Raw genomic sequence first — 72089 nt, forward strand, 5'->3', positions numbered from 1 at the left:
GCCCTTCCTTAATACCCACCCTATTCCCTTCCCCTCCTTCTTTCTTATGTTTAGCTTAGTGACTGACTTTAAAATATGTTTTTGAATCTACAGTCTTCCTCTTGATAATAATATTTGTATGTGAAACAGAATTGAGTTTGGTACTTGCTATTATAAGTGATAGCAAAGTTATAGGACATTACTCTAGGATGAATCTACTAAAAATAACCTAATAATTTTGAAAAGCAAAGTTGGTTTAGATAAATTCACATCAAATATCCACCAATCGTTTCTCAATATTGCCAATATTCTGTTCATTTTTTAGCCGCAATTTTAATTCTTTTCTTAAATATTAAATCATACCAAATAATATAGCATTCAGATAATCCTTCCATGGTCAGAAATCTTATATCATGAAAGGTTTTCAGAAAGAAAATGGATTTGGCTAATTTTGAACTCTTTACCTGGGACTTTTCCCATGGCTATGTCCAGGCCCCACATTGGTAAGACACTGAGGCTGACTGAGTGTCTCTGTAATCCCCTTCCATCGTGCATTCCACAGGAGTCTCCATTTGCTGGCATTTAATACATGGTGCACGGCATCTGTTGATTTGGCTTGGGTTTAATCTAAACCCTTGTTGTTTGACTGAGTTTTATATTTCAGAGGAGTTTATTCATCATAAGTCACCAGCTCTGCTGAGCAGTATGTGTAGTTGTTGGGGGAGTGTAATTTACTGTTACTATTGGAGATATAATTTTAAAGAGAAGTCTTCAAAAGGGCATACTACCTGTTGTCTGGATTGTTCAAAAGCAATTCTTTTAGAAAGAATAGAAGATGCACTGTTTGGTCCCCCTTGTTATTTTTCTTTCAAATATTCAACAAACAGACAAAGTGACAGGCTCATAATGCTGCTCCCATGGTTGGATCTCTAGAGAAATGAGAGGCAGAGGTCTCTAGAGAAATGAAAAATGCGTGTGGACTGTGTGAGGACATAGTATTTGCCCATGTGGATCTGTCTCTCTTTCTACCCAAATCTCTTTATCCTACTTAATCCTAATGAATGAATGAACACTATAGAAAAGAATTGTAGATATAGAAAACTCATCCCCATTCCCTTTGGCCTGACTGGTGTCAGGAAATTAATAGAAAGAGGGGAAAATGTGCTGGAATTGGAAAATTGCTTTGGTTTAAATTTCAAATGTAAAAAGTAGTCAGGGTTTGGGTGCTGCTCAGGCAGGGAGGAGAGGCAGTTGTTACAATGCAGTGTTCCCCTCACCAAAAGTGATTACCAAGAACACAAAAGAGTTGTAGCCCAGGGCCTTCATATTTTAAAGACAAATTTACATAATAAATAACTTCTAGCAGATAGGCTGAAACTCCCCAATGACATGGGAGGATGGTACTGGCCTTCTTCAAAGGGGGCATACATCATGTGACCCCTGAGTTTGTTAAACAAGTAACACATCTTGGACAAAGGCTTGAGCTGGAGATAATGGGTGGGCCTACATCAGGGCAGGATCAGATAGAAAGACTATTGGTTAAGCAGGATGGGAGATAATGAATCCTTATAAAAACTGTTCTATGTTCAAAAACTTCAGGGTCTTATTTTCAAGGCACTCTACTGTGTCACTCTCCTCTCTGATGCAAGGCTTTATAGTTCTGTCCCTGCTTTCTACATTTGTAATAATAAAATTGCTTAAGCTCTCAAAAAATAAAAAAAGAAACGAAAACTCCAGTGAGAAGTAACTTTAGGACAAATAATAAATGCAAAACCAAAATGTCAAATTTATTCTTAAAGGAGATGGTGACTTATTTGTGCTGTGCAAATTCTAAGTGTATATATACTCAGGTATTTTATACTCCCAAGAAAAAATAAGGCTACGGATTATTTTATTTGGTTAATATGAATGATTATATTCCATCGCTGTGGTGATGAAGTGGGGAGAGGGGGCAGGAAAATGTGATCAGATGTAATAGTGGTGACAGCAAATCTTATTTTAAGAGTCAATATTGTTGGATTAATTGCCTATTTTAAAGAAATTTTTCAAGTTGAACATAATTCTCATATTTCACAAGCCATATCTTTGGAGCATGTACATGATTTTCTATTTAAAAGCAGTTTCTCTCTGTCCCTACCATGAAAAATGCCTGAAACATTAACTGTTAATTACTCAAAACTTTGTTTATGGGTGACAGTTTGTTCATTCTTTACATTATAAAATATGAGGTAATAACTATAACCCTGACTTCTTCCCTGCTGAAGAATTTATTGGTAATTCAATATTTGAAACTTGATAAGTTATTTTATTCACCTAGTATTTTAGCAAATATTTCATGAGAACCTTCAGGGCAAAAACCATGAACACAAATAAATATGTGAAAAAATAAAAAATGCACAGGAATTTTTACTTGAGTTTACTGATTGCCTTCTGGGCTATAGCATTCATTAAAACATTTTTTATAATCAAAATTTTACATGGATATTAAGATTAAATATTTTTCAAGGCTTATAATGTAAAACATCAGCCACTCCCTTCCTCCATCCTTTTCAACTCTCATCCTATATAGGAAGTCACTTTTAATCCTTTTAGCCAGTTTTTCTGGTATTTGCTTACAGTTTTACATAATATCATCTACAGTTATTTCTTAATTTGCTGATTTTCCATCTCACTTATGAACGTCCTACAGTGGAAGTCAATTATTTAGCTTCCTTAGATACCTCCTCTCAATCCCAACACACACGCCTGCTTCCTCTGTTTTTTATTAATATAATTAAATTATAATTTTATTCCAGACGATTCTTCAGTCTATACAATGCTGTGGTAATGTAAACCTCATTCAGAGTTTGGCCTTGGAGATGCCTGGTCGTGTGTGGAGAAAAGGGATCCAAGGGCTTCCTGCTCCTTCAGAAGACTTCCATTCTCCCTCTTTCATCCTTTCCAACACCCTACTTCCTGTCTCCTGGACTCCTAAACCTCCTGAGATTCTGAAATGCAAAAGGCCTTTTTCACTTCATTCACTGCAGGGCCTCAAGCTTCTCAAATCAGTCACTACAAGTCAACCCCTAGCTTTCCACTAGTGTGTTTATCTTTCAATCTATATAGACAGAGCTTAACTCCCATCAGTATACATCCTGCATTAACAGATATGTATATATATATGTATGTATATGTATCTATCCACACATATTAATCTCTCTTATTTTTCTCTTCATCCTTATGGGTTTGAGAAGCTTTTGTTTATTCAAATTTCAGTGAGTTTCTGGTATGAAGCACATATTTTTGATCTTTCATGTTTAAACAAAGTCCCCAAAATTTTTTGAGAATCCTAGCTAAAATTCTATATTTCTCTCTTTTTTTTGTTACAAAGGAATAAATCAAGGATGAGCAAAGTTAAATAACCTGTCCAAGGTTATGCAAAGAATAAGTGGTAATTCTAATTACTAATAAAAATTCTGCTTATTTCTTTTCTGGACACTGCCTTTACTGCCGGGCACAGTTACTGTTTTAAGAAGTTTATAGTTTTTTTTCTGGAGAAATAAAACATATCCACAGATAATCAAGTACAGTGCATTAAATGTCAAGAACATGAAAAATAGACCACTCTTCAATGGGAATTCAGAAAAGAGAGGAAAGTTTTCCTACCCATTTCTTGATGTCTAAAACTCCATTTGGAAGTCCAGCACACATCTTTCAGCACTGTAGAAGTACTGCTTCATACATACATTTTATTTTGATGGGAATTAATCTTTATTCTTCAACAACATGGGATTTGACAATATTCCTTGAAGTGTTTAAAGTACACTGGGCAATTAATTTGTGTCTTTATATGACAAATGCCATTAACGTGATACTTTAGGAAAAAACAAGGAAGATTTTACATATATATATATATATACATATATGAATATATTTGTTATTAAAGATTTTCAAGAGGTAGTTTTGGCTTATATATTTTTTGCAGTACTGGGGATATTTATTTATTTTTACCAGTGATGATACATAGTCTTTGATCTTGTTAAGTCTGAAATGGGTGTTTATATATGTGCATCCTTAAATATCAAAGATGGATTATAACTTGTCCTCATTTATCTGGACTAGAGCAAATCTTGTGGTTTTTCTTTTGTCTGGTTAGAATCTTTTGCCAGTTAAACTTTATAGATCCAAAGTGCTATCCATGTTATATCCCAAGAATTAAAATTACATTTCAGATCAGAGAAGTCTCTGGAGCCACCTGGGTTGTGTTGTTCCAGGTTTCCCCTACATAATTCTAGCTGCTATGTAGCTTTGGAAACTTTCACTAATCCTGTCTTGGTCTGTTTTGCATTGTTACAAAAAATACTCTAGGATAACTAATTTAGAAAGGAAATAGACTCATTTAACTTAGAGTTTTGGAAGTGGAAAGTGCATGATCATGCAGCCACTTCTGTCAAAGGCCTCGTACTACATCAGAGCACTGCAGAGCTCATGAGAAAGTGCTAAACAAGTGTGTGCAGAAAAGCTCACATGGCCAGAGAGGATATGAAAGCCAAGAGAACCAAACTTGCTTATAACAACTGGCTTCTGCAGTAACTAGTTCAGTCCCATGAGACCTAATTCACTGCTCCAAGAAGGGCATCTCAGGATCCCTTTAGGTCCATGATGTACGGATTACCACTTACTAAGCCCCACCCCCCACACTGAGGACCAAGCGTCTAAAACATGAATATTTGGAGAACAAACCATATTCAAACCATAGCAACCTCCCTTTCTGGGTCTCCAATTTTGCATCTGTAAAGTGAGGGTAACAGCCGAAGCTAGTTGAAGTGTTGTTATGGGATTGCTTTGAGCAAATAGATCCAGCAGATGTGATGCACTTAGAATAGTGTCGGGTACAGGGAAAAAAATCTATCACCATCCGTTCTCCTTCTAGAAGCTTCATGCAGATGCAGTCCCTGAGAAATATATCTGCTTCAGATACTGGTTTGTTTGTTTTTTATAGCACAAACTTCTTTAATATATTGAAGAAATATTTTGCAACCATTTATTGAGGGTCAAGTGTGTGCCAGGCATACCTACTGGTGCTCAGAATACAGTGGAGAGTGAAATCAAACACAGCACTGTCCGCATGAAATTCCCTTTATAGTTGTGAAGCAGGCATAAATCAACTAATTATACAAATATATATAAGATGACAACTGTGAGAAGTGCTAGAAAAGACTTTATTACTCTTTGTTATAGTTGAATGCACAGAGGTTAGGGCCTGAGAGACCAAAATTGTGTGTTTCTTGAAGAATCCAAGAAATGCTCTAATGCCAAAGAAGGGAAGGGCTGTTATGTGCAGAAACTGAGAACATCCTGAGAAACTAATTGAAACCCTTCTTTCTGATTACACCCCGGAGGATGGGAATCGTTTCCTCTCTTGCCTTTCCTTGACACAACTTGCTCGGGAGGAATGCAAAGGATGGGTGGGATCTTCCCCAACATGAGAGGGAAAGGAAGCAACATACCAGAGAGATGACAGCACTAGCAACACTGCAGCTGCTAATCCCACCTCCACCCTGTGGGACAACTGCTTAGCAGGATTTCAAAGGCAAAAGCAACTTACAGGAAAGGAGAAAAAAATGCATTTAACAACTTCCTGGACTGGAGGTCTGGATAAGAGTGGAGCACATTTTAAAGTTGCATTTATGGCAGAAATATAGGTGGTTTTAAAGACATCTGTGCCTGGAGTTCCTAGAGCCCCAGTGTATATTTGCACATGAAGCACACTCAGTTTCTTGGAGCATTTGTCAGGAAATTTGAATATTAGCACCAATCGCATTTAATGTTTGTTTATCTCATGTGCACCATTACTGCCAATTGTACCAGAAAACTGTAGCTGGGAATTATATCCAGAGCACCCTCTGCCATTCTTTAATACTAATGCTTGAAAAGACAATGTCTTCCTGCTGAACTTTTGCTAATGATTGATCTTAGAAAAATACATTCCCTTTCTCTATTATGTAGTACAATGAAGAAAAATTGAGCTTGCGTATGAGCAGACAAGGTATCATATGTTAATGGCTGAGAAAATCAAATATGGAGGAATAAAGTCAAGAGATCTATTGTACAATATGGTGATCATAGCTAACAAAAATCTATTGTGTATTTTAAAGGGCCCAAAGAGTAGATTTTATATCTTCTTACTTCAGATATGAATATGCAAAACACCCCATATATTAATTAGTACAATGTAGTTATTCCACAATATTTCAAAACATGCTGTATACCATAAGTAGGAATTTGAAGACTGTCAATCTCCCTGTACTGCAAATACTTCCTGTGAAAGATGAAGGTAAAGAGATTTATAGCCAGTTTGCTGAAGAATTAATACAACAACCATCAATTCAGGAATATATGGAAAAGGGAGGCTAAATTTGGATTTGGCAGTGAGAGTTATCTTCATAAAGTCCCAATGATTCTACCTCCTAAATGTTTCTCAAATGTGTCCCCTCTCCTATCAGTCAGGGTGCAACCAGGAAAAGTCTTTCCAAATATTTTAGAGAAGATTTTATAGAGAGAATTGTTTGTGCAGGTGATGGAAAAGGTAAGAAGCCAAATGGGAGACAATGAGCCACTCATGCTAGCTGCAGCAGGAAGCTACAATCAACCCTGGGCTGGAAGGACAAAGGGAGGAAATAAAGTTCCCAGAGCCAGGGGCTGAAGCCTTGGGCAGAAGCCAGAACTGTGGCACGTGTGCACGGAGGCAGCCTGCGCCAAGGGGGAAACAGAAAGGCACTGGAGGTGTCACCTGAGGCCTGCAGGGAGAAATATACTGGACTTCTCTTCCTGCTTTTCAATCTTCTGCCATTAAATACCAATGCCCAAAGCTAATCAGAAACTGGCTTACATGGAAGTTCAGTAAATGTAACCCTGAGAAATTAGTCCTCTCTCTAGAGGGCACAAAGACACTGTGAGTGTTCAAATTGTGCCCTCCACATTCTTTCTTACACTATTACAGAATCCTCATGGCTATTTTTCCTGACCCAATCATCTCCACCTCCCTCTAATTCATCTGTCTTGCTTCAGATAGCATGAGGTTGCCAAACCACAAATACATAAGCCAGGCCCCTGTTTAAACCCTGACATGACGCCATGCTGGTATAGGCTAAGCCTGGGCATTTTAGCATGCTGGACAAGCCTGTTCCCGATCCCTTTCCTCCTCTTTAGCTTCATATCCTACAACTTGCTGCATGACTTGGCTTGAGTGTAACAAAGACCACAGATAACATAAAAATGGTGTCTAGCTAAGTGTTTGTCACCTTGTGTATCTTGGAAAGAGACTCCCTTGCCCAGGTATCAGGGTTCCAGGGAGGAAGTATCAGGAAAAGTGATAAAAAGTATCACACTTGAGTGAATTCTGGATGCTCCTGGGGAACAGGAAAGGACTCAACAAGAGCATAGAAGTCTTCTGAGAGACTCATAGGGTGGCTCTTGGCAATGAGGAGAGAAATGGAAAGGCCTTGAAATGATATCAACTATTTGGAGCCTAAGTCAGTGAGATGTGAGTGAGTATCAATGCTATCCATCAGGCTGGTAAAGTTTGAGGAAAATGGTTGAAAATAAAATTCAAAGATGTTGCTCAGGCTGGTGTTACTAAAATTATTTCAACAGTTAACACATTCTTAGCAGAATAAATGAATAGAAAATGTCTATTTCTGATGGGCACTGGAGACGATCTGCCATTTGGAGACTTGGTCAAAATGAAGTATATTAACATACATGGACCTCTTAGGGAATAATCAAATTTTAGAAGATATGGTGAGGACAAATAGATGGGAGAAAGCCGAGTCTTGGGAATCAGAGAAAGTTTCTATAAACTTTCCATACTTTCTAGATTTTTAAAAACAATCCATACTAAAATACCATAATATATATGTGCCTTCTTTGTACTTTCTGGAAAACAAACTGACACAATGTTTTGAAAATTGAGTGGAACAGATAACATGACATGTTTCCCTTTGTTATCATAGTTTACCTTGAGCAGAGAGATGAGCAGAAGGAGGCTGTAGAGCTCAAGTGAGCTTCCCAAGGCTGCATATCAAGTAAGGGCATTGGTACTTAGGCCTGACTGTCTTTCTACTACACCACAACTCACAAATCTGTAAGCAACCCTCATGACAGAGTGCCAACAAGAACTGCTTAGTATTGAATTCAGCTTTCTACACTAAAACATCAAAATAAGAGTTGGATTTATTTTTAAACAGAACTATTCTAAAATTTTATATCTATATGTCTGAAAAATGTGGACTTCACTTTGAAGGCAATGCCCTATTAATTTAGACATGCCATTAACCCTATAGCTCTCAAACTCCAGGCATGACTATGACATACTTGATCTGCTAAGACTTTTGATAAATGTATTTATTTACTATGTTATTGTGAGTCTTCCATAAGAAACATTTATTAATATGATGGCTATAGATTGGAAAAATCCCAGGAAAATATATTCTGAGATGGAAATAAGCACACTGTCATATATTAGGGAATATTCCTGGAAGTCAGACAGGTAGAAAAGAAGCAAGAAGCAAAATTTGACAGAGGAAAATACTGAGCTGTGCTATCATATCAAGTGATTATCCATGCAGGTTGGGGGTTCTGGAGCTACAGTAGCCCATCAGAGTTGTGCGGAGCTGGGAAAAACCTCTCTGTGTTGATCCAGTAACTACTGGATGTGGATATCAGCAACTAGAAGGCAGTATACCTGTATCTGAGATATTTTTATTTAGATGAAAGAATCTCAAAGCAGGACTGACAACAAGAGTCATTTTCCCAAGAGAAAGGGAATACATTCTCCTTTAATACCCTAAGGGTAAGTGCTTATCATAGCTCTTGCCACAATAACAGATGTAACTCTTCATAAGTCTTAGTATATGCAATAAATATATTTGTACTGGATGTATACTATATGGCAAACATAAAATATATGAGCAGATATTTACTTTATATAGTTATACTTGTTATATATACAAATGAAAAAAGGCAATTAACTGCCTGGCTTAGGATAAAAGCTGGACTTGAAGGAATTACTAAATTGGTTGATGCAGTGTTTACAAATGGAAAATGCCAGGTCTCTGTCTACCAGTGCAGGGCTTCTGAGGCTCTGAGGCCTGCCGCGGACCACCATAAGGCATTCCTGCTGTGCTAATAAGAAGAACACAAAGTGTGGCCATGTGATTGTGCTTGCTATACCATGCACACAGGATGGTGGCAGGTTTATTGACTTTTTTATGTTTGCTGGTTCTAAAGACTAATCTTAAGTGGAATCAGAAAAAGATATAAAATCTAGATGTCCCCAAAACTGCATTGGCTGTCCCTTATTTACTTGGTTACCGTCTTCTCATTTTAGCTGTTCTCATCACCTAATACTTATTTATATTCTAGAAAAAACTGAGAAAACAAATATCTCATGATAGTCAATGAGTGTAAAGAAGTTCCACATGTTTAAGGTTAGAAGAAAAGAGGGGGTGATGTACCCACTCTTTTGGGGTTTAGTGAATAAATGCTATGAGACTCTCTGGTGCTATTTCTTTTACTCTCCTGTATCCATCATCCTCTCTGACTCAGCAATCTAAATTAAGTTTACTGAAGACCTCTGTGGGTCCTTGAAGTACAGTCCCTAAATCTGGGGCCCACAGGGCAGGTGCAACATTCTCACAGTGGCTTCAACTTGTTTAGGTGGAGCTGTGGCTTCAGGAAGAGCATACCTAGAATGAGGTGAGCTGTGCAATGAAATAGAAAATGAGGCTGCCGAAGGCAATTTGGAGAACATCAGGGCCCTTCAGAATCAAAAACCACCTTCAGTGTTGACATTTTTCTTCCATTAGTCTTTTCCTGTTCTTTTGGACAATGAATTAGGACTGATTTAGCTATTATTTTTATAAGGAAAGCTTTAGTCACACCCTCCAAAAATGGATGATCCAAATATGTTTCTTCATTTTGTTTTCGAAAATTTTACTTCATCTATTCATTCTTTTGCTTTTTATTTGTAGTTCAGTTATAGTCTATTGTTGTTTTCATTTTTTGTTTTGTTAGTGGTTGAATGGTGCAGATTCTTGCTGTAAGGCTGAAGTGTAGAGCTTATGTCATGCACATTGAGTATTGTTTACAAATTTAAACCTGGGACTGAAAGTACAGCTTAGTGGTAGAGCAAGCCCTTATCTTGCACAAGGCCCTGGCTTCCCTCCCCAGTAGTGAGAAAAAAATTTAAAAAATTATTTAGGATGACAGGATTTAGTTAGTCTGATTACCATTATAATAAAATAACAGATAACTGACTTTACTTCTGTATTTTTTAAAACTTTCTGAAAGCATTGCCAGCTTAATTCAGCAACTTGACTCCTTCCTATTATACTCTGAATAGCTATACTTTGAGAGAGGACCTGATTTATTTTCTCTCAATTTTTAAAAAACTTTGTTAAAGCTCACATCATCTTGCTCTACTTCCTTTACTTAGAGTTGTAAATGTATCCCCTCTTTCCTATTTATGTCATTGTTACATACTAAAGTCAGACCTTATCTTAACCTCCACTATTTCACTGGGACTAATGCTTTCTAGCAGCTTCCTCCTTCTGAGTGTCAATAGACTGAGTTCCTCTCTGACTTGTTTTGTGGCTATGGGCACGTCAAATTTCTCAATTTTTCCGTTTGTAAAATGGGATAATGATACCTACTTCCTACGCACCTTAAATGTTGTGCGAATTAAAAAGATAACATTTGCAAGGTGCTTTATCAAAAGAGGCTTTCATCTAAGGAAGGAGCTCAGAGGGTTATTTTTGTTGCTATTGATGGACATGTTCCAACAGGGCTTTATCTTCATGATGGACTTACCTGCATTAGAATCGATTCACAGAAGTGAAAGATGGTAAAGAGTTAGCAGGTCATCTGGTTCAAAACTCACTGTAGAATTCTCTTGCAACAATCTATTGATCTTTAGTTTTTTTCTATTTTTTTAAGTTCAAAATCATCAAAAATTTCATGCTCCACTTCTTCCTGCTTGACAGCGGAACTGTTCTAAAGAATAATCACAGTTGCAACTTTTTTTTTTTTTTTTTTGCGGTACTGGAGATGAAACCCAGGGGAATTCTATCTCTGAGCTACACCCCTGTCCTGTTTTTTTTTTTTTATTCTTTACCTTGAAATAGGGTCTCACTGTGTTGCAAAGGGCATCACTAAGTAGCTGAGGCTGTCGGGGAACTGTGATCCTCCTGTCTCAGCCTCCCAGCTGCTGGGATTACAAGTGTGTGCCACCACACCAGGCCCAATAGTAACTTAAAAAAAATTATTGGTGCATTGTAGTCGTACATTGTAATGGGGTACAAGATAGTACAGGCATACATGCACACATCACTTATTTAGGCCTTCCCAGTTCCTACCCCATTTCCTCTCCCCTTCCTTCTTCTCATGTTTGGCTTAGTGATTAACTTTGATATGTTTGTGAATGTACATTAGGGATTTTCCATCTTCACCGCTCTCAGCCCCCTCAGTTAGCAGTTAGATTCCCTTATTTGCTCATCTATGGTTTCTCTTTCCTCATACAGAGCACCTTTTGATACAAGTATTTTCTTAATGACCCAATTGGAACAGCTTTTTGAGTTTCTTCCAGGAGGATATCTATCTATCTATCTATCTATCTATCTATCTATCTATTTATCTAATTTCTATCTATCTATATATATATCTTACATTGTGATGTATTTATATATATTTATATAACCAATATGAGGGTTATAGTTATTTTCAGGACCCCTTTACTACTGTCCTGGGGAAATGGAATCACAAGCAACTAGGCCTCGTAATGCTGTTCTTTACAATGTTCCTCTCGAATCTTCTATTTAGGATTTCCTTACCATTGGCTCATGGAACAGATCAAATCTTCATCTTAGATACTATTTCAGGCCACTTAAACTGCTTTAAATTCAGTCCCAGGAGGTTAATTTAAAAGGACGGAATAACTTCATACTTGTGAGTTGCACAGTATTTTGTTCTTGGCAGATCTATAATCTAAGACTGAAGATTGAGATACTCTAACAAATGATAGTACACAAATATTTATTGAATGAATAAATGGATCATTCATATTATCATGTGTCTAACTCATTATTACCTAATTTAGAACAATGATAATTCCTTTGCTTCTATATATTAGAATTTCTGTATATATTTACCAATATATAGATAAATGTCACAATATATCATCACTTATTTTGGCAGGAGTATGCTCTGGGGATTGAACCCAGGGGCAATATACCTCTGAATTAAACTCCCAAGTCCTTTTTATTTTTCAACAGGATCTTTCTACATTGCTACTGAGGGTTTCACTAAGTTGCTGAGACTGATCTTGAAACTTCAATTTTCCTATTTCAGATTCCCAAGTAGTGCAAATACAAGTGTGTACCATCACACCAAACTTGCCACTTACATTTTAACACCACTTATATTCTGACCAAGAAACCAGCTAAATCATGTTTCAATTTTCAAAAATTTCAAGCTTTCACTATTATATGAGGAGCTAAAAATAGGTTTGTAAGTCAAACATATCTCTCCTATTGCCGTGATCACTGACTACCTTAGCCAATAAGAACTAGTTCTTGAGGTAAAATATTATTTTTTCTCTAGGAAGTTCATTTTATAATTTTTTTGCTAGAGAGAGGTCAAAATTAAATAACAATCTAAACTATTCTTTACCTTTTTCTTATGAAAGTTTGCTACTCTCTATCAAGTTACTCCATTGACTAAAATAAAGCTTTTATGTTTATGCTAATGATTATTACTTAAATGTATGTAATTATCATGGATAAATCAGAACAGTTCAATTGGTTAAAGTAAATTTTTTTCTTCCTATTTTTTGCATAGAATTGTTCATTATGCATTTTGAATCAGGGGCTGCATTGTTTGGAAATAAAAGTTGAGGTAAAAAATCTAAGACATGTCATTCTAGGGAGTAAATATTATTTAGTAACATTTGAAACATACTGTACCCTTCTACACATGGGAAAGAAAAGCTCAAGGAAAAGTATAAAATATCTCAGCAAACTCCAATTCAACTTTCTACCATTGTAGTTAATTTTAGCTTAAAGGTAGCTTTTTTTCTTTTTACTATGTATTTTTTAATTCTTTTAAAACTGGGTGATGAAATTATGTGTGCTTGTAGATTTGTTTTTTAATCCATGTCTGAATTCCTAAAACCCAAGAACCCCGAGCAGTAATTAGGTTTCTTTAATAAAGAATGGGAGGACATGGCTTCCATTCTAATCTCAATCAGCCAAAGCACTAAAATGAGTCTTTAAAGCATCTATAAAAGCAATGAAGTTTTCCTTTGTGAGGTATGTGGGAAATTTAGCAGCATGACTCCATTGGAAACTGCTCAAATTGTTATATTTTAAAGTCAGATCACAGAATTTTTGACATCTAAAATATTTTTATGTGGCATATTTCCAGATAGTGAAATCCTTGGTGGTCAAATTTTTGGATGCTTTGCTTTAAACCCTTTTGCCCACAGCTTAGTGGCTGGGTAGTGAGAAAGGTGTGGTAATTAGCTTGCTGAGTCAGTGGGAAGGGGCCCTGTAATAATACTGAATAATTGTTTCTTTGATGTGTGGTGTGGTTAACATGCTTAAGATACTTAACTCAAGACCAGTTGAGTGCCAGCTCTGAAAAGAGGAAGCAAAATCACCTTTAGTCTGTGGAACATGAAACAGCAAATCCCAGAGTCCAGACTTTGTCATTCTTTTTCTTCGCCATTTTGTTTCATTTTAAACTCTATGACATTCGGTTTAAGTATGTAATTTATAAATTCCTAACCTAGGCATATCAAAGAAAACAATGTCATTCTAAGTCTGTGAATCACCTTACCTGTTATGATCGTTGTTCCATATAACTGAGAAATAAAAGTCTGGGCAAATACATAAAGGTACAATGATACTACCCCTTTGGGCAAAAATGTAACTTAGTGCTCTCAAATCTATCTCACTAATTTATCAACTTAAAAGATTTAATTCAGTGCATGCCAAATATTTCCCACCACTAGTCTCATTTCTATGAGAAATATTTCTGTTAGTTCAAGCCTAAGGGTTGCGAAGGAGGAATACAGAGCCTGGAGTTGAAAGTCATGAATTCTGTTCCTTGCTGTAATCACCATTAAAATGAACTGTGGTGCAATGAAAAATTACTACCTCTTTACAGATCTCAACAGTGCAAAGTAAGAAAAATTTTATTGGAGCCCTTGATGATTTAACATTCAGTGCCTCGTTCCCGTCTTTAGCAGTCTTTTCTGGGCTTTGCAATCTCTGATCCCTGGGAGAAGCGCAGCAGGCTGGGGTGTGAGCAGTCAGAAGGCCCATTTTCTGAGCCTCTTTGCAGTGTGGCAGCAGATGGAGAAAGCCTAAAATGCAGTGAGAGGCAGTGGTAAAGAGTGCATTCATACACTTATATAATGATGATGATAACATCCTGTGGAAAGTGCCATCATGACGTGGGCTTTGTTCTTCTTGGGACTGTGAACTGGCCTCAAACCTGTGGTCCTCCTGTCTCAGCCTCCCAAGTACTGGGATCACAAGCCAGTGCATCCAGCCTGGCCTTATCTCAAAACCAATGGTAATTTGTCTTTGTATTCTGCATTCTTTTTTCTTTTGGAAGAATTATTTCTATAATATAATTATATCATTTTTATTCATTTCAATAACACTTATACAATACTTATTATATGCAAAGCACTGCAATGAAGTGTAAGATAAATAAGGTATGATTCTAATCATCCTTGAAAAGATAGGAAGAGAGATGTGCATAGGCAGACTAGAGTAAGTGCTGTGACAGAAGAAAAACTAGTGTCCTGACTGACTCAGACACAGGAGAGCTGTGACCTAACTGAGTCCTGTGGAATGCTTCATTGAGGCAATGGGGGTAGGGGAATGAGAATCTGCAGAGATGGAGTCACTGCCTCCAGAGGAAATACCCTGGGCTAATTTTCCTCCTCAACCCCTGGTCCTTCATTTCAGTTTTCATTTTTAGCAGTAATAGAGCTTCTAAAGACCTTAGTTTGCAAGTCAAGAATATGCCTTTTCTAGAAGCCACCTGAGTATAGATGTCTCTGTACATTCTCCTATACAAAGAAAATACAATGTAATCCCTCAAAGAATTTAATTTAAAGGTTATTATAACAAACTGATAGAAATCTGCCTGCCTAGAAATTGTAGTAGAAATAATAAATGAAAATAAAATAAATTTGAGAAAACATTTTCTGGATTCAAAATTGTATGTGTATGCATAACTGAGAAGCATATTATAAAAGTTCTTCTCAATCTTGTTTCCTAATCTTGTGATTATCCTTCTGAGATAGTCACATGGCCCACTTCCTCTAACCCAGGGCTGGAAGGATGCTTCCAGTAGACCACCCCCGAGGTGATAATTGCCTTCCTCAGGAGATGGCCACGTGTGCAATATGCCAGGTCCTCTGGGAGGAAATGAATGAATTGCCTATTGTGTCGTGACACTCAGACAAGAAATTCTAAGGGTGAATTTCCAAAGTGTGAAGGCTCACAGCAATCACCGGGTGTGGGGCTTCCAGCTCTTGGGGGGCCCACCCTTCCTAAAATCAGTAAACTCTTCCCCTGTAGAAAATTGCATAAACATTTAAAGGCTTCCTTCTGTCCTCAGAATTCCATTTGTATGCCAAGATTATGGTTACGTGGGCTGAAAATGTGGCCAGTTGCAATCTCTATTAAAGCATTGTTGGTTATTCTCTGTCCTGTGCTTGCTTATTCACAACCTTGTGATTTTCTGGCCTTTGAGGCCTCCTGGGTCAAGTGCTGCCTGTGACAGCTATCAGCAGGGAAAAATGGGCCTGCCTACGTCTTCTCTTTCTAAATGGCAAGCTTAGCTCTGAAGTTGCCTCAGATAGCCTCCCTCTGGTCTCCAGTGCCAAGTAACAGCCCTTTGTCAAATCTGGATTGAGCAGAGACCCAGAGAGTAGTATGAAAGATCATCCCTCCTTTTCAGAAAAGTCAGTAGATCATCATAGTATAAATAGTCTGTCCAGAGCCAGTTTTTATTTCTTCATGTGCTGCTCCTTATTCCCTGTATCTTGGCAGAATTTCTAGTAGAGAGGGATACATAGCTTGGAAAGCTTCATTTCCTCTGAATTTCCATTAAATAGTTTTCTTCTTGGCCCCTTAATTTGGGAATAAAAGGATCTTCCTTCTCTAATAACCAAATGCCTTAGAATTTGTTATTTCTTCAGGCATTCTTATCTGTTGCAGATTAGGTTACACTGCAAAACTCTAAAAATAATTTTGAAGTGCAGGGTATTTATTTCAGGGCATGCTTGGGAACACCTCTACAGAGGTGAAAAAGAAAAAAAGATTATGTAGATGGGGTATTGAGAGTGGGGACACAGATACAGAATCTGCCGTAGAGTCAATTCAACTGGGGCTTCTAGAGCTAGAATGGCCCTTCAGGGCTGTCCTAAGTAGGGGTGAGATGCCCAGGCCTTTATACTCCTGTGTCAGTTAGTCATTGGATGTGAGCATCCATGCAAGGGCACAGTCTTAGAAAAGAGGGTGCCCTGCAGCTGAGGCAATCTCTGAAGGAGCTGGCATTTAATGGCTATCTTCAGATAGCATTAGAGCAGCTGAAACAAGACTTTTATTAAAGAGATCTGGATGGTATCATGTTGCCCACCAGTGTATACCCTTGTCTCCATTTAAACTTACCCATCAATATATATTTAGGGCCGGGAGTGGTGGCGTACGCTTGTAATCCCCGTACTTCGGAGGCGGAGACAGGAGGATCGCCCTGGTTCAGAACCAGCCTCACTGGCTTAAGAGACCCTGTTTCCAAATAAAAAATATAAAAATTAGGTCTAGGAGTGTAGCCTGGAGATAAAAGGGTTTCTAGGAACCCCAGTACCAACAAAAAAAATTATATATATATGAAGTAGCTTGTTAATATTCTGTTGAATTCTCTTGTTGGGACAAACTAAGAATAGAAAGATAGTAGGACAAATTATAGCCTCAGTGCTATAGGTGATCTCAGGGCCATAGCATATGCTCACTCTCTTCCTCCTTCACTGTTGATGCTAGATTTTTCTCTCACTTTCAGTCTTAGTTGTTTACTGGATGGCATAACCCATACACTCAGCCTTAAGTAATCTTGACCCCTCATCATTATGCCCTTCACAAAATCAGAATTGCTGAACTTTACCATTTTCCATTACAGCTGTGCAAAGGAGTACCCAAAAGTGCTCAGGTGGTTTTACCTGTGCACCAGACTTACTCCTCCCTGCTCCATTATGGAAAGTAGCCCTGCTGCTACCTGATGATTGGTTAATTACTTTGCTAAAACAATGACTTCTTTCCTTTTGCTGTCTAATCTTTTTGACATAAGAAGCCGAATGCACTCAGAGCTTACAACAAAGTGGCATCATTACTGTGTAAATTGGCAAACATGTTCTCCCTGTGAGAACATGAATCTCAAAACTCACAGGATCCAGAGTTGCAGAGATGTGTAAACATTTTTCAAGCAGGATCTTGGAATGAATGAGACGTAGAACTACTTTTGATTCTACTCCTTAGTTCCTAGGATCACATATTTCTTGGTGGAAAGGGAAACACAGAAACATGTGAAGGTTTTTGAGTCAAAGTATGTACTAGTCCAAGAAGATGACACTCCATTTTAGTGAAGCATATTTTCTGAGCTGGAATTTCAATTGTACTGTTTCAGTGTACTGCCATGCTACTGGTATTTGTGTAGTGAAGTGGGTATATTTGTATCTAGAGGATTTTATGATATGGTCCAAATTTCATATCTACTTTCCTGTATAGTTAGGTCCCCTGATGTGGAAGTATGTGAGATCTCATTCCAGTGAACCAAATACTCCAAAAACCTTTGGATAGTGATGTTGTCTAAGGCCCTGTTCCCAAGAAAGGCAAACCAAGTGGTAAGTTGGTCTCTACAAGGGATGGTGCCATAACAGGGAGCCAGTTGGTCTCTGTTGCTGGCTGGTTGGAGATCCAGCCACAGCAATAACTAAGTTAGCCTTGAGGAACCTGTGCCCTCAGCGCATCCTCAGCGCATTCATAGCCTTTATTCTTAGCATCTTAGCTACCCTGTTCATGTACCCACTGTGTCAGATTTCAGATAGAAATTGACAAAGCCAGGCTAATATTAACGGGCTGAGTTTTTGGCTACATCATTGTTTAGTAACTTTTCTGTGTTGGACACTCTCTGGTGAGTGTATCATGTCAGGCCAAGATTGTTACAGTTTGAGCTCATGTTCTTATGCTTATCCACAGTCCTCTATGGGTGTCCTCAAGTCTTCTCATCTCTCTCTCTTCAGACTCTGATCCTGCTTCCAAATCACTATCATTGCTAATGTGTCCATATGTGTAGTGAAAACTTGGGTCACATCTCTTTACAGAAAGTAGATGGCCAGGTACAAAGAAGTGAGCTTGTGCTATTCTTCTAGGGTCTTACCTGAATTCTAAATCCTGTGCAATAAAAGAGTGCCCCAAAATGATAAATCACCCTTATACACCCTTGTGTTATGGTCTCTCTGATCAAGCACCCTCAACATTCAGTCTCACATGTACTTTCCCAGCTCATGCCAGATCACACTAGCTAGGTTCTGCAGCTCCATCAGGGTATGGTACCTTTCTTCCCTTATTAGGCTAGTCTGTCTCTGGCTTGATTATACTGCAGCCTAAAGGCCTAAGGCCGGCTATTTGCCAAGGATCCAGAAAGGGAAGTAGGGGCACATCCTGTGGGAGACACACATTGTCATGCAGGGGGAAGGCCTCTGTATTTTCTTCCTGAGAGGACATTGGGTGGGGGAGGGAGTACTTCTGCGGTCCTGTAGAATTTTCTGGAATCTAAGCATTCAGGAGTGTTGTTGTCCTACACCTAGATACCTATCCAATGTGTCAGAGTTCTATTCTTTACAAGACAGATACCTAATCGTACCATGAAAGATCTATCTTGATTTTGGGAGCTTAGCCTTCTTCATTGGTTGGCTACTGATTACTAAATTTTAGTCTAGTCCTTGGATTTCTATGCTTACCTACTGTGGAATATTAGATCCTTTTTGCATGTTACGCAGAAGGCTATCTCTATTTATTCACTTTCTTTAAATGATCTATAAATTTCTCTTGACTTTTGCTAGCTTTATTCCAAAAAAGGAGCTTAGGAAATAGTAATACAATTCCATTGTCCTTAAACTGCTATTGTTGCTTTATTTTCTGAGATCCTGATACACACCATGAGCTAGTACATCTCACTCACAGTCATCTTATCTTGATTCACTAGTGAAAATTTTAACAATCAGACCTCCATCTTGTGCCAGGAGCCCCTGTGCTCCATTTTCCACCAGTAAAGCAGCAAGTGATATGGTTTCAAACACCATCCTATTTCCTCCATTCTTAGAGCACCTCCAGTACCAACCATCACAGATTATGCATTTCTTAGGAAGCAGAGTCTGAGATGAGGAATAGAACATACTGCATATTTATTAAAGAGGACTCCATGGGCTGACACCTGTGAAGGGAGAGAGAAAAGAACAGGATTGGACAAAAGAGGAAGTTGGGCTGAAATGCAGGATTGGCAATGGCCCCAACCAACACCACTGGGACCATGTAGAGCCAAATAGCCCTTCAGAAATATCCTGAGAAGAACTAAGATACTCCTGAATCAATCAGTCAGTTGCTGGATGTGGGTGTCCATGGGAAGGAGTATGACTTGAATGATTGCAGGTGAGGCATTTCTTAAAGAGGCTGCTTTAGACATCGCTCCAAGCTGTTGGGGCAACAATTCATCTACTGAAGAAGAGTCTGGACCTTAGCACTCATCTTTCCATGGAAGTAGCAATTCAAAGAGACCTGGAAGTAAATTTCAGAAAGATTGTGCCAATTATTTTTGCATGACTTTGTTCTCTTGCACATTTGCTGTTTCTGCCCCAAATAATCTTTTCTCTGGTCTTAATTCCTTTTATACTTAACTAGGATGTGGAAAATAATTGAGCTGCTGAAGATTATCATCCTTAAAGGAAAATCCTGGAATAGTGAAAGTCTGATCATAAAGAATATTTTAAATAAATAGGCAAGTCATCAGGAAAAAAATTTAAGATTTTATAAAATTTATTGATAAAAATGATAATAATTGGAATCTTGGAAGCTGGGTCCAACCAGTTAGGTACTAGATGGGTAGTGTGGATCTGGGGTGAGCCCTTCTGATCTTCAGGTAATCACATTTAGCACTTAGTGTCATTGTGAGAATCAAAAAGTACATGTTTACAAAAGGCACTATTATTTCTATATTAGGTCTGATACTCCAGACCAAATTCTCATTTAACTTCTTTTGTTAAGTTAATTACAGCCATAACCATTGCTTTTGAGTTGAGTACATTCCCACCCCCGCACCAAAGCATATGCTGAAACTGAGTGAATACCTTGATGGAGATTATAAAAGGGCTTGAAGTCATGAATTCAATCTTTTGCTCCCTTGCTCTCTCCATATTTCAGCATGGCACAATGCAGTATAGTACAAAGGCCGTGGCAGATGCTGCCACCTTGAATTTGTATTTCCTGGTCTTCCAAGGCAATACATGACTGTATCTGAGTACTTGGGAGGTTGAGACAGGATGATCAAGGGTTCAAGGCTAGTCCATGGTAACTTAGCAAGACTTTGGTTCAAAATAAAATGTAAAAAGGAATGGTGTGTAGCTCAGTGTTTAAAACCCTGGGTTCAATCTTTGGTACCACAAAAATTATTTTGTCCCAGGTAATCTAGTATAAAATGAACTAAGATGTATGTGAAGATGCAAGAATTTGGTTTAACATGATAATGGTGACGAAGTATAGAGCGTCTGCTCTTAAACTGTAGGCATCGTGGCATGATGGAGACGTCATGGGGACTGAGCCAAAGTATCTGGGTTTGAGAATTCTGCTTATGTTGTTTATTAGCTGTGTGATTTTACAAACATCATTTAATCTTTCTGTGCCCATATCTCTCAACCAAAGAATCAGAATTTGCTGATTCAGTCACTGTTTTGACAAAGAAATTGGAGATGTGAACAAAATATACAAAACCTCTGACTTTATGTAGGCTATATTCTGATGATAATAGTACTAATAATTATATTATGTGCTTGTTCTTAGGAAAAATTGTCTTTAAATGTAATTATAATAGTTCCTAGCATATAAGAGGTACATAATAACTATTAAGTATTGCCATTATCATAAAGAACTCTGATATTCGTAGTCTTAAAAGCTCTGAGTCTCAATGGTATTCCATCACTCTTTAATATAACATCATGTTTCAATTTAGCACATTCTGATTTCCCTTTCTGTCCTGCTTGAAGTGGTTTCCTCACGATTTTGGTCCCTGCTTTCATTCTCCTGCTTCTGTTTTATGATGCTGCTTCTTTAGCCCTCTCTGGAATCCTCTGCCTGCCCATTTCCTGCCCAGATTGAGCTGTATAAGCTACTCTCATCTGTGAGACTCCGTGATAGTCCTCCACTCTGTCCTTCATTATCCAGCTGCCAGGGCTATCTTCAGCTCTCTTTTCCTGCAGTGATTTCTGTCTTTGTTACTCATTTCATCTTGAGCATTTATGTTTTGATTTGTAGGCCTTGATTTTTCATTAATGGCTCATCTCTCAACAGGCCAGGAGGATTGTCAGGGGCAGGGGCAAGGTGATTATATATATATATTTTTTTTTTTTTTTCATTTTTCCCATAGGTCTTTGGTCAATAAATATTTGTAGTTTTTTTTTCTGTTAGGCTTTGATGGACTTTCTGTTTGCTGCTGTGGAAACTGACTTTGGAAAGAAGTTATGAGGGCTTCTAGCATAAAGAGGGATAGATAACAGTAATTAAGGATGAGATACATCTAAACATTACAGCCTGCATGTCCTGCGAAATTAGCTTGTAAAATTGCAGTAGAGACTGGGAAGGTGAGTTGCCACTGGCTTCTGTTATAAACCAAGCACATGCAAGTGGAAAAACCAACTTAGCAAATACATCAAGTTGTTTCTGAAGTGTTAGAGAGTAGTTTCTATCTTGCTACTCAGAGTGTTGCTCAAGAGTAAACAAATATCACCAATGTCTGGAAACTTGCTAAAAATGAAGCATCTGGGTTTCACCCTGACCTACTGCATTAGGATCTGCACTTGACAAGATATTCAGGTATTTCTGATGCATTCTAAATGTTGTGAAGCAATGTATTCTAGACTTAAATATTTAAACATGTCTGTTGGATCAATTGTGAAAATCTTCAGGTGAGGACCAGAAACTTTTTTTTTTTAGTACTGAGGATCAAGCCCAGGGGTCTTTTATCTCTGATCTATGTTCCAGCCCTTTTTAAAATAGGGTCTCATTAAGCTGCTAAATCTGGCCTTGAACCTGCAATTCTTCTGTCTTAACCTCTTATATACTGGGATTACAGATGTGCACCACTGCATTTAGCCTAAGAACCAATGCTTTTATTAAAGCTCCTTAGATTATTCCTGTACTAGTAAAAGTTGAGAACCCCTAACATGGAGTGATTTATGCATTGGTAAACATTTAGAATTGAGGCAGTTATTAATTTGTTTATAAAGAATGTAGCCAAAATACATTCTTTACTCTGCCATGCTGTATTGTTACCATTTCTTTTGCCTGGTTCCCAGCCATGGACTTTATGGTCTTGCTGGTCTTATGGCCTGTTGACTATTGAGTAGGGGAAAGCCTCCTGCAGTCACACCTTGTCAAAGGGTTTGCTGGACCCTAGAGTTGACTGGGTTGATATGAGGTCACAATGGGCACTGCCCCTGTGATTTGTGGTGGCATAAAGCTTGTGGTTGAGGGTCCAAATGTGCCCAGAGATGAAAGCTGAGGTTAGTTTTAGAAAATGGAGCTAAGAGACAAATATGTGGAGCCAAAATTTAGAAATAATTCATGTAGGAGAATGTAAAAGCAGCTCAAGTGTGAGGTGCATCAGGACAGAAAGTGAAGCAAGGGGCCCAGGGCACTGATCATGAATCAACCTAGGTTGCCTAAGGCTTATTAATTTTATTATATTCTGGCCATTAAATAAGCTGTCAGAGTTAAAGACCTGGCATTTGTTCAAACAAATACCAGCTGTTTCATTTTTGAGATGCTCTGATCTACTTCAATTAGTACTTTATTCTTACTGCTGGGGGAGAGAATCCAAATAACAATGGTCTGAAAAAAATTTTCTATGTTTATTGTAAATATTATTTTTTTCTAAAACTGACTTTGCTGATAGGCCATAAGACATAAGGATGTACATCAGGACTTTAAGAACCACATGGCTATTATTTCATGGCACTGATGATAAATTTAACCCAAGGTTAAAAAGAAGAAGATTGCTTTGAAAGTATAATTAGGCGCTTATAAATTGCCTGTGACTGGGGCTGAAGGGTGGATTGCAAAATTTTCTTTCATTTTCCTTTAGTATAGAACCATTTTTTCCTTCATAATCCTAGAACACACTAAGGTCATCAAGGGATTTCTGAGTTGACAAGGACTAAAAATTATCTTTTCAGCTACACGCCCACACACACACAACACAACGTAAACACATGCTAACTCACAAATAGAATATATGATTGTTTCTATTGGGCCATGATATCTTAAAAAGCTTTAAAGAACTGAATGTTAGGAGAATTATAATGTTCTCCAGTCATTTATATGTGTGTCATACAAATTCTTATAGAACTATGAACATATCATATTTGTTCAGACACTGGCTTTGAAGATAATACCCCAAGGTATATAATCAGAGAAGAAAATATAAGAGAATTGAATTTCCTAATTTTTTCAGTAAAATAGAATAGCAAAGTGAACAAGTGTCATTTTAGGGGTTCTGACATAAAATTCAGATATATTAAGTTAAGAGTATTCCTAAAAATTATTGAGGTGAGTCATTTATTGATAAAGAAAATGAATTCCAAAGAGATCAAGTGGTGTTTCCAACTACAAAGCTCTCTTATGGCCTGAAATAGTCCTCAGTTTTATAATACTTATGGGTTGTCAGGCTTATCATTTAACAGAATATAGATGTTTCTAATCACAAAGACTTGTGTGGAACATAGATCCTCATTCACCATGGGGAAGCTACTTCCTTTTGAGAATGACTGCCTGTCTTTGATTATTCAACTAACCAATTATCTTAGGCTCTGTTTATTTACTATTAATTTATTTATCTCTTAATTAGTCAGTTCTTGGGAGAGGAGAGAAAGAAGGCATAAAATGAATGGCCATTTTTTCACCTATTAGTGATTTGGTGTTTGGGAAAGAGAGAGGATCTTCCAGCAATGGAAGGATTGAAATAATATTTGAAGATTACATAGTGCTTTGATAAAATTTATTTGTTCTAAAACATTAATGGAATATGAAATTGAAGGTTAACTGAAAACACATTGCCAGTTTTATCCTGCAACATTCCCCATGTTTCATGATTCAAAACCCCATGCTAAACCTACTTAATTACATACATCACTAATCTTTGATCCATGAATTTTTCTTATGATTTAGATTCCTGCTGGAGGCATTTTGGATTTTAGATAGCAAATTTTCTATTTGTAAATGTGTGTGAGTGTGAGTGAGTGAAGGAAGGTAAGTTCCCAGGCTTTTCTAAGCTGAGAATGTCACCATATGTGTGAACAAATGCCTTCTTAGCTGATACTGGGTGTAAACCACTTGCTATATTGGATGAAGGCCAACGTTTCATCATCTTGGCCCATCTCTTTGCACACAGTGTAATACTCTCCTGTGCTGTCCCAGGTAATGAAATGCCCAAGGCTTGTCCAAAATGCCAACGATAATACACCTATTTTCATGTAGCACAGCCACTGTAGTTCATGTAGCTACTTTCCCAACTGAAAAATGCTGGTGAACCAGCACAGTGAGGTCAAGATAAGTACCTGCTTACAGTTACTGGCAAACAGCAAGGACAATTAAACTCCAGTACTGAGTCACTTGTCAACTGGGCAGGCCGACTTCAATTCCTCCAGTTTACCAGCTGCATAGGATTTTGCTATGTTGAACTTAGTTATATTAATGGATTTGTGCTGTTAAGTTCTAGAAATGTCAAATTCTTTTAATAGAGGCTGCATGCCTATATTTTGGAATTCATGTGATACTTAAGATTATAATTTGTGAGCTGAAATTGGATTGTTAATGCTAAAAAGGGGAGATTACAGGTATTGATCTATTGTGAACAGACAAAATATGACTGTTTTCTGCTGGATAAAGAATCTCTGTGTAGCCGGGCATGGTGGTGCAAGCTTGTAATCCCTGCGCTTGAGAGGTGGAGACAGGAGGATCACGCAGGTTCAAAGCCAGCTCCTCTGGCTTAAGAGACCCTGTTTCCAAATAAAAAGTATAAAATAGGTCTGGGAGTGTAGCCTGGAGGTAAAAGGGCTTCCACGAACCCCAGTACCACCATAAAAAAACCCAGAATCTACGTATATACCAAGTAAACCTCCCCCACATATGAGTCTTCTCTGTCACTTCAGTGGGAGTTTTATGTGGGAATAGAAGGGAAAAATGTCACCCAAAGTGTATCTGATCATGATTTAATATCTAAGCCAAGAAATCTCTGGAAATCAAATCTCCTACCCATATAACACTAATTGTCAACAGAAATCGGCCTAAGAATAAGCCTTTGCAATACTTTGGATGGAATGAGTTATGAACTATGTCATTTTATATTCAATAAATCAGAACTGACATTCATAAGCAATCTTTATATTATGATATTTAATTGCAATATAAATGATAGAATGATTAGTGTATCCTTTTGTTTATCCTTAGGTGGAGGGTCATAAAAATTTCAATCAGGGGATCCTGAGAGAAAAAAGCCTAGAGTAACTTAAATTCTTTTATGGCATAAAACAGAAGAATGAGAGGAAGTAGGGGAGGCAAGAGGGGCAGAGTGCTATGAGAACCAAAGGGCTTCTTTTACTGAAGTAATAATACCTCTCTGTATGTTTAAGATGTATTCATTAGAGTCCATATAATGTTGATTACTATTGCAATGAATACATACACCAAACAAGCACAACCGTGCTTTATTAAAATAAATAATGCAGCTTATGGGATCAGTCTATGGCATCTAAATGCAGTCCTCTCCTATGTTTCCCGTGGGATAATTACATGACTCAGTCGACTGGACACCAACTAATCCAAAGCAGGTTTTCTGGAAGTGAGGAGAGATCATCCTAGGATTTCTTTTGCTTTGCTCTTGAGCTACTGAGTGAGTGTAGATCTGGGTGTGATCTCCCTGTCACACTAAAAAGGGGGGCATTCATAAGTAAGGAGAGATATACCATGTAGTTCTGACCCTATTCTTGTTTAGAAGCTAAAGAAACAAGAGAGATATTGAGAATGACAGTGAGAATGAAGCTTATGGTTGCTGTTTGGTTGGTTGGTTTATAGGGACCTGGATTGGTCACAGTGAATCCACAAAAATTAGAGCAAGGATGCCCCTCCTCAAGGGAATGGTCCTTTCACCACAGGATAATCTGGGTATTGCTTTTTAAGTAAACACATTTCAGATCTTTTCCTGGCTGCTCACACTACATTACAGTAGGTTTTAATCACCTCTAAGCAAAGAAGTCTGATAACTTCTAAATACCTTAGTTGAAGCTTAGCTGCCCATGCTATACTTTGTAGATAGAAGTGATTATTTTTAGGACTTTGTATGAGGGTCCTCAAATAAATCTTGAGGCTTCTGTCTCCCTAAATATGAGTAACTTTAAGGGCCAGGAAATAGAACAGAGTATCATTTTTCACATGCAATTTGACTAACAGCTTATTAGCAACATGATTTTTCCCCTTGTTGTGCATGCTAATATTATCTCACAAGGTCCTTTGTAGTTGCTTGTGATTATAAAGTGGACTGAATTCTGGCTTTTGTATGCTGCTCTGATCCAATAGATTCTCTAACACATTTTTTTTTTCCAATACTGGGGATAGAACCCAAGGGCATTCTACCTCTGAGTGGCATCCCCAGCCCTAATTTTTTATTCTTTGTTTTTGAAACAGGGTCTCACTGAGTTCCAAGGGGCCTCACTAAGTAGCTGAGGCTGTCCATGAACTGCAATCCTCTGGTTTCCACCTCCCGAATGCTGGGATTACAAGCATGCACCACCACGCCCAGTTCTAACCCAATTTAAGGCTGTTAAATTGTGTTTTTTAGCTGGATCTCTCCATGAGTACTTTTTCTCCCTGTGCAGATATAAGCAGTGCCATAATGCCCATCACATCCCCAGGTGGAATTATGAATGAGGAGGAGGTCCAGCTGCCACAGGCATTGTTGCAGAAAAATCCCAATCAGTGACAATTAGAAGATTCTGAGTGTTTTGCAATTAATATAGTTTAGTCTTTTGGCCAGAAAAAATTATCTAAAGAGACATATTTTACAAGCCTACTAATTAATATCATTTCTAGGTAGTGGGAGAATCTTAATCACACAAGATGCTTTCTATCCATCCCCAGGGAAAGTGCTGTAATAACTCTGGGTTTAATCATCACTACACTTGTTGATGTATCTGAGCATTAGAGGACCAGGCAGCACAGACTAGTGTGGGTGTTAGTTATATTGAAGTTGAGTTTATTTGAAAAGTACTTTTTACAAGTTGTTGTATGTTTTACTGTTTGGCCTAGAGAGTTGATATAAGTCTGGAAGCTAGAGATTGTGTGATAATCATGAAACGTAGAGACTTGCCCTCTGATTAATCACAGTCCTGTGAACTTGAGTGGAATGAGTCATGAAGAGCCAGCCAGGCAGAATCGGTCTGTCAGACTCTCTAGATGCAAGACAACTGCCGCTTTGGATCTGTAGGCTACACAGAATAAGGGGAAAAATAGCACAAAAGATTGGAACTGATCCCTGGTTTATGCCATTGGCACTCAATACAAATGTATTTATAAATTTTTTTCCGTAATAAGTACCAACTGAATCACAAAGAACTAAACAAAATAAATTCTAGGAGTTAATATATGTATCAATTTGCAGGTGAGTAAATACATCTGTAATGTGACAATTTGTTAGACTTTAATTCCTCACCATTTTATCTTTTCCTCAAACAGTTGTTTTTGAAAAAAGGGAAATTTTGCATGGATATTCTTTTTGGTGCATTTTTAAGCAAGTCATTACTTTCTAATTCTTTCTCTTTTTTATTTTGTTTTTGCATTTTACATATTTCTAAGTCTCTATACAAATGCTGACTTATTTTTCATATTTTTATTGATGTTTTATTATTTATTTATTTATTTATTTGGTGGTACTGGGGTTCCTGGAAGCCCTTCTACCTCCGGGATACACTCCCACGGGCTACACTCCCAGACCTATTTTTTAACTTTTTTATGTGGAAACAGGGTCTCTTAAGCCAGCAAGGCTGACTCCGGACCAGAGCGAACCTCCTGTCTCCGCCTCCCAAGCGCGGGAATTACAAGCGTGCACCACCATGCCTGGCTTATTGATGTTTTACAATTGTATGATAGTGAAATTTATAGTGATACACCAATATATGCACATAACATTATTTTTCTTTTTTTCTTCTTCATACATCTCCTTTCCCTCCCATCCTACCTCCCCATATAGCCTTTCAATACTGACTTCTCTTCTAGTTTTCATGGGACCCTTTTTGTTTGTTTGTTTCTTTTTTTTTTTTGCTCTCTAGATTATATACATGAAAGAAAACATATGGCTCTTGATTTTCTAAGTCTGACTGACCTTACTTAGCATGATACTCTCCAGTTTCACTCATTTTTCTGCAAATGACATAATTTTTTTTCTTAATGGCTGAGTAAAGTACCGTTAAATGTACATGCCACAGTTTCTTTATACATTCATTGACAGATTGGTTCCATAATTTGGTAGTTGTGAATTGTGCTGCAATAAACATGAGCATTCTGACTTTAATTCTTTTACAAAGATATAGAGGAGAGGTATAGCTGGGTTATACGTGGTTTCATTCTTACTCTTTTGAGGAATCTCCATACTAATCCTTGATGAATATAGATGCAAAAATCTTTAATAAAATTCTAGCAATTCACATTCAAAATAATAGCAAGAAGACTGTGAATTATGATCAAGTTAGTTATATTTCAGGGATACAAACTTGGTTCAACATACATAAGTCAATGAATGTAATTCGGCACAGAATGAGAAGAACAAAAATCACATCATCATTTCAATAGATGCAGAAAATAATTTGACAAAATCCAGCCCCCATTCATGGTAAAAGAACTGAAGAAATTAGGGGCTAGAAGGAATTTACCTCAACATCAAAAAGGCAATATACAACAAACCCCAAACCAGCATTGTACTGAATGGGGTAAACCTGAAAGCAGTTCTTCTAAAATAAGGAACAAGACAAAGATGTCCACAATCACCAATATCATTCCTTTTTTAAAAAATAAAAAATTGTTTTAAATCTATGAGAAGAGGACGAAGAGAGAGGAGGAGAAAGAGGAGGAGGTTTATAAACTTGAAAACAAAATATCAGTGGAAATACTTATATTAGGAAATATTTTCAAGGTGTTATCTCATGAGGGATGTGTGTGTGTGTGTGTGTGTGTGTGTGTGTGTGTGTGTGTGTGTATGTGTGTGTGTTACTACGGATGGATCCCAGGGGCCTTCTACCTCTGGGCAACACCCCAAAACTATTTTATATTTTATCTGTAAACAGGGTCTCACTAAGTTGCTGAGAGCCTCACTAAGTAGCTTAGGCTGGCTTCAAACCTTTATAATCTTCCTGTCTCAGCCTCCCAAGTATTGGGATTACAAGCATGAACCATCACACCCAGCTCATGAGCTCATGACTAGTCTTAATCACATAAAAAGTCTGCTACTAATAGTACCAGTCAAATTAACATAAAATAAGAGGTGATAAAGTAATATTTGGTAAGTTTTGTAAGTTAATTATCTCAGATATTATAAGACATCCCAAATCTAATATTAATGTTATTTCACTCACATTATCTATCTTAGATGTTTGTGTAATAATTGCATTAAGGAAGTTTGTGAAGCCTAATGCCAAAAAGTAGATATATGTAGAGTCTTAAGGTCAGATTTTTATAAGATGAATATATGTTAAGACTTCTGAAGAATTAGGTTGGAATCAAAAGTTTTAAATATTCCTTGACATAAAATTAAAATTATATACTGAATGTTATACCTACTCTCTCCTGGGAACTATTTTTTTTCAGTGGTGTGAAATTATCCTTAAGGAAGAAAGCTCCTTTTAGATCTTTTCAATTACTGATGGAAACAGAAATTGAAGCAACTACATGCTGGAACAGGAAACATGTTTTCTCAGGTACTGTTATTCTAGGAGAGTGCTTCTCCCAGCTGACAGTATCTGAGCACTAAAAGAAATTTTATTGAGACATCAAATAGGAATCTTTATCCTCACACCAAATACATTTGTATGAAGAGAGGTAACATCACCTGGTTATGAGGTGCAAAACATTTTATTTCCAGTCTCTGTCCTGCCTCTAGCAAACTATTTGGCTTATGTTTGAGGACAGCCTACACTTTGTTGCTAGCAATGGACTCTGTGACCTTGACAAATCACTTAGTCACTAAGTCTATATTTACCTATCTCTAAGGTGGGTTCCTCTTTGCTCTCTTCCTTATGGGGATGTTATGAAAATTAGGGAGATAATGTTGTTGTTAAAGTGCTTTGAGTCCCTAAGAAGAAAAGCACACTTCAAATAGAAGCACCATTATATTGTTTTGCAATCAAGCTATTTCTTCCTCTCCTTCAATTATCCCTTCTGTTGTTGTGTTGACATCAACAGTTAGGTGTGTCTGCTCTAACTGGTCAAACCAATACTTACTTGTTATGCTTTTCCATATTCCTGATAGTTTTTCTATTTTGCATATTTTCTCAAGATGGTTTCTTTGGAAAAGATCTATAAATGAGTTGGTCACACTGACTTTAAAGAACATGGTTTTCAGAAAGAGGCTTATACAATATAATACTACATACCGAGTGATGGTAAAACAGCATCCAACAGCTTCTATTTTCAAGTGATTATGCACAATAAAAATAATAATTAATGCTGTACATTTAAAGTGTGCCTTTCATCTGATCATCTCAAAGTATTTTAGAAACACTAATTAAACTCCACAACATCTCCTTACCATACATATTATTATTTCCATTTTGCAGGTGAAGAAACCAATGTTCAGCAAGGTTATTTGACTAGCACAGGATGCAAAGTGAGTCAGTGTCAGGAAGAGCACGTAGTGTTTCCAAGGCCTACTTCATCTCACCTCATGTGGGGATGGAGGAGTGGGTGAGGAGTGAGATGTGGAGAAACACACACAGAGCTGTGTGCATCTATGTTTTTATCTCACTGAACCTCACTATGATGGATATTTGCAATGTACCAATAAGATAATTTTCAAAAGCTTTGCTCTTAAGCTTTATAATTTTCCATAATCCCAATGTAGGAAGATGCTACCATTGACTCCCAATGGTCAAGTTGGCATTCCAGTGCTTAGATTATCTCATGTCAAACTTTTCCTAATTTATTTCTGTCCATGACTTTTGGAAGGTTTTCTGGCTTTCCAAACTCACTTATCAGTGGTTGAGTAGAGCTTGGTATATATAAGTTATAAGTGCCAAAGCAATTAATGTAATAATAATTCTAGTCTAGCAAAATACAGAGTATGAACAAATGTTGATAGCAGGAACTGGGTATTAGTGAATTACCTGTAGATTTTTATATTCTTCTTTGCCCTGTGCCATATGAGGTGGAAAGCTTTAGAACACTAAATAGCACCTTTTAACTAGAAAATAAGGCTATGATATTGATTTAATTTGCTATGGAAAAATTAGAAATTGAAAACTGGGCATGGTGGCATGCACTTGTAATCCCAGTACTTGGGAGGCTGAGACAGGTGGATCTAGGTTCACAGCCAGCCTCAGCTACTTAGTGGGGTGGGTCCTCTGCAACTTAGTGAGATCCTGCTTCAAAATAAAAAACAAATAAAACATGAGGCTGGGGAGGTAGTTCAGTGGTAGAATGCCTCTGGGTTCAATCCATAGTACCACACACACAAATTAGAAATTGAATATCCACCACTAATAATCTGAACCTTATGAGCTGAATTCAAGAATTAAGGCTGACTGCAAGTCTCCAACCACAGGCAGGCCACACTTCTTTCTCAGTGTGTAGGAATCAGCCTCACAACATACCTCTGTTAATTTGGGGAATTTCAAAGATTCTAGCTAAAATCAATTGTCCTGCACTTCACAACATTTTTCTTCATATGAATAAATTTCCAAAAGCTTTTGTGTTCATTCAATGGAATTACTTCATAAAACCCATTTAGGAAACAAAAGGTGTCAATGCTAAGGCAGGAAATTGTCCTTGTGCTCAAAACTGTACTATGGATAGGAAATCCTACTTGTTGTTTTAGGTGGGGGAGTAAAGCAGCTCAATAGCTAGGAACCCTATATTGGAGTCAGATGTAATCCAGCTAGGTTAATCTGTTTGAGTTTATTTTATCATACCCTAATTTATCATTAGCTTTATCATTAAGTTTATTTTATCATTTGTAAACCAGAAACATATTCCTATTTTCTTTTATCTTTTCCGGGTTTGGGAATGGAACCCAGGGGCATTTGACCTCCGAGCTATACCCCCTGCTCTATTTTTTATTCTTTATTTTGAAACAGGGTCTCACTAATCTGCAGAAAGCCTCACTAAGTAGCTGAGGCTGTCCGCAAACTGCGATCCTCCGGTCTCAGCCTCCCGAATGCTGGGATTACAAACATGAGCCACCACGCCCGGCACCATATTCCTATATTCTAAGTTTGTCACACAGATTGAGATATTGTAGGAAAATCCTGAACATGACACTTGGCATGTGGTAGCATTCAGTAAATGTTAGCTATTCAAATTAATTTCAATATTTGAATTCTCTGAACTTACTGAGGAAAAGTATTAAAAACCTGTTAATTACGAAGATTTAAAAACTACAAAAAGACAGTATGTTTGAAACTACAAAGGTGCAAATTCAATCCTTTTCTATTGGTAACTAGAGGAACAAGGTGAAAAAGATCAAGTTTTTTGGCCAGATGGCTCTTGGAGACTAAGTCAGGAAAGGATGGTAAACTCATTACAGGAAAGCAGGGTATAGAAATTGGCACAGGGTATTATCATGCTCTCTCTAGCAAATATGTGGTTGGTACATTAGTATATTATCATGGAAAATCGTTCTCAGTAAATCCAGCTTTTCTTGGATGTTTCTCAGGGAGTTATCTGCATTTAACTAATTCCTTAGGGAATTTAACATCATTTTCAATGAAGTTTTTAAAAAATGTTTGCAAAAATAATAAAGGCAAAGTTAAAGCTAATGTAAAAATAAAAGAAGCCATTCTTGATGGGACTGGGAGTGAAATACAAATAGCTTTTCCCTTTAAAAAAGAAAAGAAAAAAGGACTAATTTATATAAAGTATCTTTGCCATATAAGTATAAAAGTCACTTGGGAGGGAGAAGTTAGTTCCCTTTTGTTCTAAGGAAAGCAGATGTTGAGGAGAATATGAAGTCATTTCCCTTTTTGCTAACCCTCCAAGATCCATGCAATCTGAATCAAGTTCATGAGAAGGAAAATCTCACTGAAACTCATAATCCAGGTCTTCAGAATGATGCACTGTAATAAAATTTGCAATGGTTATAAGACTCAGAGTATTGATTTTCCAATACAAAATTTTAGGTTATACCAATATTTTATTTGTTTTTAGGTGATTATTATCAGCTACATTTATCAGTGTGTTTCTTTGCTGTTGGCATGCTTACTACAGTTCAGTACCTGACTTTAGATGGATCATTGGAGAATTTTAATTCCTCTTCTGTTTTCTTCCTTATTCAGTTGACTTTCCACACTTGTTGCCAAAATGATAAAAAATGAAAGCCCAAACATGATTATGTCACTACTCAGATAAAGGCCTTCAGTATCTCTTAATATTCATAAAACAGAAAAAAAGTTGAGCTTATTAGAATGACATTTTCATCCCTTCAATATAAAGACCCAGGACTGATTTTCAAATTCATCATGGACTGCTCCGTCTCCTGAAAGTATCTTCTACTTTATGCCATTTAGTCAACATGATTAGCAACATGGCAAAACCTAATTAGTTTGAGAGGTTTTGAAAGAGAAAAAAAAATTACTGTAGTATGGCAGATTCTGGAATATCACAAGAAAAGAAAGACTGAGGATGGATATAAAGCCCTTAGTCCATGTGGGCTAATGGCAACCTAAGTTGTTTAGGCAACCTAAGTTGTTTAGTGTAAGTTTAGCCATAGCCTGAGAGCTCCAGGAGCAACCCAAGGATTCCACACAAACATTCTCCAAGAGACAAAACCCAGAGTCACAAGTCTCTCATCCAGAGGACAGAAAGACAGAAAGACAACCACACGGTCTTGTTCACTTCCTCTGTAGAAGTTAACTGTTCTTTTTGATATTTCTATGTCCACAAGCTACTTTTAAATTGGACTGAATGCTTTAATTTTTGAAAGTAACTGGAGTTTTTTTTATTATTATTATTATTAAAGAGTGGCTAGAATAGCTATTTTACTCAGCCTACAAAACATGATAAGAAGGCATGGAGCTGATTTCAGAATTTTGTCTTATAGAGATCAGCTAAGAAAATAAAAACCAATAGGAATCATTGTAGTAATTAATAAGTCAGTACAAATTCTTTCAGATTACCTATGAAGTAAGTGTGATCATCTCTTTGACAGATGAAGGAAGGTTCAAAGACATGAAGTAATTTGCTCAAGTTTTCACAGCCAGCAAGAGGCAGAGCCAGAAATGAAAATCCAGGTCCAAATTGTGGAAAAGGTTGTACTGGTAATGATCACACTGCACAGTACAGAGTCCACAGGCTCTTAACATACAGCCGCTTAATGCCTAGATCTTGCATCAGCGAGTAGGAGCGTCTCCTACTCAAGTAATTTTTAGTATTTTTGCCTATTTATTTCAGCATAACTGTAACTGCGAAACTTTTCTGCTAGAGTATATCACCCAAAGTTCTCTCAAGTGCCCCTTAAGTATACACTGAAAGAATCTTTGTGAACTTTGCTGGACTTAGGTCACAAATTCCTTAAAAGAGCATCTCCATTTCTCCTCTTTCTGGAGGTTTTATAGTAGCCACCTAGCCACCTACCAAATTGACTCTTCTTAGAGTACCTGAAATTTAAGCCAGGATACTTCTGCTAAATTGTGTCATCCTTACATAATACGCATGGCACATCCTCCCAGGAAACCTGAAATGCAAAATGCTATTAATTTCCCCTCAGAGTTACAGTTTTGTCAGTGGTATAGCTTCTCTTTCCAGCTGCGAAAGGTACTGAATTTTTCAAAGGCGGAAGCTAGGCTGTATGATGTATATGGCATCACATGTTCCCATTTCCCCATTCCTGCAAATAGTACAGTCCTGCTACTTGCTTGTCCCTCCACCCCAACCAGGCCCTAAACTCATCGTCACTCTAAATAATGAAATAGGCAGGAGACCCTGCTCTTTATCAGCTGCCTCTGTTTCTGCCCATACCTGCAAGTCACATATTCATGTAATTCTTTTTCTCTTGATCAGAATGAGGCTGACTACCAGCTTAAAGTGACCCTCAAATCTTCAAATATTACAGCTTGATTTTAGATCTGTTTAAAAAGTGGGCAAGAGCATTTTCATTCCCATAATGTGGATAAATTGGGGAATTAGAGAAATAATACTTCAGCCAAATTTTCACCAATTTTTTTTTTCTGGTCTGGGGATGGAACCCAGGGGCATTTGACCTCAGAGCTACACCCCCTGCTCTATTTTTTATTCTTTTATTTTGAAACTGGGTCTCACTGAGTTGGAGAGGGCCTCACTGAATAGCTAAGGCTGTCCGCGAACTGCGATCCTCCAGGTCTCAGCCTCCCGAATGCTGGGATTACAAGCCTGCGCCACCAGGCCCGGCTTTCACCAAAATTTTGGATGAGATTTATTAACTAGTTTCAAAATCGGTAAGATGCCAGGGCTAGCTTATTAGATGGCAACTCAGAGATATAACAGTCTAACCACCACAAAAACATTATTGAAAATAAGTTTTGTTTGCAATTTTTCATTACTAGGGACCTTATTCACATTTTATATTTTCTCAATTTGAGTTGCAGGTAGATGTGTAGAATAATTAAGAACCTTGAGCTGTATCAACATAGAAATATCCACAATGGCAAGATTGTTTAAGCCAATTTTTTCATCGTGATAACCAAAATACCTGATGAACACAACTTAGAGGAAGAAAAGTTTACTTAGGTTTCCCTGTTTCAGAGGTCAGTCCACGATCAGCTGACTCCAAGGCAGGAATCACAATGGCTTCAGGGCATGGTGGAAGAAGAAAAGCTGCTCTCTCCTGGTGGTGGCCAACAAGGAGAGAAAGACAGAAAGAGAAAGAGAGAAAGAGAGAGAGAGAGAGAGAGAGAGAGAGACAGACAGACAGACAGACAGACAGACAGACAGACAGACACTGAGAGGAGTGTGGGACGGTGCCAGGGATTGATACAGTCTGCAAGGTGACGCCCCTAGTGATCTATATCCTCCACCTTGCCACAGCTTCAAACTTGGCAGCACTGTGTAACATGAGCTCTTTATGAGGGATATTTTGAATTTAAACCATAACAAAGATAGATTAAATTAGATAGAATAATTGACTATATATGTATGCATTTATATCATCTGATATTATTTTATATATTATATATAAATTATTCTATATATAATACCAATTTTCCTTTTTTATGTGGTAAAAGGGATGGAACCCAGGGGCAGTCTACCTCTGAGCTACACCCTCAGCTCTATTTTTATTCTTTATTTTGAAACAGGGTCTCACATAGTTGCAAAGAACCTCACTAAATAGTAGCTGAGGCTATCCTTGAACCGCAATCCTCCTATCTTAGCCTCCCAAATGCTGGGATTACAAGTGTGCACCACCATGCCCGGCCCAATTTTTCTATAATACCAAGGTACCTTCTCTTCTCCCCCTCCCTCTCTTTGTCTCCCTCTCTCTATAGTACCCTATCTATGTAAGATATATATGCATATATATATATATATATATATAGTCTAAGTGTGTGTATCACATATTTTATACCTATGTAGTATTATATATGTATAGATGTACATATATATGAAAGAGTTACCAATTTGATACACACATATATTGAGCAAGAAGAGAATATATTTATGTGTATATATATATATAGAAGGGAATTATAAATATATATAAAATAAATATACTTTATATGTCTTTTCATATATGTAATATCCTATATTGTATACATATCCATGTACATATATACAAATAGTACACTCTATAGTATTTATATATAAGCAAATATACATGTACCCATGTCCGTATGTATATATATGAATGACTCTATTTGCCTGTGCCCTGTTGTTTTTTCTTTATGCCTCACGAAGGATGCAGGTAGATTAGCATCTCTTTAGTGCAGCCTCTCTAGTCCTTCCAGGCAGTTGTGCTCATTTCCTGTTTCATGCTCCATAGCACTCTGCCCAGGCAGACAGCTTCTTCAGTTTGTTACACAGAGATTATCTATTTACTGCTCTATTCTCTCACTTGACCTATGTGTGTCTCCTTAGGGGAAGAGATTGTATTTTATATTTGGCCTGCCCAAAATATAAAATAATGAGCATGGTGGGTGCTCATTATCATATTAATATATATCTTCATAGAGTAATTTGAACTTTTCAGTGATATAATTATTAATAATAGGTTTAAATATTTCATATTATTGTAACATGGTTTAGTGCATATCAATTACCAACATGTTTAGCCTCAAAACAAAATAAAATACTAACATAAAAGTAAAATAAATTTGCCTATTCTGCCTATTTATTGATATTGGACAGTTCTGATATGTTAAGGAGATAATTTAGTTCTCTATGTTAAGGAGATAATTTAGTACTTATCCCATAAACTTATAAAAAGTAATACTAATTAAACACATAGAAAAAGTGACATCTCACCTAAATGAAGAAGTCAAGAAAAAATACATGGAGGTTCTTATAGGAATAAAAATTAGAATTGAACCATATTCTGAAGACATTGAAGTGTCACCAAAATGATTTTAGAAGGGTCAAAACTTAGGATTCTATACAAGATAGATGTTTTTAAATATAAATGGATGGTAGCTGTTTTTGTTCACTGACTATACAAATACCTCTAAACAGTGGTAACAGTGGTAACAGTGTAAACAGAGCTAGACTTTTTGTATAAACACTTCTTGAGTTAAAAAAATATATTATTCTTTATAAGCACCCCAGTATATGGCATTTCATTATAGTATCCCAAGCAGATTAAATACACACACACACACACACACACACACACACACACACTTATATAAGTGCATGCATACAAGTGTACTTACCCCCACAAATCATCACAGGTGCATTGCTTCATTATCTAGATATTATCCTGTTCTTCTCCTAAAACCAGTACAAATATATAGGATATGGGAAAGGAAATAGGGTGGTGTCATTTGTTCTCTACCTTAGGAAGAGAGGCTTGCTGATCTTACCTTTCCCACTTGGAGTAAGTTATTTATAATCTCCAGCTAGTGGCTTCAGAAAAGTCCTTCAGGCCTAGCACTGTGTGGTCAGCATTAACATGCCATGTCTCCTGGGGCCTTGCTAGGCTGGTGAGGATTAGCCGACCACAGCTCACTCACTCACAGCTCTCAGATGGAACCTCTGGGGTGCAGGTCTCTGATGGACTCTCAGTGAGTACTTAACAAACTGAAAGCTCCAGCCCTCTACCTGTCTTTGGCAGGTGTGCATTTTTGTCTCATTAATCTCATTACCCCACCCCCTAAGAAAACCACTTAAACTGCAATTTAAATGAGACTTTAATCTCTTTTTAAAAGTATTTGGAAATAGGGCATCTTTCTAGTCATGGGGTAGCGTCTGAGTGGGCGAATAACCCAGATAGCCATTGACTGTCCTTCTAAGCACCGATGTTATCTGATGGTTCCTAGGATCTTCCTTTTTAGCACTTGACATAGCACTTTATGATTTCAAACATGGAACTTATGAAAATAGAAACTGAGATATAAAGTGTTTCATATCTTTGATCGGACACTTTGATCAGTTTACCTTAGTAGCACTGTGCTTAAGCCACTTATGGACTTCAAAATTATTTTAAGAAAGAGGCATATGACAAATTTAGTGAGGATCCATTTGAGACATACCTTCTCATGTTGTATTTCTGATTTCATTTGAGAAGTCTGTCTCTTTTTTTTATCCTCTGCTTTTTTTTTTGTTGTTTCACAGCAGGGAAACCTAATGTCTTAAAGGCATTCTTTGAAAAATTCATTAAGCCCTTTTTGTAAAGAGCTTCAAAGATTATGTTTTGCTAGAATGCAGTTAAAGAATTCCTTTGACATTTCTCATTGAAATCCCATTCACTATTTATTATTCAGTGCTTAGTTTTGTGGTCACTCATTATTTCAAAAGGATGCTTATAATATGGCAATTTTCAAGGATTTGGGGAAGTTAGCACTCTCATTGCCAAATCTCAAAGGGTATGGTCTGTCAGGAGTTTAGGATTCACTAGGACTTGTTGTATACTATTTCTTCTACCTAGGATACTCTTTTCTACCACTCTTCCTGGCTGTGCTGTATTCATCACTGAAGAGTCTTAGTATTAGCGCCATTTACTCTGGGAGTCTTGCCAGATGACTAGAATGTATTAGTGCACTGCTTGTCCTTCTACAGTCTGAATGCTAACTCATATCACTCCGTTAGTAATTGCTTGAGTAATTGCTGGATTCTCTCCTACACTCAGCCCCCAGGCTGGGAGCTCCAAGAAGGGAGGGATGAGGATTGTCTGGCTGTGGCTGACCCGGTCATTGCTTTGTAGCTAATACCTGGCAGAACACCTGACGTGTAACAGGTCCTCTGGTGGTAAGTGATTGAAGGAATTCCCTCAATACTTTTTGTTTGCCAGCCACTAATCTAAGAACTTGGGAAGGGAATCAAATTATAAATCAGACCCAGGTATTGATAAATGAGACCCAGGTACCTCAGTTTTCCCAGTGATTATCAGTGAGGAGCTCACATTTTAGTGCAGGAGATACACAGGGAAACAGGTAATTAAAATGTGCTACGATGTGGGTATGTACAAAGAGCTGAGGAAATACTGGACGAGTATACTCAAAGGCATTGGGACTTATTTCAGGGAGCATTTGATGGACAGGGGACAATTACTAAGCACTAGAAACAAAAAGGTACATGAGCCCCGCAAACCCCTGACCCCTTAGAAAAAAATACAAAATACAAAAACTATACATTTGTGTCTCTGTGAGAACAGTCTTGAAGCAATGCTTGGATATAATTTTAATAATTAGTGAAAATCATTCTGGTCAGTTGCTATATTTCTCAGCTTAAATTATAGCAACTTCTGCTAAGCCTTTTTATTTCTTTTCAAATAAATAGAAGTTGCTACAAAGAAATCCATTAATAAAAATTGGCCAGTGGTTGATATTAAAGTTATTCCACTCTGGGTTTGTTATCCACCAGAAGTCCTCAAAGTAATACAGAATTGCTCTAGTAATACAGATGGGACAAGGTGTGCTTTCATAGATCAGTGGGATTTGTTTCTGAGACTGGCCAGAAGCTGTCCTAGAAAGAGAACTCGCTTCGAGTCTTCTCATCTCTTCTAGTCTGGGATGTGGCCCCTCTTTGTCCTTTCCAGGAGTAGAGGTGGTTTCATGAGTGCCACAGCCCTCTCAGACTTCTCTTCTGGGAGGGGCTTGAGGTTTCACAGACATGCCTATGCCCTGCTCTGGGACTTGAGGCTGCCATTGCTGGACGGATGTGTGCATTTGGTAAGAAGCAGTGAGGCTCTCTGGGCAGGCATGGAGTCTGTGAAAATGGACCCCATCAGAAGGAATGGTCAGGCTCCTCTAGAAAGCCTGAGTCTACAAAGCAGAAACAAATTCCTCCAGGGAAGTTTCTGTAAAGAGCATGCCTCTCAAGCTCCTGCCTTATCTGAACTGTGAGGGACTGCCTCTTTCTCAGACCAGCCTCAGAACCCCGAAAGACTGTTCCCTCTCTGCTACATCCTCCAGAGGCACAGCAGTGTCATTCAGCCAACGTCTCTGCTTCTTTTGATTTCATTTGTCTCTGGAGATTGAGCCACTTAGCCTTATATGCAGCCTGTTACTATACACACACACACACACACACACACACACATTATTACATTATTATTACTACTATTACTGTTTTGGACTTGGAGTCTTGCTATATTGCTTAAGCTGGCCCATAACTCTTGTACTAGAGTGATCCTCCTTCCTCAGCCTCCTGAGTAGCTTGGGACAACCACTGAAGGTTCTCCTCCCAACTTTGGAAAGAGAAGATAACAAACTGTTCCTTTTTACATCGACCCATTAACCAGAATTTCTGAAACTCTATTATGTGCTGAGCACTGTTTGAAGTATGCATCTACTAAAATAGACAAATATTATTATGTTTGAAAATTATAAGAGCTACAGAGAAAACAATAAACAAGGCAGGAGGTTGTAAAATGTAGGATTACAGAGAGGAGTGTGTGTGTGTGTGTGTGTGTGTGTGTGTGTGTGTGTGATTTTAGATAACTAAGGAAGAGTTCTATGGAAAGTGAAGAGATGGCTGAGTTGATATTATAATAAAGATATATGATATATGAACAGTATGGAGGGTAAAGTAGCTGGAGGAGATTGAGTGTGGAAAAAGGTGGAAGGAGAAGAGGGCAGAGAAGCACGTGGAGCAGGTCCTATAGGACGCTGTGGGTGGAAGGAAGCCAACAAGGCTTTCTGTTCTGAGAGACTGAAGGCCTGGGACGACGCTGAGCATGCCAGTGGCCTAGCATGGAGATGTCCATGAAAGTTGTCTTTTCTAGAGGGACAGTTCTGCCTCCAAATAGCACCGGGGTGTTAATTTATAATCATTTTTATGTGTGAGCAGGTCCTTATTAATTTTGAAATTAGAATTGCTGATTATTGAGGTTCAGTGGAAGCACCAACTGGTGGCCTCCTAAATAATGGCATAGGTTCCTACCACGCCTCACACTGTAGCCAGGATAAATCTTACACTGAAGCAGTTGCTTTCTCCTGCGAGTGCCACCTCCTGCTTCTCTTTGTTCTCTGTTTTAGTTCTATGCTTTCCTTATTCCACTCATGCATCCCAAACTCTGCTTCCTGGGTATGAATACATTTTATCAGAATTAAGATACATCTTCCCCTGCCTTCAATAAAGGATAGTGTTTGTGTTTGTGCTTTGCAAAACATTGGATTAGCAGCCTGACTTTGTTTCTTAAAGTCCCTTAACCCATTTTCTCTTCTGTAAAACGAGTATAATAATTTCTCCACCAGAAGATTTTGGGGAGGAAGAGATGGGATCTTACCATTAAATTACTAAAACTTTTATTTAAATTATTTTTTCATTCCATCATATGTTTTTTTTAAAAAAAACACATTTTATTTTATTTTATTTTCAAGTTTTTTATTGGTGCATTATATTCATACATCATATTGGGGCAAAAAAACTTGTGTGTACATACATGTACACATCACTGATTTAATCCCTACCCAATTCCCACCCCAGTACCTCTCCATCCCTCCTTCCCTTGCTTGTCTTAGTGATTGACTTTGATATGTTTAAGTACATTGTGTGTTTTAGAGATTTTCCTCTTCCCCCCTCCTTTGTCCTTTAGGTTGTCTTGTTTGCTCCTCTATAGGATTTCCTTTTTCATCTAGATGTTTTGACCCATTCTTTTTCTTTTTTTTTTTCCCTAGCTTTATGGCTGGCCACTACAAAATCAATTCAAATCTAATATAAAATGGTAAAATTGATTTGAGGTTTATCTAATAAGATTAATAAGATTATTTTTTAATATATCATTGTTCTATATTCATGTGCTAGTTATGAGTAAAATTCACAAATATTTGATAAGAGTTACATTGCACCAGGTATCGAGATCCAAGGGGAAGGAGGACTGGTATTGCTGCATGTATGGGGTACATATTATAACAGGGAGTACAGTTCCTTAATAAGCAATTACAAGACTTCTTAGCACAATACACAGCAACATAGTATTACAGAGGTTCTTAAGGGGTGGAGCGTAAAAGAATCTGAACATTCTGATGCCTAGAAACAGAGAATACAGTATTTATTGTTGCTATAAAAATCTTCCCACTTTTCTCACATTCTTTCTTATTTTAGGGAATAGTTTGATTTACTAACTTAGGCTTTACAATATGCTAACTTTGTGTTCATTAAAGTACACTTCAGTGTTGCCTTTGGGGTGATCAAAATCAACCTCTGTACTTTTGTGTTCATTTGTTTGTTTGTTTGTTTGTTTGTTTGGTGGTACCGGGTTTCCTGGAAGTCCTTCTACCTCCGGGCTACACTCCCAGACCTATTTTATACTTTTTTATATTTGGAAACAGGGTCTCCTAAGCCAGCGCTGCTGGCTTCGAACCTGCGCGATCCTCCTGTCTCCACCTCCCAAGTGCGGGGATTACAAAGTGCACCACCACGCCCAGCAACCTCTGTACTTTTGAACGCCCACCACAGTCCTGCCATTAAACACATCTAGAGGCATCTGGCAGGAACAGGGTTGGGATCTAGCAAATGCAATGAAAACTGTCAAGACCACTCTACTCATTTTCCAAATTAGCCAGTCTTTCTTCCCTGTGACTTTACTAGCAGCACCCTGTGAGGCAAATATTTTTAATCTTTCTGTACTGCATCAAATCACGTTCTATCCCCAAGGATGAAAAATAGAAAGATTCTTAAATTACTAGAGCAGAATATTTTCCCCAAATATCCTGCACAAGTTTAAAAGATACCATTGACTATGCATTAGAAGTGTCTTTTTTAAAAACTGAATTCAAACTATTGGCTGTACAAATAAAACTGGATAATTGGTGTCCCTATTTCTGTTTGTCTTTTCCCCTCCTTAAAAGAGTCACATAGCCGTTCCCTATTTGAGAAAAAGAAAAAGGAAAAGAAAAAAGAAAAAAAAAAAAGAAAAAAAGAGAAAGAGGGAGGGAAGGAAGGCCAGCCTCCAGACAGGCAAGCAGAGATTAAAATACTGTAATGCCTGACAAGGAGACTCTGCAACCCTTGGACACTTTGAGTATAAGGAACGATCCTTATCCTTATGCTGTTGTCATAGATCTTGGATATTTACAAACCTACTGTTTATAACAAGCTATGGTAATTTACATAGTCTCACACGGGTCCAGTTAATGGCAGACTATGTCTCACATTTTTAATGTACTCAGAGCTCCTGGGAATTCTAAACTTTGTAGCTAGACACACAATTTCTGAGCAGGCAAGAAGAAAGAAGCAAGTACTGCCTGCATCCCTTTTCCTTTTTCAAGATCCCAATTAGCTCTTCAAATTCCCAAGAATCCTTTAAGTTGAGGACGTGTAGTTAATGGAATTGCAGTGAGCACACATATTAGCCTACCTGGAAAGTGATGGCTTCTGTGGGCTCTGATGGAGGCTGTGAGGTCAGGCCCTCTCAGGCAGCCACACCTGATGGAGGCTGTGATTGCTCTGCCTTTCCACTAGGGATCTCCGTCCCATCACAGGCCAGGAGCACTGCTCTTTCCTGGGCCTTTCTCCAGCAGCGGCAACAGCAGCAGAGGACAAGAGCTTGCCAATTGCCCTCGGGAGAAGGTGGAGTTTACCATCAAAGGCAAATAATTCCATAATATCATTCTTATTTTTTTCTTACGCAAATTAAGGCTTACTCAAGCAGGTGTGTTGTGAAAGACTGAAGAGGAAAGAATTTCTGAGTCTTAAAGTAATGCAATGAAAATGAGAAGACAGAGAATTTTTATAGGTTGGATGGCCCCTTCTCCAAGGGACTGTTTTTACTGACATCTGGATGCCAGGTTTAATTCTCTGCATCTGATAGTCTCTGCTATCAGGTAGGAGAGATAATGCATTGATCCCTGTCCATGAGCTCCTGGCATTATTATGAAGATAGACAAAATTCATCCTGGGGCCCACTATGCCCAGTTTTCCCCTGCAGCCCTCAGTAGCTTCTGCTGGACACTTTCTATCTTTAATGCCAGGCCTGTGGCTGTGATTTCATGCAGTAGCAACAGATGGGGCACATCAGTAAGAAGAGACTGGTAGATAAAATTTCACCATTTTTCCCAAATGCAAAATACATTAATCTCCATTTGCCTTTGAATAGTCTGTAACAGAAACACAGGACCAAAGGAGAAATAATCTCCCTTTATTGAACCTGTGCCCCTGTGAAAAATTGCTATAGCTTGTATTTCAGAAATTGAGTGTAACTAATTTTGCACTCTGTCCATGGTCTTTACTATTAGGCAACATTTGAAAGATAATCAAAATAGGATTAGGTCAACTAGTCTAGAAAGCCTTTTTTATGGCGGGGGGGAATATATCACCAGTCATGAGTTGATCAAAATCTCTTCGGACACTCTTTAATACTTAGTTTTCTCTGAAAATTTGTGGATTCTTTGAATTTTTAAGGAAAAATCTTGCCATCCTTGCACAAAAAACTATTTTTTTCATTGATTTATCAAAAATCTTACAGTGTGTCAGTCACTGCCATTTGCAAATGACTATGTCAAGATATCTGCAATCCACCCAAGATGTGTACATGGTGTGTGTGTGTGTGTGTGTGTGTGTGTGTGTGTGTGTGTGTGTTGGGGGGACATGCACGTGTATTATGTGTGCTTTACCAAAACCAAGAAAAATTCAACATTAAAAGCAATCTTTAGCTGGGCATGGTGGCTCACGCTTGTAATCCCTGCTCTTGGGAGGCAGAGACAGGAGGATTGCACATGTTCGAAGCCAGCCATGCTGGCTTAAGAGACGCTGTTTCCAAATAAAAAAAGTATAAAAATAGGTCTGGGAGTGTAACCCGGAGGTAGAAGGGTTTCCAGGAACCCCAGTACCACCAAATAAATAAATAAATAAATAAATAAAATCAATCCTTAAAGAGGTTGGTATAAAATCATAGTTCAATCCAAGTAATTCAGAAGACTACATTAGGATTGCCATATAACAGACACATGTACAGATCATGAGTCATGGGTGGAGTTCTCCTAACTGTTCCTGATGCAGAGGTCAGAGGAGGCTACAGAGAAGGTAGCATTTGTGTAACCTGTGAGGGATGAGTAGGAATTTGCCAGGTGGCTTGAAGGAAGCTAGATGGAAGTCAATGTGCCCTGAGGGGTAGTTCACCTCTAGAGTCTCAGGCCACCTTACAAGTTGGAGCATGACTGGTATTTTCTCTATTGCAACTCAACAAACAGAGCATGCTTTGCCTTTAGTTAACCATTACAGGAAGAAGCATTCCACAGGCATGCCCTGGCTGACCATGAATGGCTAAGAGTACACACGAGTGCAGAATGCCCAAAGGTTGGTTGTAAAGCCATCAAAAGCAACTCAGATTGGTGTTGTACCAGAATTTCAGGAGTATGGAACTCCAGCCCGGTGCTGCTGTTCTTCTCTAACCTGCACTGGAGAGGCGTGTCCCTTGCAGTTTCCAGAGCTCTGCACAAGGAGGAGTGGAGAGCTGGCCTCCAATCTGCAGTTAACCAGCTTCCAGCTCTCTTAATTCTCAGCCTATTTTTCCTCTCTTATATTAACAGTTACATTCATTGAGAGCCTCTCTGTCCCAGAGACAGTGCTAGGTGACTTACCAGTCTTGTTTCATTTAATTCTTCCAACCTCCTGCCACATATATTTTACACTTCTCATTTTCCTAAAGAAAGTATTCTCTAAAAATTAAAATAATGACAAAGAGGTCATGTAGCTAAAAAGTGACAAGAAAAGCATGATTATAGTAGTGTCACCTCAAAAGGGATTAGTGGAGTTTCTAGCTTATAATCAAATGCAACAAAGACCTCTCTCCTTTGTTGTAAGACTTTGTCAGTATGTAACTTTTAAGTTAGCTAAATGAATGATATTGACAACACATTTCCAAGTCCATAAACTTGGGTCTATTTCTATACTGCTGGTAACTTTCCATTTACCAACTTGGTTAAGCTACCTCCCTCACCTCTGTAGAGCTGATGCTCTTGCACATGAAGGCCATGGCCACCTTCAATGAGTATACTTAAAAGTTAGAAGGACAATGAACACATTTAAATATAATAAATGACTCAACAACAAATCACTCAAAATCAACTTGAGACCTATTAACTTGATAATGCCTCATGAAACAAGATCAGTCATATTCACTAGTCTGTAGGTGGGGAGAATAGAAAAACACTTACGCTGGACAACTGTATTTTGAGGGACTCCTAAAAGTGAAGCCAAAGTTAGGCCTGTATTGAGTTGACAATGAACACAAACACCCAGGGGCTTCCTCTGCCATTCATAGTGCTGATGGAAAAAGATGAGTGGCCACACACTTTAAAAATGTCCTTCTAGTTTTCTCTTCCAAACCTCATGGCATCTTGACCTCTCTCTGCCCCAACGAAAGCCTTTTCTCTTGCCCCTTTCTTCTCTACCTATCACAAAACCTCATCCTCAGGGGAGAATGTTCCAAAGCTAATCCACCCCACCAAGACTTTGCCTTTAAATGCTGCAATAAAAGCATGCCTTCATCGTATAGAAAGGAACACGAAATAACCTCCATTCCCAGCTTCTTTCCTGGGTTTATGAAAGGAAACAGTATACTTTACCTATACACAGTTATGAACTAGTGAGGTTATTTTCACAATGGAGTCATTTATTCCCTTTTCTCCTCTCATTAAACATCCTTCTTAATCCTTCCTGCTTTCTTTTCAAGCTGCCAAATGCAATCAAAACCTGTTCTGATGGGAGAACTTGTCAAGTTTATCACTTCTGGAGAAGACAATAGAGAGAGTGAAAAGAATCACCCCATTTAGGGGCATTTGCACTTAATAGCCTGGTGCAGTTGGGGAGTTTACAAAATGTTTCAGATTTATCAAATGCTTGGGCTTCTCACAGTGTCCTGAGGTAGGTACTTAAAACTTCACAGTACAGATAAACTCATGCAGAAAGAGTGCCCTGTCCCCATTCACAGGGCTAATACACAATAGGGCCTGTGTTTGCATACCTCTTTCATTTTTATCCATCTGTTAGTACACAGGTGTCTTTAGACATGCTTAAAACCTGAACTTGAATGAATCAACTTCATGCAAAATAATTCCAGGTAGGTAAGATCTGATGAAAAGAAAACAGCAAACCTTTTTGGAACCTAGCAGACTTAGGCACATTTTATTTTATTAGATCATCCAGCTGTGATTGTCTGAGGCCAAGGTAATAGGAAAAGCTTCTGATGCTACATTTGATGTATAAAAGAGATTCTGTGAGGCATCTGGGTGAAAGAACTCCTCAAGCCTGAACTCAGAAGCAGCAAGTCACATAGAGGTAGAGGTGACTTCTTAGTGCATAAAAAACTCTTTCCTGATTTTGTCTTGCTCTTCCCTCTCTGTTTTTCAGCAGCCCCCTTTGTCTCCATATCTACTTTTGCTTTACTTACATAAACCCCTTATGCTTACCTTCTTAAGAAAGCTACAAATAACTTCCCAGTTTGCCCATTTAACTCTCGATGCCCAAAACCTGTTAGAGAGAAAAAGTTCAGCACAAATTTACTTTTCAGAATAGGTATTATGGATGGAATGTTTGCATTCCCCAACATTCATATACTGAACCTGTACCTTCCATGTGATGGAATTTGAAAGTGGGCCCTTTGGGAGGTAAGTAGTTTTCAATTAAGTCATGGGATTGGTGTTCTTATAAGAAGAAGGGAGACTAGAGTGTCCTCTGTCTTCTATGCTAGGATGTAGCCAGACAGCAGCCCTCTGAAGCTCACGAAGACAACCACAGTTAGGAACAGCATCTGCAGGCACCACACTCTTGATCACAGACCCCCAACGGTGCAAGAAATGGATGTCTGTTGTCTGAGCCACACAGACCACGGCATTCTCTTTATAGCACACATCTGACTAACACATATTGCTGTAGTTTGGTCTGTGTACCTTTCAGAAACGACTGAATTACTCTAATCCTAGTGCTTGGGAGGCTGAGATAGAAAGATCTCAGGTTTGAGGCCAGCACATGGTGAGTTAGGGAGATCCTGGTTTAAAATGAATAAAGAAAGATATAGAAAGAAGCCGGGCATGGTGGAGCATGCCTGTAATCCCAGTACTTGGGAGGCTGAGATAGGAGGATCGCACAGGTTCAAAGCCAGCCTCAGCTGTTTAGTAGGCTCTCAGCAGCTTAGTGAGACCCTGTTTCCAGAGCAAATATTTAAAAAATAGGTATGAGAGTGTAGCCTGGAGGTAGAAATCCCCTGGGTTCCATCCCCAGTACCACAAAAAATAAAAATAAATAAATAAATAAATAAATAATAACCCACACACAAAAAGATATAGAAAGAAATGATTATATTAAACGCCATTTTCTATCTTTGCTTCTTCATAGTATTCACCACACCTTGGCCAAGTTTACAGTGGCATTTTGTACCTGATAGCACAAATTTAAGTACTAATACACTGTTTATTAGGTTGTTGTTCAAATAATAATAATTCATTAAATTATTAGAGAATTAGTGAGTAATTCCTATGTCTCCCAAAGCATTGTAGGTATATTCGATGTTTTGCACACATCATTTCATTTAAATGCCTTTGATAATTCCAGGAGGTCAACACTACTAATATCTTCATTTTATAGATGATAAAACAGATTTGGAAAAATAACTTTCTTACCTAAAATTTCATGTATATGCAATAGATCCAAAATTGGAAACTCAATAATCTGATTCTACTGTCCAGATTATTATATATAATTCATTATGGATAATCAGTGGTGTGGAACATAACAACTTATTCTCAACAATTCATGTATTAAGTTAAAAGATCATACTGTTCAATATGAACTATGAAATATTTTAAAGTCTATCTTATTTTTAAATGCTGGATTTGCTCATATTTTAATTTTTTTTAACAAAGTAGTAGCCAGCATATTTTAGGCATCTGAATATTTTATTTTGAGCCTTCAGTGGGATGAAGTCTAGTGATAACCTCAGTGGTAATGAGGGGAAAAGGCATGCTTGTGACGGGGAGCTCAGAGCTATCAAGTGGGCCTGTGCGCTGCAGCTGCCTCCCCACTTTTCATACTAGAAAAGGAAGTTCTACCTGCTCAGGCATTTGGCAGGAAGCCCAATGAAACTACTTTTGTTATGGTGAGAAGAACTGATCTAGGAGGAATGCTTAAATACAGAAGAAGTAAATAGGATATTTTCCAAGGTCCAGGTAACTGTAGGAACCAGTGAGAACAGTATTTTTGCAGTAAGTATTCAGAATGTCAGGAGGCAGGAGCTGTGTGGTTGAATGTTCGGGTGGGAGTCACTATCTCAAGTTGAATTTCTATGCTCCCGAAGGGTTCATATGGAATTATTAAATAATATTTTTTCAAGATTTGATTTGAATAAGAAAACATATTGACATCAACACTGCTTACCAATCTTCCCTTTCTTTTTATTTTTTATTTTTTGCTCATGCTTGAAGTTTAAAATTAAATGGGTAAGAAAAATAAACACAGCATTTATGTACTGAATACCTATAATGGCCCAGGCACTAATTTAGATTTTAATTATTCTAATTAAGTCCTTACTGATTTTATGCCTATTTTACATATCTAAAAACAAACAGATTCAGAAAAAAATAATTTCTGAATTTTCTTCCATAGCATTATGTCATAGGATTGAGATTTGAACTTATTTCTGTTTATTTCAAGGCAGAGCAGAAAGAAACATGTGGCCATAACTGATATGTGACATATTTTGTAAGTATTATATAAGTTTCTCAGTAAAGCAATTGACTTCTTTGCATCAAGTCAGCTTCATGACTTATTTAAGTACTGGAAGCATGCTAGGGGCTAGTTTTGTTTTGTTATCTACCATAATCAAAGTATGCTAGCTTACCTTCATCTTTGCTGTCATCCTGGGAGATCATGCACCATCCTTGTTCAAACTAGACCTACTACACTAATCTCTTTTCCAAGATACAATATATGACATTGTCTTTCAAAATGGCTGTTATACTGCAGGTATGTAGGGGAGCATTTTGCAAATTTATTTATATTCCATTGTACTTTTTCAGGCAAGGCTTTATGTTTGTTGTGTGGATGATACTTACATAAACCCAGCGCATCTCAAAGATCTAAACCCAATGTCAAATTTATCTTTTTTCACTGAACTCCTTAATCAAATTGACTAAAAACATTAAGTTTTATCCAGTTTTATTTCTATGCATTTTAACACTGCTTCAAACTTTCATAAAGATATGTACATTGAAGTAAAACCACTGGTATTTATGAAAATTACATTGCTGGTTCAGCCTATTTGAAACCCCTCAGCCCTGAGAGATAGAATTTCAGTCTAAATAGGTTAGCTCCACTTGATTTATGAGCCCCTAATCCTAGTCTTTGGCAACATTTTGTGGAATGGGAACTTAATACTGAGCCTCACCCATAAGCCAGACAAATGAGTCTTCTGTTTGGAATATGGGATACATCTGAAGTAACCTTCTTAAACATTTTCATCTTTTGGGCTATGTTCCAGGTTTTGTGGTTGCTACTAAAAATACTTCCATTAAGCCTTCAAGAACAGACATAAGAATGTGTCCTCCCATCTTTCCATGGATGAAAGGCATTTGTACCTAGTATTTAAAAATCATATGTATTAAATCCTAACATTACAAAACCCTAGTTATATGAAGGGGGATAATATAGAGAGTGGAATACTCTTAAATGACCCGTGTGTGTGTGTGTGTGTGTGTGTGTGTGTGTGTGTGTGTGTGTTACTAGAAATTAAATCCAGGGGCATTATCCCTCTGAGCTAAACCCTTAGCCCTATTTTTATTTTGAAATAGGGTCTCACTAGATTGATGAGAGTTTCACTACTGAATGAGACTGTCCTCGACCTGCATTCCTCCTGTCTCAGCTTCCCAAATACTGGGGTCATAGGTGTGCCCACCTCGTCCTGCTTGTGACCCATTTTTAATTACTGTTTCTTACAAATCCATATTCAAGAAAGGAACAGTAACTAGTTACTCATAGTGGAAGGCTTTGGAAGGGCTCAATGACTAAAAAAAAAAAAAAAATCTGTCAATGAACCTGATAAAGCCTTCATGGGCTCTTCAGAGCAAGAAGAAGATTGCCCAGCTGTGGCACAACAAACATTCTGAGTCTTGAAACCAACATATGAAGCCTAGGTAGCACAACATGTACTAGATCACAGCCTGATAAGTTATTTCTGGATACCAGTTGACCCTTGGTATAAAAATCAGTAGTGCTGTAGTCCTTGGATCATGTGGACATCTCCCTCTGACCAGCTGCCAAGACCATCAATATCTGGAGTCAATGGGAAACGAGGCCAGTGCCCATCTACTTATATTTAGGCCCTGTGAACCTTGTTTGTACTCTTTTTTGTTGTTGTTGTTGTGTGTTTGGTACTCGGGGTGGAACCCAGGGGCTTTCAACCTCCAGGTTATACTCTCAGATCTCTGTTTTTATATTTTATTTGGAAACAGGGTCTAAGTTCCTGAGAGCCTCACTAAGTAGCTGAAGCTGGCTTCAAACCTGAGTAATCCTCCTGTCTCAGCCTCCCAAGTGCGAGGATTACAAGCATGCACCACCATGCCTAGCTCCTTCTTTGTACTCTTTATCAGCTTTTTTTTAGAAGAAGAATAAACATCAACTTTGAGTTAACTCTAAATCTGCCATATCATAAGCAGATTTGAAATCTGACTGTCCTCACTTGTAACTTATAGATTGTTGTGTAAAATTTTGAATGTCTCAAGAAATTCAACTGATGTAACTTTCAGGAAAAAGAATATGTTCCAAATAGTCTGGTAGTGAAAATGACAGGTATTCCTTGGCTAAAAAAGCAAAATGTTTATTCCCTGACTCTGAGCCTCAAATATCCTAAACTACACAAGTGTTTTCAAGCTTAGGAAGTTTATAATGTGGACAAGCAGTAGATAAAATGTTTTATAGCATGTTTTTTATGTAAAACATGTTGTACAAGGAAGAAGTACAACAGGCAATACAGGTAAAAGTTATGTGTAAACAGTTCAGATTTAGAAAGGGTTTTTTTATGCTTATGGAGAATTACTTGAAAAACATTCATGCAGCACTTAAAGGTGGAAAATAGGTGGAACAACATATTTTTTTCCACAATAACAAAATCTCTGTTATTATGAAGGTTTGAGGTTCCCCAGCTGCTGTAAATGAGACTTTCCCAAAATCTTTTGGCTCTTCTCCAGTTGCAACTATTATCCAATTGACAATTTAACTATGAACATATTATCTACTACAGCAGGTTTCCCCAACTATCTTACTAGGCAAACACTTTTCATTTTCATAAGTCTACAACTTCACCAGAATGTATTATTCAAGATCCTCATGGTTACAGTAGCCAGCTATCCAAATCAGGTTTTCTTGAGCCAAAAAAGAAATTAATTTATATGTAATTGAGTACAGGCTATAACTGCTCAAAACACTATCAAGTACTGGAGTCCATGATGGAGTAAGGTATATGGTAAGTTTATTATTGTAAATAATTACATTGTAGAATAGGGTTTAGAGTCGAGCAGATATTAGTTCAAAACACAATTCTATCATTTATTAGCTTTGTGATCTTGAGACATGACTAAACTTCTCTGAGCTTCTGATTGTTAATATACAAAACTGGGTTAGCAGGAAAATGAAGGAAGAAGCTTTTTCACCTTCTCCTTTGGGAGCTCATAAGCCTCTGGGAAGTGCTAGGTTTCAAAAAAGAGCTTGTGTGGGCAACCAGCTGGGCAACATAGGAGATAAAGCAATGTTATCCTAGAACATCAGGCTTTGTGGGTCAGAGGCTCTTTAGGCAACATGATGCTGTGTTTATAACCAGGTTAAAAAGAAATGAAAAAAAATGGCATCTAAGAACACAAACAAACATACTTGTACTCTGATCTGTAGGATAAAGAGTAATACCAATTCTACTCAGAGACAACATAATGAGCTTGCTTTCTTTTAGCCAATTGGTATTTTATGCTGAAAAGAATGCATATATTGCAAATGTTATGACTGTGTCTAAGTCTCAGAGATAGTTCTACATTTAAATTGAGCTCTTAAATTTCAACTCATATTCTAAAGTTTTTTGATTAATGAAAGGAAAAGCTGAGTTTAAAGATTACATAAAAAGGAAACACAAATTTCACAATGGACAGAGGCCATGATTCAGTCAGAGAAATTAAACATAGATTTTGATTAGAAACTCTTTAAGCCTGAAGCAGAGAAAATGAAAATATCTAGATCTCTAGATATTAAAGGAGCAGAGAATACCTAAATATGATCACATACTTAAAAGGGTACTTAGTCCAACCTGCTCTTCACATGGACTTGAAGTCACTCAGGAATAAAATTGCATGTCTACATGACACTTTTCCTCTCTTGTGAAAATCAGAAAGTAATCTGTCTTTCACAGTGTGAAGAGGCAATCCCAAATATTTTGGAGAAAAAGGTTATAGTGCTTCAGGGCAGGGCAGCTCCTGAGGCATAGCCAACATGTTTTTTTTTTTTTTCCCAATTTACAGCTGTTTTGTTCCTGAGTAGTTCAATAGATTAAAACCCATTGTTAGAACTGTTTATCTTATTAAAAATTTTAACCTATTAATTGTCCTTTTGGAAACTCGGTTTGGGCTTCATGCCAAGATTAACAAATGAAATATTGGCCTCATGTAAGAAAAATAGTATTCTACAACAAAAGGGGTCATTGCTTAGACATAAACATTCCTTAAGTCTAAGGAATTATTGGCTCGTGGCTTGTTTTTAGGCCTTGTTATTTATTGGCTTGAATTGATTCATTGTTGTAATATCAGCATCATTTCCATTCAACGATGGAGAAAAATGATTTTAAAAAATGTTCTTAACCTGGCTGTTTGAGTTATCTGTTGCTCTGTGAAAAGCTAGTCTCAAGCATAGTAGTTTTATATGTCAGGCACCATTTTTATTTTAATTTTATGCTAGGTTTAGGTTTTAGTCTTGCTAGGTTTTCTCATGCAGATGAAGTGGAATGAAAACTGGGCCTGGACCATATACATGCCTTACTCATATATCTGCTGATTGGTGGGAACGTCTGGATGGTACGATCTCTCTTTCTCCACATGACTAGATTGGACTTCCTTATATGGTGGTCATATTTGCCACACATATAGTGTGGATTCAAGGATAAAGGAAATAAACTACATTTTTTTCTATGATAGGGGCATCAAAAATATGTGTCTATCTTAATCTTTTTTATTTACTGCTATAGTTAGACAGATCTTGAATTTTCTTCAAAGGCCTGTGTGTTATAGACTTCGTTCTCAGATTGTGCTTTTGGGAAGTGGTAGAAACTTTAGGAAGTAGCGCCTAAGCCAGACATGGTGGAGCATGCCTGTAATCATAGGACTTGGGAAACTGAGACAGGAGGATTTCAGATTTGAGGACAGTCTCAGCAATGTAGCAAGACTTTCAACAACCTAACAAGACCCTGTTTCACAAATAAAAAGGGCAGGTGAATCTATGGGAGGTAGAGTGCTCCTAGATTCGATCCTTATTACAAAATATATAAATAAATAAATAATAAATAAATAAAAGGTAGAGAGCCTTGTGGGAATACCTCAGGTCCTTAGAAAATTAGATTCAAAATATATACTTTGCAAAGAGGTGGTGAGACCCCAATCTCTTCCTCTCTCTCTCTTTTCTACTCTTGGCCAGGAGGTGAATAGCTTCTCTCTGCCACAAATCCTGTCATGATGTACTGCGATAATCACAAAGTAATTGTACCAATCAGTCATAAACTGGTATCTCTAAAACTGTGAGTGAAGGTGATTTATCTTGGGTATATGTTACAGTAATAGAGAGCTGATTAGCACACTTATCCATGAATGTTGTTAGTAAAATTGATATTTTTCTTTTTGTATTCTATCTCTAGTATTCTATCACTAGTAATGTAAAGAGTTCATAAAGAGTTGTCCTTTTCATTATATTTCAAAACTTAGACTTTTCTACCAGGCCTCCTGGAGGCAGGATCATGGTTTCAGAAAATCAGGATCAATTCAATGATGTTGGCCAAGCCTGAAAGATTACTTGAAAGCATTCTGGGCAAGCTGGCCCAAAGGATCCATGAATTTTGGGCCAGGATCCAGTCTGAGTCTTGCATTTGTTACTAGATGGTTGGGTCCTGCCAGCTCTACAATGAATATGTTCAACAAATAGCCACATTACTGCTGACTCTGCTTGCCAAGGTAAGGCAACTGTTTCTTCCTCCTCACACCCTCCATACAGTACATCCCTGGATAATGACAAGTCTCTTCTTTATTAAGTAAATCACACTGGAATTACAGCACTCCCATAAACTCCTTGACCTTGCCAAATTTGCAAAACCAAAGCATTATGAGTATTTGGCCATGAAGTTTAAACTAGTTGTTTAGGGCAGCCTCCTAAGTGGCAGTATCTATAGAGACACCCTATTCTTTAATTGTTGCATAATGAATTATGTGGATTTTTAAAATCAAAGAGCAGCATTTTTTTTAGCTATAAAAGTGTGATATTTTCTTCTTTAGTTGTGAGAGGTCAAATAAAGGATGCCTGAAAACTGTGATTCCAATTGGTTTTCTAGGATTTAAAGCTCAAGTTTATAAAGTATTTGAACTCAATCATTACCAACCTAATAACAGGTACCTATACTCTTGGTTAGCCATTGTTTTTTCTATTAGCTAGAAAATGCATATCAAACTTTTTAATCATTATTTACAGTTTTCATCTCTATTTGCATAAATAAAACCAATTTCAGTAGAAAAAAGTAGCAAAAGTGGTACAGGAGCTAGGTGTAGTGGCACATGCCTGTACTTCCAGTACTTGGGAATTAATAATCAGGGGCCATAAGAATTATTTCATATTCACACATTCAGTTATTTAAGTAAATACCATGTCTTGGGGATTTTACTGATCCTTCAAAGAAAAATTAAATTAAATGAGAGGAATAGATGGGTTTCTTCTCTTGGGGTAGAGATGATAAGAACCAACAGAATCAGCCTGAACACACTCACATTCAAGTACAAATGGTGACATTAAAATTAATATTTAGATTGTATAATGTTCCTGATTGTTGTGTGGTATTGGAATGACTAATCACTGAGAATGCTAAATGCTGACATGAATTCTAAGCTCTGACAGGAATCCCCCAAAACGATGAGTGGAAGGTGAAGGGTACAGATAGACAGATAGGATGATAGAACACTATAACAATTTATTTTCTTTCTTTATCTCATCAGAATATCTTTGTGACTATGAGGGTACAATTTGGTATTTAAGGATTTAGGAATAGACACCAAGCCCTTATGAAGAAAAGCAACTTTTGAAAGAATTAAAGTGAGAGTCACCAGGAGACAAAGAGTGTTCCAGAAAAGCCTTATCACCTTTCTTTGATGTTGATCCCACTGATGATTCTGGTATCTTTATTCTTCCTAGTGTCTTGGTATGCTTATCATATTTTATGCTTATCTCATTTGTAATTATGTACACTGATTTATGCTGGTCCTCAGTCTTTTATCTAATTGCATAGGAAGTGCTTGAGGAGCAGCAAAATCATGTCTTTTTATTCACATTGTTATTTTCTCCTGCCTAATACAGTGATCAGATTCTTTGGAACTTAATACATGCTCTTGAACTATAGAGGGAAGTTACCATATTCTACATAAAGCAGGAGCATAGGCTTTTTAAGGCTTCATAATGATCCTGGAAGTGAACACAATTACTGGTATCTTTTGGGCCACAGTTTTTATGTGTTACGATAAAGCAAGAAATTCAAATCTGCCTTCGAGTCCAGGCTTGGTAGAAATTAACTAATTATAGGCAGGCTAATATTATTTTAGGTCATTCTATTTTTACCAATAACAGATATAATAATAGTATGTATCTCATTATGTCATTATAAAAGTTAATTGAGATAATATATTTCAGGTATGTAAAGTGTCTGGCATATAGTTAGACTCAATAAATGTTAGATGTGACCATCATCATTATTATTATTATAAACACTACCACACTGTGCCCATTCTTTTTATATGCTTCAGGACCTGAAATTCACAACAATAACTGATGTTGGCTTGGCTCCCCTCTTTTTTAATTTTCAAACATCAGCTAGCATCATCCCAAGCCAAATAAATAATTACTTCCAAATGTTTTGAGAATATTTGTCATTTTACTTAAGAGTCTTCGCTGTGAAGGCCTTTTACAAAGTTAAACAGTGTCACTGCTCAGTTCATCATGTTGGAAAGATCATCTCTTAAAAACACCAACTTGTACAAATTTTGTCAGTAACTATCCTGCTTTCTCCATTGCACTTTTGTCACAGAACCTGCTTGAAAATTTATTTTACTCAATAGCATTTCTACTGTCCATTGTCCTTCTTTAGAGTTGTTCTTAAACATGCCCAAGCCCCCAGGCCATTTGGTGGTGACATATTTATAAACAATATTATACCATAATTAAAGGTTTTATCAAAGTGGCTTAGGAGGGACTTATAGTCACTTTTGGCTGAAAGTCAAATGAGGGTCACTGGGTTCATTAACACTATTTACTCTATTTGACCAAATACTCTCCTTTGGTTAAGGTGATCGTTTGTAGGGTAAACATGTCTGAGACATATGACTGGTGTAATTTTTCCTTATACCAAGGAAATTATTAAATAAAAGATACTCATTATATTCATTGAATGCATTTTATTATGCTTTATACAGATTCTTTAAATTTTATAAGAATTTAATTGTATGCCTTCTAGCTCAAACCTAACATCAATATGTAAAATAAAGTGCTTCCTTATTTCAGAAGCAATCAAATATGACCATACTGAAATATATCAGTTATTGACTTGGTGACATGATTTTTCAATCGGAAAGTAATAAGATGATCTTCAGCTGGGTTTCTTTCCAGTATCTGTCTTAGTAACAGCTAAAATGCCATTGCTAAGAAGAGAATAATTAGGGCCAGAATATTGTGGGAGGATTGAGTATGTGCAGGTTTCTTTCAAACAGCTCTCTAGGAGGCTCTGGTGCACAACTACCTTCCACCCTGTTCCCTCTGGAAACCCCAGGGGACTCACTCCTCTTCAATAGTCCTTCTCTGTTTATTTGCCAGGTCCCTTCTCTATAGGAATAGAGAATACCACATGAAAGAAAAGCAAAAAAGTAAATAAAAGTACTTTTACACTATCTCAAAAACTAATTTTAAGCCAAAATTAGTTTTTGGTGCATGCTTGTAATCCCCAGTACTTGAGAGTCTGAGATAGGAGAATTAGGGTTTGAAATTAGCTGCAGCTACTTAGTCCCTCTGCAACTTAGTGAGAGAGACCCTGTTTTAAAAAAAATGAAAAATAGGGCTGGGGGTGTAGCTCAAATGTAGAATACCCCTAGGTTCAACTCCCAGTGCTGCAAAAAAAATTACCTATTTCTTTTGTTTTTCTATTTATTCAAAGCTGGACAGATAAAGCACTTGGGAAACTGAGAAAGAGAAGATCATAGTTTTGAGGTCAGTCCCAGCAACTGAGTATTTCTCTCAGCAACTTAGCAAGACCCTGTTTCAAAATAAAAAAATAAATTAAAGAAATGACCTAGGATTATAGCTCAGAGGTAGGATGCCCTTAAGTTCAATCTTCAGTACCAAAAAAACCCCAAAAAAACAAAAAACAAAAAAACTGTTAACAAGTGAAGAAATATAAAATATAAATTCCTATAACAAGCAATAGCTTGCCATACAAAAAGTGAAAGACTATTTTTTATGCTTTAAGAAAAATAAAATGGCTAAGATGGAGTCATATTTGCCAGGGCTAGAGAAAATTACTATGAAATAGCTAGTGGCATAGTGCATGTTCATGGTACCAACATAAACAAGGGCCTAAAACCTTGGGAATCAACACTGTTTTCTTGCTTTTGGCAGTTTGCTTTCACTGACCTTGTTATGCCATCTTTTAATATGGGTATTTAAGACTTAATTTATTCATGTAGAGAAATACTTTGAAGAGAAAAATTATATCTATTTATATAAGATGTGTTTTATATATAATTCACTATGTTTACTCAGGTTTAGTATGTATATACTCTTACAACAATTAATATTGTGTCATCAATAGTTTATATGATAGAATATATAATACTATACTTTGTATATATTAAAATGGTGAGAAAAAATTAACCATTGGTCATAAAACATCTTTGTCATTAAAGTTGAGTTCTTTACTTAGGTTACTGACATTCAATAGAACTGTACACAGTAGTTTTAAATAGATTTAAAGCAGAGCTATGAGAATTTCAAGATTTATTGTCTATATTAACCAAAAGAGTGAAAGATTTCTATATAATTTCTCTCTATTCTGTTCTGAATACAAATAAAAAAAAATAAGAAAAGATGCAATTTAAGGGCTATAAAAGCAGTATAGGGAGACTACTAAAGAAAAATATTTTAATGTGTCATTGGTCAAAAAAACTGTTATACATACATCCAATTTGAATTTAACTTGAGAAATATTCAGCAATAATGTGCACTCAAATATGCCTTTGTTATAAAATTAAATGAAGAATATGTAATTAAAAATAAAGTAATATAGGGCTAGATGACCCAGAAAAGTTTATTTCCAATTCATTCCATATTTCAGTTTGTGAAGTCCATTTGATGGCACATTAACAAATTATAATACATTTCTCTCATGAGGATTTGGCCCAATGTCAATCTGACTTTGAAAAAAAGATCAAAGCTTCCTAGTCAAATTAATTCTGCATTGCATACTTGTTCTGGGCTATTGAAATTTGACCTCATAGCACTTCATGTATTTATTGCTCTTTGCTGGATCTCAATGTGAACAGACTGTATTTTACTGAAGAAAAATCATAGTGTCTATACCGGATGAATATTTAGAAATGTAAAAGTTATTTAGCATTTTTTTAGATGGTTTGCATTGTCTTTGTGTCTCATACATACTCTGGGTCTGGCAAAGAGAGAAATGAAAGAAAGGTAACAGAAGGCATTTGGTATGTCTTTTGCAGACTCAATAGTTTGGGCTTGTAAAAGATCACTGATCAGAATGAGGTTTCAACTTGAGCGCATTTGTCTTTCCAGGGTCTGCTGAGCAATGAGACAAGTCTGAGATGCCCTTCCAAATGTGCCCAGCTTAAGTTACAGAAAAAAAAAATGTTAATAGCTTTGACCTCTTAAACTATTATATGAAGAAAAGACTCTATTCACTTAAAGGCCACCCTATTGTAATCTCTATCTTTGAAGTGAGTCACGTACTAATTTCCTCTCAGGAAAGTGTAAACCAAAATATGTTTAGTTGGGAGGATTACTTTTTCCTTTATAAACCCCAAACATCTGAGATTTGGACAAATATAATGAAAAGCTATCAAATTATTTCATTCATTTAAAACTGTAAAAGATACTGAAGCAAATAACTACCAATCCATAGAAACTTCTTTTGTTTAGGCAAACAGAAATTCTGTTAATAAACTGAATGAATGTGAATATGACAAAATGAAAAACTGGCAAAACAACTGACTGATGCAGTCGTAAAAATAAGAGACCTCTATGACTGGTAAAAGAGGCCCATATAGATCCAAGATACTACTTGACTGATGAAAGCTTTCTTTATTATACTCACAATCAGTGCATTAAGATTTATGAATATTTGAAATGAGAACTTGGTCATTGTGTTATTAGAGATAAAAATACAATATGTTAGAAGAGCCCTAGAATTCTAACTATTCTTTGGCAAATAGAACAGAGTCCCAAATCATACTTTTGATTACTTGATAGGTCCCTTGAATTGAAGTAATAATAATGATAATAAGCATTTATTAAATTTTCACTTTATTGAGGAATTTTGATTAGTCTATTATTTAGCTATGACTATCACTTACTGATAAAAAAAACTTAAAAACGGAAAGAATCAATTATTCTAGAGATATTTAGTCCCTCTGTAATCTGTGACAATGGATGTTGAGTGTCTAATAGATTAAAAAAATGAGAGACAAGTGGAAGGCTACACTCGCACTTCCTGTACTAAATTGCATCAATTCCCATTTTTGCATCTCTACAATCAGAATGAACCTCACATAGTTTAATGGCTTTTTTGTTGTCATTGTTTATATTGATGATATGTACTATAATGATACATCTTACAACTAATGGAGTGAGAAATATGACAAAAATAGCTGTTTTTATTTTCCAATTTTATCTGTCAAATACATGAGACACACAGAAGACTAATTAACACTTCATGATTTTTCTATTAATAAGGATCTATAACTTAATATCAGGCTGTGAGTGTAGTAAAGAAACCCTTCTTCTGTATCTTCATTTGTAGGCTTTGAGCTGAAAACATTGTCTTCCACCAATAAGCGTGCCATTACAAACATTCTTGCATTATTTTCTGGGACACATGCATAAGAATTCCTCTAGAAGAAAATTTCTGGAGCATAGCATTTGCAATGCTTAACTCAATACCAAATGGCTTTCCAATTGGTTAACCAGTTTATACTCCCACCAAATTACAAAAGTTATACAATTTCTTATGGCTTACATTTGTTAATATCCAATATAACCAACCATTTACATTTTGCAAATATAATGGGTATAAACTAAGTTTCTTTGTTTTTTAAATTTTAATTTATGCAACTTATATTCAGGTAAGTACTTTTTGATATATTGTCCTTCCCTATTTTCTTTTATGTGTTTTCAGCCTATTTCTCAGATGCCCCCATTCCCAAGTCTCTCTTCAGTTGCCTCAGCTCTATATATTCTCCAATATCATTGATACCTAGAGCCTTTTGGTCCCTTATTTTCATTCTGTTTGTAGTTCCCTCTTCTTTTTATTAGAATATTTCCTGGCTTCTAAAAAGTGGTCAGTGGTAGCTATCTGCTAGTGGTAGCATATGCATTAGTACTCAGATTGATAGCAAACCGGTTAACTCCTTCCTTGCCAGTATTCTCAGTCTGGTACCATTTTGCTTCTGTTCTCTTATCTGACTAACCTCAAATCTAAATCAGTTTCAACAAAATAGTCATATTCCTGACTGTCACGGACCTTCAGAATGATCGCAGAGCCACTAAGTGATCATGAGAAGTGTCACTAGTGTTAGTAAGTGAAGTCGACGAGAAGGAAAATGTCCCTGAGAACATGACATTTAAATTGAAACTTGAACAATGCTGAGAACTGTCTAAATGAAGTGTGAAGAGAAGAAAGTCTTGGCATTAGGAGAAATACGTACAAAGCCAGATTATCAGGTTTGTCTGGTCTCAGTTTAGACATTACTTTCTCTGTCCAGCCTTGTGTAAGTCAGGTACGCTTCCTGTGTTCCCTTGGGAATTTTCAGTTCCCCTTTCGTAGCCTACCTCAGGATGGATGGTTGTGACCTGTTATTTGTTTTGTCTTTTTCTTTCTTCCCCATTGAACTTTGGAAAGATGATTTGATATAAGATTGGTTCCCCATAATATCCCAATGCCTACATTACCTGACTGAGGCTTCCTGAAGTCTGTCAATTAAATTAAGATTTCAATGAGACCAAAGTCCCTGAAGAGCAACAACTGTGTGGAAATAAATGAGGACCAAGTGCTTATTATGCTTTTGTGGTGGCCATACTAATGGAAGCTATTTAATTACTAAATTCAAAACAATGTGTATTTATTGTAGTTTATTGCTGTATTTGTTCTAGGATTGGACAAAATGTAACTTGTTCTCCACTCTCAGAGTACAGTGATATTACTCCTATTTAACTCAGAAAATTCCATATAAAAGAAATAAATAATATACAGATTGAATTAGCAGCACTGAGTACTCTGTCCAGTGGAGTAGGAGTATTGTTTTCATATACATGTATCATTTGAGACACATTTATGTTTTCTTTTAGTGTGTTCTGGGTATAGCTTTCAGGCTCTGTAGCAATGAAAGATTTAGAATTTTTTTGTAGTTCTCAACAAAACCTCAGTCTGACATAGCGGGCTGTAAGGTAATGGTTACAAACATCTCTGCTGAAAAGCATGAGGCACTATCATTTGGAAATTGTTTTTAAAAACACAAATTAGCAAATAAAAATAAATTAGGAATTATTAGCAGTTCTCTTTCTATTGTTTCATTTGTTGCATCCTGATATGCTTTATTGAGGGGGAATATTTTAGCTATTGAAGTTGGGCTCAGAACCTGTCCATATTATTATGGGGATGTTATATGAAGTCCATCATGGGAGTCTTGTGATACTTTCTTATGGTTTTCATCCAATGTAAAGCATATTTAGACTTTTCCTAGTCCTAAAGAGATGTTTTTAGAACTTTTAGAACTTTATCTTGGTTTGGGGAGGAAAAACGTAGTTGGTGGAATGGAAATTTGAATGAAAATAAACCATTTGCACATAACTTCTGGGATTGATGATAGATCAAGGTTTTTACCCCTTTTAGATGAGAGAAATTAATACTCTTCTAGGCTTACATGAGAGCCCTTTAGAGGAAAAAAGTTGGAGGAGGTGCTGGCAGACACTGTTTTAGTGTTTATATTTGGTGGATTTCTTAACTTTGAAGTTGCATATTAGTTAGGAATTTCCCTTCTAAGAGTTAACATCCCAAGTATTATCAAAGCAAATCTCATCTTTTTGCTATTAAACCACAGAATTTCCAGTTACCTCCAGGGAGAAAAAGGAGAAACGGCCCACTTTCTGCACTAAGAAAGGAAATAACCCTATCTGGGAGGTGCTGATTTTTAGACATTGTAGCATTCATGTCAAGGGAGGAAGAAGAGATGTGAGCCTCCTGACACATTTCCTCTACAGGCTGGGTTAGCACAAGTCTACTTCTAGCCTGATGCTATCATGTCAGTGTTTGTAACTTTGTCTTAGATGTATTTATTTATAATAATTTCATTTGGGTAAAGCTTGCCCACCATAATATCATGTTTCTGTAATACATAAAGGAAGTGGAATGAACATGAACCGAGTGGAAAAATCTAGATTTTTCAAGGTCAGACACTTAAGTAGAAAGCTTGGATGATCATCTGTAGTCCTTATATATCTTGACCCAAAGATGAGAAGAATGCACTAGAACTGCTAAGCTCAAGTTGTGTCCCTCGGGAAATTTAGAGCTCTTCAGGACTAAGGCAATTAAAAAGAACAGAGAACAAATAAAATACTTAAGTGGGTCTCCATGTTTCTACTTCTACCTTAATTGGAAAATCCACTTTTGTCTTTTTTATATTGACCATCCTTAAAGTTCTTTCTTTAGAGAAATAGTTCTATTTGTTTCATTTTTCGTAGTGAACGAAATAATCTATGAGATTCCTTTTAGCACAAATATCCCCCTACTCTGCTCTGACTGAAAGTTAAAACTTTAATAAAATAGCATATTAAATCCTTTTGAAGTTCAGCTTGAGATGCTTCTAGAATATGACAGACAAAAATATTGGCAAAGAAGTGTATTTAAAATATATCATAGCTGGGCGTGGTGGCACACGCTTGTAATCCCTGCGCTTGGGAGGCTGACATAGGAGGATTGCGCAGGCTCGAAGCTAGCCTTAGCTGGCTTAAAAGACCCATTTCCAAATAAAATATAAAATAGGTCTGAGAGTGTAGCCCGGAGGTAGACGGCCCCTGGGTTCCATTCCCAGTACCACGAAAAAAAAAAAAAAAAAAAAAAATATATATATATATATATATATATATATCATAAAAGCCTCACTTAAGTTTATCTAAAAAAGAATAAAATATTTTATTTTGTATAATACCATGAATATTCATCTCGAAATAGACTTTGTCCTTAGAGCATAAAAAGAACACAGCAGTAACATCTTCTCATTTTGGAAGAAATTAACTTAAGGTTAATATTTTTAAAAATTTATTCTAACCAACATTATTTAAATATCCAGTATGTATTAGCAGAAACTGTTAGGCTTTGACAATAGGAGCACAAAAGAAGAATACATGTCACCAACCTTGATGAATATAGTCTAGCAGGGAAGACAATGCCAGAAACAGTTAATTGCAAGGTAATGAGGTATATTCAGGGATAAAGGCATAAACATATAATTGAAAAGTAACAGTGAACTATGGTGATTAAAAGTATAGGGTCTGTGTTCAAATTCCAGCTTCATCATTTAGTAATATTATGGCTTTTATTTATGAAATTTACCCAATTGGTGGCTTCATTTTCTTTGTAAATGAGAGAAAATGAAGCCACCATATAGATCCTTTTATGCTAATTGGAAATTATAAACAATGTTGAACACTTAGCACAGTGTCTGCATTTATCACACTTAAATATTAACTATCATATTGTAACTGATAATGAGCTGTTTGCACAAATTTACCAAATCAAATAATTGGGAAAAGCCTTTGGGAAGAAGGAAAAATTTAATTTTATTAATTTTCTAGCAAATGGGAAAAAGTCAGTGAATCATGGCTTTGAGAGAGGTTCCTCGGATAGTTCTTTATTCCTGTAGTCAGTAAACTAGTAAAAATCATGTTACTTGTTAACAGGGGAGAAGAAAAACAAAAAAGAAGTTAGTTGTTAGTTTTAAAAACAATCCACCTTCTAGCTAAGCCACAACCAAGTGCTATGTGTATGTCATTATTACTATGAAATACATTATGATGTGGAATTATAATGCACCAATAAAAGTATAAAAAAAAAAATGTGGGGACCCATTTTAAAATCTAGCAGGGGCCGGGCATGGTGGTGCACGCTTGTAATCCCAGCACTTGGGAGGCTGAGACAGGAGGATCGCGCAGGTTCGAAGCTAGCCTCAGCTGGTTTAAGAGACCCTGTTTCCAAATAAGAAATATAAAAAAGGTCTGGGAGTGTAGCCCAGAGGTATAAGGCCCCTGGGTTCCATCCCCAGTACCACCAAAAGAAAAAAAAAATTCTATCAGGGCCTATCTGGCAGTCCATTTCTTGAATTTAAGATATTCTGGTGATGGGAGTCTGAGGAGGTCCCTCAGGAGGGAGAAAGGGACCTCAGCTCAGCCCCTGAAGGTTATTGACTTAATGTTACTGAATGTAACTCTAGGGCTACTTGCCAGAGAGGCTTATTCAGGAATGCCAACAATATGCACTCAGAGGAGGAGTGTGAGTGCTTGAGAGTGGGGCATCCTTTGGAGGGCTCAGGCTCTTCTTTTTTTTTTTTTTGGTGGTATTGGGGGTGGAACCCAGAGACTTTCTACCTCCGGGCTATACTCCCAGACCTTTTTAATATATTATTTTGAAACAGGGTCCACTAAGTTGCTGAAAGCCTCACTAAGTAGCTGAGGCTGGCTTCGAACCTGTGCGATTCTCCTGTCTCAGCCTCCCAAGCGCGGGGATTACAAGCGTGAACCACCACGCCCGGCTCAGGCTCTTCTATTTAAAGGCTCTTCTATTAAATTGTAAATAGTGAACATGTGAAGCGAGTGGGGTTGATGTCAGCCCCTTGTGCTCAGTTCTCTCAGTCATGGAGCTGACTGGGTCACTGTGGTCTGATTCTTTGGTATCCCTAGGATGACATCATCTAGTGAGTAGATAATGTTTGGAACCATATTATAAATCTCTAATAATATTTCCCCTTAGCTCTACTTAGTCTAAACAAAATTCACTGTGTAAACTAGCCATACGTGTAGATACTAATCATCTAGATTCAGTAGTCTAAAATTCAAGGATTGCTTAAGAATTTGACCCTGGAGGAACATAGACTTGGAAAGTAAAGGTGAGGCTGTAACATTGAACCTTCCTAAACACAATTTTTCCCTTCTCTGTTGGTCTCCTTTCTATATATCCTAATTTCTTCAATCTTACATTAATGTCAATTAATAGGTTTTTATGTTTTTATGTATTAAGTATTGGAAGAACATTCATTTTTGCATGTCTTCCAAGCAGAGGCACTGGCTTCTCTCTTTCTAGACTCCTTTCAAAGTTGTTTATCAAAGAGCCTGAAAGACAGAACTACTATCTCCCTCAGGGATAAGGCATAATTTTGTTCACTGTGTGTTAAAATGAGTATAATATCTTCCTCTGGGGCAAACATCAACCAGGCCTACTGCCTGTTAGAGAGAGGTTCAGGTTTTCTAAGCCTGACCTTCCTCTTCTTTAATGCAACCCACAGCATGTAAAAGCAGCTTCTGGCCCTTTTTCTGTCACCCAGTGGGAATTTGGGCTTGGGGAACTGATGTACATGCTGATATTCTGGCTATCGCTATAGTAATAAGTAATAAAGTCCTTTGTCTCTGAATAAGGAATATTATATCTTCTTACAGCATCTACACAACTTTGTGGGCTAGCAAGAAAGGTTAAATCTCAGCTCTTTCACAGTTCTTGATACTAGAGTCTCTGAGAAGGAAATCTTGTGCTATCCAGAGAATCACTTTTTTTCAAGCGTATTTTCTTTTTCTCAACATTTTGTTATGAAAATATTCAAACACACAGCAAGGTGAATACCCATATATCTAGATTATACCACAAACATTTTACTATATTTTGAAACTTTTTCCAATGAAGAATTAACATTATTAAAATTCATATAAATACAGGATCTTATATTTGCAGTTACAGACACTGGGTCTCAGGAAAGTTAGGGACCTTTTTGTTTGAACTATTGCTAGGACTCATCTCAGCTGCTTAGTTCTCTAATGCAAAAATCAGACTCATGGCCCAATTTAATTTTCTTTTTCTCTCATTGAAAATATAAACATTCAGCTTCACACTTTGAACTTGGGAATGGCTGCTCCTTTGGGCTTTTGCTCCATCTGCTTTGAATGGCACCGTTAGATTTATCTGGACCCTGGATTGGAAGCATGGCTGCTTCTCTGGTTGACAACAGCTTGGATCCCTGGAGCTTCAGCCTGGTCCTCAGGAGCAACCTAGAGGCATTCTTGTTCTCAGCACCACTAGGAGGAGGATGTGAGGGGAGTACAGGGAGAAAGGGAAGGAGAGGTTGACTTCGATAGGTTTGAGTACATGGTGTGCTCTAGAGATTTTCCCTCCCATCCCCTCATTTAGGTTGTCTTGTTTGCTCCTCTAGAGGGTTTCCTTTGCCAGGCATGGGAGGGAGGGATGGGGAGGGAATGGGGTGGTAATTGGGTGGGGGGTAGGTGGGCGATGTGTGTATGTATGTCCACACAAGTTTTTTTTAAACCCCATTATGCTGTATGAATACAATGCACCAATAAAAAATTTAAAAAAAAAGAAAGAGAAGGAGAGAACCTTCTTATGACAGGCAGAGCCACTGTGGTCTGATATGAAAGCAAGGCCTAAAAATTGAGCTAGTTGTGAATTACATAGCACTTATTATCTAGCCTGGGCCCTATACAAAATGAATCACATTGTCTTATAGCAAAAGTTTTTAAATAAACCTTTGTTTTCCAATATGTTGTAATTAGGAGATAAGTGGTAAATACCTATGATCTTTAGGCTTTGATATTGACACTTGTAACCTTAAAATGCATTGTTTTTTTTTTTTACTGCATGAAAGGGTATTATAACAAACCTGCCAGAAAGATGTTTCATTGAGTTACTTTCTTTTCATTCTGAACCCGAGGATCAGATCTTATTGATAGTTGTTAATGGATCCGCTCAATGCATTTCTTCTCTTAGGATTCATAAAAGTAATGACTTATTACCTGCTAAAATAAAATTGGTACTTTGCTCAGGTAGCGGGCACATGAGAAGTACACAGAGCATTCCTTGAATAAATAAATGAATGAGTGAACCCAAATTATAAGATTATTTGCATATGAATATACCCACACATAACATACCACATTTCATTGCTTCAAACATGCATTATTTCACATTCTAATACCCCTGAAATGAACATTGCCTTAAATAAAGAAAACAGAATCTTTCATTGATATAAAAATTAATGGCACATGTTTCAATAATTTTGTATGTTTAATAAAATGTAGTTTGTACTTCTACTTTACCTGAGTATTGTACGTTATGCATTCCTGTTCCCTTACAGCATGATTTATTAGTTTCTTATAATTCATACTTTTAAAGAGAACATTTAGTGCTGGGCATGGTGGCACACGCTTGTAATCCCTGCTTGGGAGGTGGAGACAGGTGGATCGCACAGGTTCGAAGTCAGCTGCACTGGCTTAAGAGACCCTGTTTCCAAATAAAAAGTATAAAATAGGTCTGGGAATGTAGCCAAGAGGTAGAAGGGCTTCCAGGAAACCCAGTACCACACACACACACAAAAGAAAAGTAAAAAGAACATTTAATTTTCTTTTCATAGCTATAAATAAGAAATAATTTAACATAATCACTCTGTAATATTATCAGCTGTGATTGCCTACTAACATAAGAATGACATAAGTATCGTATCTATGCATATATGGCAGAGGATAGGCATTTGAAAACCATCCTTTACAAGACTTTTAAGATTTTAAGACTAAGTACTACCTCAAGAAGGTTTCCACATTACTCAGAGGTCACTTTCTGTGTAATTATTAAAGGTTCTAACATCCCTGCAGTGTCTAGAGTTTGACTTCTAAGCTTGATACTTCTGTGTGGGTTCCATTGTTTATCTCTGTGCACTATAAAAATGCTGCTATTGCAATGGGTGGTAGTATGCTGCCTGAGTTGTCATGGTAACCATAAATTCAGTTTTCTAATCTTATTGAAATCCATCAGTTGTTACTTCATAAATCCACTGAATAATCCGGGTGTGGTGGTGCACACTTGTAATTCCAGCATTCAGGAAGCTGAGACCAAAGAATCGTGGTTTACAGATAGCCTCAGCTACTTAGTAAGGCCCTCCATAACTTAGTGAGGTCTTGTATAAAAATAAAGTATAAATCCATTGTATAAAAGGCTTCTTAGGCTAGGTCAAATTGTCCATCTATGGGTAATTTTTCTTCCAAAATATTTTAGAATGAATTAAGCATCCAATTTGAAATTGTTTTTTCAGTAATTAGTGTGTCAACAACTTGAACTAAGGACATTGACTGTTTTTGTGAGTTGTGCCAAGAAATGGCCCAGAGTACTTGGCCATTTTTCCAGTATATTTTTCATTTTTTACTTTTCTGAGGTAATTAGACATAATTCTAGAGACCTATAAAAGTAGACTGCACATATCCACTATATAACAATTTAATGTGTCACCCTGAAAAAATTCATTGGTTCATTATTTGTAGTTTGAAATGAGTTCTTTCTACTTTGTTCAGAATCGTATGGCTTTCTCTACCAACAATATTCACAATACTCTTAGGGTCTGGAGATGTAGCTCAGCAGTAGAGTGCTTGCCTAGCTTGTGTAAGGCCCAACCCAGGGCCAGTACTACAAACAAAACAACAACAACAGTAACAAAAAACAATACTCTAAAGGAGGTGTTATGTTCAATTTATTCATCCAACTCCAGGAACACAGAGGTGCAGAAGGGATAGAAGAATATAATTAACTGCCTTAAAATCTAAGTGGAAAGTATGATTTTAAGAATAATTTGATTTATAATGTTTCATTATAAGTGCTTGGGTCCAAATGATTGCTTGCATATGCCATTACTGGAATTGTATAAAAGCAAATGATTATTGGTTTCTTACTTTAACATGTTTCATGATGTTCTCCTTTGATACCAGGGTTGAAGACCAACATACTCATCTGAAATTTTCATTATATTTAGTGGCTCTTACCACAAAGAATACATAATAGGAGTTTTGCATTAGTAACTCAGTTGACAGGACTGTACTGAGATACTTTGTGCCATGTGGCATGTGCTCTGGTATTTTATGAGATAACAACCTATTGAGCAATATCCTAGTTGATTTTTTTTAAAAGAGAACATAGCATCTTCTTTAGTTTTTCTATTATTCTTTGTACCATATGTTTCCTTTTCATTTGATGGATCTCTGGGAAATTCAGGCAAAAATATAAAAAAGGGAAATTTTTATCAAGTTCATGATGCTCAAACAAGAGTATACAACAAAGGACAATGGAGCTGGGAAATGGTGACATTTAGG

This window comes from Muscardinus avellanarius (genome assembly GCF_963383645.1).
Source record: "Muscardinus avellanarius genome assembly, chromosome: 1".
Lineage (NCBI taxonomy): Eukaryota > Metazoa > Chordata > Mammalia > Rodentia > Gliridae > Muscardinus > Muscardinus avellanarius.